This window comes from Malus domestica, chromosome 03 (assembly GCF_042453785.1).
Source record: "Malus domestica chromosome 03, GDT2T_hap1".
NCBI lineage: Eukaryota > Viridiplantae > Streptophyta > Magnoliopsida > Rosales > Rosaceae > Malus > Malus domestica.
In genome coordinates this window covers 6,384,407-6,450,000 of record NC_091663.1, presented here as the reverse complement: position 1 = coordinate 6,450,000, position 65,594 = coordinate 6,384,407, and the positions used below count along the sequence as shown (strand labels likewise).

Here is a 65,594-nt window from a genome sequence, read left to right as displayed (position 1 = left end):
GAGAGATTAGTTTGTGTTCTCTGAATGGTATAATAGGGAATACTGATATTGAATGTGTCAACGAATTGAGAATGGATAGAAGGACTTTTGGCATATTATGTGAATTACTTCGTCAAGATGGGAGGTTAAAACGGATGGTTTGGTGTCTGTAGAGGAGCATGTGTGTATGACTTTACAAATACTAGCACATCATACTAAGAATCGTAGTGTTGGGGGTAGATTTTATAGGTCGGGAGAGACTATAAGTAGGTATTTCAATAGCGTATTGCAAGGAATCCTATTGATTCTACAAATCCTAGGTGGCGATGTTTTAAGTTATGATGATAATTTTTTTTTCATTTTCCCTAAGCTTTAACTCTTCATTCCCTTTGTATAAATTAACAAAAGCTTATTTTTTTTTTAGAATTGCTTGGGAGCAATAGATGGAACACACATTGATGTGCATGTACCTAAAATTGACAAACCAAGATATCGAACAAGAAAGGGTCGAGTCGCAACTAATGTGTTAGGTGTGTGTTTAGGAGATATGCAGTTCATATATGTGTTTCCGGGGTGGGAGGGTTCTACATCAGACTCTGGAGTGTTACATGATGCAATTACTAGGCCTAATGGTTTTAAGGTACCAGTGGGTAAGACTATTAGTTAGTTTCAACTTTGTAAGTTAGGTCTAGTTTTGTTTGTCAACTACAAAATGCTAATAAGGTTTGCTTGTTTTTATTAGGTTATTATTACCTTGTAGATGGTGGTTATACAAATGGTGAATGATTCCTTACACCCTATAGAGGAATACCTTATCATTTATCTGAATGGGAGGGACGAACACCTTTTTATAAGGAAGAATATTTTAACATGAAGCATTATAAGGCAAGGAATGTAATTGAACGCTGTTTTGGCTTGCTAAAAGGAAGGTGGTCGATACTAAGGAGTCAATCTTTCTATCCGATAAGGACACAAGGTCGAATAATTACCGCTTGTTGCCTACTACACAATCTTATTAGGCAAGAGATGTATGTAGATCCAATTGAGAATTTGCCAATAATAGAAGATGGACAAAATACAGAAGAAGGTGAATATGTTGGTAGTGTTGAAACATATGACCAGTGGACTGCAAAGAGGAATGCCATGGCTTAGGAAATGTATAATGAGTGGAGAGCAATTAGGAACCAGCAACCAAACTAATTATATGTGTTAATGATAACATTTTATTTTAGTATTCATTTTTATCATGCATTTGTTGGATATTAGCAAAATGATTAGATTGCTAATCAGTGAATGTTAAAACTTTTTTATTGATTGGATGGTATGAAATTAATTGGATATTATGCAAATTGATTAGTTGTATTGTATTTTAGTAAATTCAAATATTTTTTGTTTAGGTATGAATAACGACAATATTTTGAATACTACTCAAGAGCCAAAAGGAAGAAGGCGTAAATGGGAAGCATTTGAGGAAGAAGCATTACTATCCGTTCTTGAGGATTTTGTTGCTCAGAAGCAACGGTGTGACACCGGTGCGTTCAAACAAGGTACTTTGATTGAAATAGCGAAAGCTGTTAATGTTTTATGTCCTCATTCCAATATAAAGGCAACTCCACATATTGAGTCAAAGTTGAAGAAATGGAAAAAAACATATAGTTTGGTCGTTGACATGATAAACACAAGAGGATTTGCATGGAATGATGTCAAAAAGTGTGTTGAAGTTGACAGTGATGATGCATGGCAAACTTATGTGCAGGTTCATATCCTATTTTATTTATACATTAGTTATATTCTTGCTGCTATATTTGTTACACATGCTAAATTTTAGTTTTGCTATGTTGATATAATCTTAGAAAAATAAAGAAGCCGATGGATGGAGAAGCAAACCTTTTCCACTGTATGATATATTTGCATATATATATTTGGAAAAGATCAGGCTACGGGTAATGTAGCCGAAACCCCTGCTGAAATGGTGGAGGAACAAAGTCATGATCAAGTTGGTGCAAGTGATATTGGAGGTGAAAATTTTGTTTCTTCAATGAACCAACAAAGCCAACAAAGCACCTCATCTGAAAATAGCCAAAGAAAGAGGAAAAGAGCTGTGGGAAGTTCAAGTGATGGAACCGAGGCAATTATCAGTGGACTGAAAGATTTTTATGTTGAAAGTGGGAAGATGATGCAAATGGTAACTGAAGCTTTAGTTCAAGGTACTGCAAATCATAGTGACATAGCTAACGAACTTGAAGCAATGGGTCTTTCTCCTATGGATCAAATTGATGCATTGTCTCTTATTTTGGAAAAAACCACAAAATGTGGGAGTGTTTAGGGCAATCAAATCGGAACTCAAGAAAGTGTTCATCCAAAGGCTTTTAAGCGACAAAGCAAGCGGATAAGTATATTATGTGGTGCCTTTTCACATGAATGTATTTTATTAATCGTACAATCTTATGTTATGGCTTATAACTTAGCTTTGCACTATAAAGTATTTTGGTTAATGTTAACTAGGATTTTGTAAATTATGGAGATCTACTTTGGAATGCTATACTATAGTTCACTGGCATTTTGTAAAATATCATGGATGAAAGTTTAGTAAATGATGTTTTAAGAGTCAATTAATGGCAAAGATTGACTTGTTACAAGTATCTTCTTATGTACTTGTATTTGTTGAAGTTGCATGTATTGGGCACTATTCTTTTTCTTCTTTTGGGTGATAGAGTTTAAACCAAGCTACATTTGCAAATTAAACTTAAACTCAACCATTTATAAATAGTATGTCCCAATTCTATTAGCAGGTAATAGAAGCAAAACAATTGTCCTCTTTTTTTAAGATACATAATATACATGGCAAAAATATGCTCCAATTAACCCATATCATGAGATTTGTAGAATTACTCTATTACACAATGGCAAAAATTTGTAGTCCTAGTCTAAGCAAACACAAATCTGGTGAACAGTACTGTTTTTATTATCCTGCTTCTTAGTCCGACATTGCACCAAACATTTCACTAAGTTAGTCCAGCTTAGTCTAGTCTAAGCCAGTCCAACTTAGTCCCTGCAGCTAGTTCAGTCCGAGACAGTCCGGCGCAACAAACGCACCCTTATGGGCTAAGTGGAACTTTTTGGGCTTCTTCATGTTCTCTATCTCCTCATCTCATTTAATCTAAATCCCCTCCTAATGGCTTCTCTCCCTCCTTATGTAAGTGAAGGCTTATTTTCTAAGCTTCAAGGGAATATCCCTTCATTGCTTGGTATTCCCCTCATTTCTCCCTAGCTATCCTATTATTCCCCTTTTGGTGTAAACTAGCTGCACTGTTGAGACCTGCAGATTGTTTCTTCCTGAGGCGTGACTTTCCCATGGCGCTAAATCTGGTAGCACGCTTTATGACTTTTGCCCGTTGGCTGTTTATGTAGGCTGGGAAGGGAAAGTCAGCATTAAATGATTAACTTGTTGCGCTTAACATGCATTTAATGCAAGAATCTAGTTTAATCCTAACTAATGGGGTTGGCTTGATAGAGAAAGGAATAAACTAGGCTAGTTCTCTCTCAATGATGCATGCATGAAATACAAAGGATATAGGCTTTAGATCTTTAGGCTCCCAAGCAGCCTAAAGTCTTCCATGACCCTGATTTCATGTAGGCCGGATAATCTTCTATAACCATCCACACCGCAATTCACTTGGCAAGCCCTGAATATGTGACTTGGGCTTAGCATGATTTGTGGCTAAGGAAGCACGGTGTGATGAATAAGCATGAACATGGCGTGGCATGGTAGGGCATGTTTGTAAATATATTCCTCATCGATCCCGTGCCTTGGCGTGCGTTTGAACTTGAATGTAGGCTTTGCATGACAATTGGGCATTCAGACTTAGTTGGGTTGGTGTGTGACATTTTTGGTAGGGGTGGGCACGATTCGGTTTAGCCCAGTTCCACCTTCAAAATGGAACCGAAATCGAAAAATTTCAACGGTTTGATTCGGCGTGGTTCCGCTTAAATTTATTACTAAAACCGTACGGTTCAGTTCATGCCGGTTTACGGTTCTAACCAAAATTATATATATGTTTTTTTACTTTCTAATTTTCTACTTCCAATACTAAACACATATTTCAACCACAAATTCAAATAAATTTGAGTTTCCACTACTAGATCTACAAGATTTGTGACTGAAAGATAGAAAATGTGCTTATAAATATATATCAAAAGATAGAAATGCTCATATCAAGACCAAAGCGTATATCTTAAACTAAAACTAAAATGTACATAATGCATAATATACTAGAAAAGAATGGAGAAAAATAATGTAGGGGAAGAAAAGTGATAAAACAACAAAGGAGGGGGAGAGAAGTGAAGAAAAATATTGGGTTCATGCACATGGTCTTCTTAGAAAATGTCTTATTTATATAAAAATAATAATAAAATAATAATTTATATTAAAAGCGGTTCGGTCCGGTTCTTCCGGTTTTTAATATTTCCAAACCGGAACCGTTTGAAACCTTTTGGTTTGGTTTTTGTTCCGATTTTGATTTTTTTGGTCAACATAGTTTTTTACTGTTTTTTTTGTCACGGTTCGATTCGATTTTTCAGTTTGACGATTTTTATGCCCACCACTAATTTTTTGGGCCCGAACATAGTGTCATAAATAACGAGACTAAACGATTTATTTCACATATTTTTTATTAATATAAAAAAACTCTAGATACATCAACGGTCCAGAATTATCTAGATAATACTCTCTGTCTCCATCTCGAGAGGGAGAGAGGAGAGCAGTGGAGCAGTTGGTCACATCTGAAGGGGACCGCCTAATTGAATTGGTTGTATTACAGAGCAACCGCAACACAAAGAGCCAGCTGCATACATAACGCGTGTTTACACGATCCAATTGTTTATTCCTGTTTCTCGCGAATCCCGCGTCAAAGCTCAGTACGTGAGAGTGAAATACACGCGCGTACGAGAGAGTAGATATCTCATCAATTTTTCTACTCAATTCCACTAGCCAACATTTTGAGAGGCGGAAGGAAAGAACAATGAGCCTGAGAGGACGGTGGTTGGCATATACGAAGGAAATCAGCTACAGTCGGCTCCACGATGTGTATTCCTACGTGGCTCCACATCATTGGCACGTCATACCAGTAAGTTCCTTGTCATGGGACCATCGACGGAGTGGAGCTTCTGCTCCGCCAATGGAATTGGTACACGTGTGGGAATGGCTCCTCATGGCGACGCAGCTCCTTGAGATCATAACCTTCGCAATCATATCGGAGGCTGGCCAATCAGAGCCCGGTAAAAAGCCACATGAGGGCCCCACCTCCCTCAAGTTGCAACAGAAAAACAAATTTGACAAGGGTTTCTTATTTTTGAAAACTTCATTTTAATTCTTTACAAATCTGATTTTTAATGTATTAATTTTATTTTATTATAATTTTTATTTTCATTTCATTTATCATAATATATTTTGTTGTAAACATTTAGATAAATGAATTTTTGTTATACAATAACAATATATTTCGATGTACTTTGTCTTCTTACATTAAATTCATTATAATATATTTCAGTGCATACATTTAATGTGACATCCCACATCCCCTAGGGGAGTGATCTTTAAATGTATATTCTCATCTCTACCTAGCACGAGGCCTTTTAGGAGCTCATTGGCTTCAGGTTTCGTAAAAGCTCCGAAGTTAAGCGAGAGGTATTAGAGCCAATCCATGGCTGGAAGTGTGCCGACAAGGACGTCGGGCCCCTAAGAGGGGTGGATTGTGACATCCCACATCGCCCAGGGGAGTGATCCTTAAATGTATATTCTCATCCCTACCTAGCAAGAGGCATTTTGGGAGTTCACTGGCTTCGGGTTTCATAGGAACTCCGAAATTAAGCGAGAATGATGCCAGAGCACCTTCAGGATGGGTGACCCACTGAGAAGTTGCTCGTGAGTTCCCAAAAACAAAACCGTGAGGGAATGGTAAGCCCAAAGCGGACAACATCGTGCTACAGTGGTGGAACGGGCCCGGGATGTGGTGGACCTGGGCTGGGATGTGACATTTAAGTACACACATTTAGGTATATTAATTCAATATAATACATTTCGATGCATACATTTCAATAAACACATTTAGGTACATTAATTCAATATAATACATTTCGGTGCATACATTTCGGTACACACATTTAGGTACATTAATTTAATATAATACATTTCGGTGCATATATTTTTGTACATACATTTCAGTACTAACATTTAAATACATTAGTTCAATATAATATATTTCGGTACACACATTTCGATATTAACATTTAAGTACATTAATTGAGTCTTTCAAGTTTGAAGAATGTTAAATAAAATTAATAAATTAAAAAAAAACTCTTTTTTGATCAAAAAATAAATTAATATTTGTATATTAATAAATTTAAATATTTAATGGGAGACATTAAATAAAGGGAACTGTTATTGGCACTCCACAAATCTCATTTTGCACTCCAAACTTTCTATAATTGGAAAGAAAAATACACTTGTAAGGAGTGTAGAATGAGATTTTTGGAGTGCTAATAACAATTCCCTAAATAAAATGCACAATAATTATTTTGAATTAAAGACACATTAAGGGATTGTAATCAATATGTAATCTAACACCAAGTTTATTTTAAATTTCAATATTCTTAAAGGATTCAAGTTAAAAAATCCCTTTCTTATTTCACCAATAAAGGAAAAATACAAAATAATACTAATAAAAAAATAGTTTGATCTAAGTTTAAATTTTTTAGTTTTATTAGATTTAATCTAGTGTCATATTTTTAATTTAATTAAATTTCTTAATTTAGGCCCTTTTACTCATATGTTTAATTTGAAATATTTAAATATGAAGATCTAACCAGTTTACTGAAAAATGGTTAAAAGAAAATTCGCATATCAACATATATGATGCTTACATCATATGTTGATTAAATACGTTCAACCTATAATGGAGGTAGAATAGACGAAATTGAATCAAACTTAATCTACCTATCATTCATGAAAATAGTTTACAAAAATTTAATCTTCATACAATTATAAATCCATACTAATATATATGTTGATATCGTATTATCGTAATTAACTTGTGATGGAAGTAGAAGAAAAAAGTTGAGAAATAGTTAACACAATTAACTTGTGATGAAGGTAAAAGAAAGAATTGAGATACAGGTCTGGAGTAGGAAGAATGAGATACAATATTTAATTCTAAAATTAAGTAAAAGATAATCCTATAAATAAGAGGAGAAGAGATAACATGTATCACAATTTAACAAGGGAATTGTTATTGGCTTTCCAAAAATCTCATTTGCATTCCAAACTTTCTATAATTAGAAAAGAAAATACATTAATGAGATTTTTAGAGTGCTAATAGTAGTTCATTTTAATAAAAAAAAAGATAATAAAAAGAAGGTGATGTTAGTAATCAGTGAATGAACTAACGTAACAAAGTGAACTAAACTTAATAAGAACTTATATCAAGTTTACTCTAATAAAAAAAATCATGTTGTTTTTATTTTATTTTAAACAAACGATTGGATTTAGATTGGATTTTCTTATTGAGACCCAATATATGAGGAAGTTTTTTTGTAGGGCTTTCAAATTTGAGTTAATTTTTTACACTATGCATGGTTAGTATGGCATCGGATAAGACCAAAATACAAAAGTCTCATGCTTTTTTAGCACCTACTTCCAACTTTTGTGAGCCAATGTAACATTTCAAACCAATAATGTAGTTTAATTGGATTTTAATTTCTATGGATGCGGTAGTAGCATACATAAGCGTGAAGGTAAGTCTCACTTCATATCTTTGTGAGAGGTATTCAACGGATGAAGAATATCTTGTATAAAAAGCATATGAAGAGAGCATGCAAAAGGGTAGGCAAACATGGTTTTCCCAGCCAGATAGGCAAAAACTTGCACAAAGGGAATAAGCAAAGGAGTTAGCAAATTATATCACTCCCCCAAAGAAGCAACATGCTACATTTCATGTAATACAATTTTGCCAACTTGATTTGCATATTCTCTTAGAGATGCGTTAAACAATCGGAACAGATGTATCATTTGACTGTTCACATAAAAGCATTCTCTATATTTTGGTGGTCCCACCAATTTTACATATTCCACTCTTATAAATTGCATGGCATTTGTGTCATATGTTTCATGTTCGTGTCATACCCGATAGTTTAACGAGTCATGTCGTGTAACCCTCGTTAAAATAAACGGGTAATATGACCCGACCCGTTAATATTATTAGGTAATATGACTCAACCTGTTACCCATTAAGAAAAATATATTTAAATCAATAAATAATGAAAATGAAAAACATAATTTGATCCAAAAATATGTAAAACTGTTGTAAACATTCCTAGTTTAAGTATGATTGTGTAAATCCTAGATAACATTTGATTCTAGTTATCCTTTCCTATTACAACTTGTATTACTTGGAGGAGAAGAAATATCTTCTCTCCCTTTACTACTATAAATAAAGGCACAATGTAGGAGGGATAACAACACACACATTCCCCTACAATTCTACAAACACACATCTCTCTCCTCTCTCTCTCTGCCGCCGGCCCTAGTCCCTCTGTCAGATAAAATAGACCACAACACGTTATCAGCACGCTCCTACCGCTGCGCTTAGGAATCTGACGTTGGAGATTTTTTTTTCTGCATCAAACCAGTTCATCCATATCATCACGCAATCAGGTTCTTTCCAAACAACGGCTTTTAACTCGATATTTTGCAAGCCCTGATAGCATGAACATTCACCATGATGCATGACCCAACTTTACATTTTACGTATTTTAGATTCTACGTAAATTGTGTATGCTTCATAATCAAAATTGCTACAATTATGTGAATTTGATATTTGTCATGAATTGAATCCTACATATATACATGCATTGAAACTATTATTTGCATATGCATCAACGTAAATATGTGATTCATTAAAATTATACATGCATATAATTATATTTGAATTGAAAAAGAAAAATATTTTTTTGCGATTGGGAATTAGGGTTCTAGTCGAACCCGTGCCTTTGCAAGGCCGCAAGCCACCAGGCCCGCAGCCTGCGATGGCCCAACCCAAACCGAGAACCCAGGCCGCTAGCCTTGAACCGAAACGGTGCGTTTGAAGCACCTTGTCCCGACCTATGGCCTGAAGCCCAGGTCCTTACCGTCGATTTTCCGACACCACACGACCTGCAGTCGTGCAAAATTGGACACCACCCATCGTTTTCACCAACGATTTCTAGAAATTCCAGAAGAATTTCATGGGTCTTCACTCGAATTCAATTGAATTCATTCGGATTTTTTTTCTTCCATCGACGTCGAGATCTCCTCTTCGTCGACAAACACCTGGTTCTTCGACTAACCATGGCTTGCTCGACCCTGGACACACCGCCTGCCATGGCGCCGTCCACTAATTCCGGTGTTCTTCCCCGGTGAACACACCCAGCTACGGCTGGGATGCCTTTTTGGACTCTTTCCCGAGCCCTACTCAGGCTCTGTCTCTCGGCCCGTGTAACAAAAGAAAAAAAAACAATTTTTTTTGCTGGGCTCGCTTGCAGCGGCCCAGCCCACAAAGAAAACAATTTGTTTTTTTATTTTCCTGGGCTCGCCTGCAGCGGCCCATACCGAAAAAAAAAAAGAATTTTTTTTTTAGGGCTGCACACAGCAGCCCATTCCCTTCTCACCCCGTGGGCCTGCAGCCTACACCCGGGGGTCCTCGGCCTATATTTTTAGGCCCCGAGATTTTATTATTTAATTTTTTTTAAATAATATGGGTTTTTATATTTTCACCCACACTTTAATTTGGCCCCGAAGACCAAAAATAAATTAATTCACTTATCATTATACAATATTTCTGCATATATTCTTTGCATATTTGTTTGCATATATATTTGTGTTTGCCTGCAGGAATATATGAACCTGAAGTTCATAATTACTTTGAAACCCGAAGTTTCTTATACACATGCCTTGTTAGAAAACCCGAAGTTTTCACTTAAACATATCACCCATGAAAACCCGAAGTTTTTCATGCAAAATTAAACCAATACATGTCTATTAGAACCTGTATGTTCTACTCCTATGTGAATGGATTGATTTTTCTCCATTACACTAACCACATCTTGTCCATCTATTTTGTGATAGGAACATGTCGAACTTGAACAAACTCGACTTCACCGCTTTGGAGGTTTCTGGAAGGAACTACCTCAAGTGGGTTCAAGATGTGAAGCTCCACCTCACTGCAAAGAACTTGCGTCCTGCTATTGAAGAAGCAACAGATAAACCTGTTGGCGAAGCTGAAAAAGCCACTGCTATGATCTTCATCCGAAGACATATCCATGACGCTCTACAAACTGAGTACCTTGCTGAGGAGGATCCACGTGCATTATGGGTCGCTTTGGCTGATCGTTTCGATCACCAAAAGGACATATTCTTGCTTGAAGCAAGACACGACTGGCAGCACTTGCGCTTCCAAGACTTTAAGTCTGTGAATGAATATAATTCTGAAGTTTGTCGAATCCGATCACTTCTCAAGTTTTGCAATGAAACTTTGACTGAAGAGGATCTCCTGGAGAAGACCTACTCGACCTTCTCTGCTTCTAATATTGTCCTGCAGCAACAATATAGAGTTCAGAAGTTCACTAAGTTCTCGGATTTGATCTCTGTTTTACTTCTTGCTGAAAAGCAGAACCAGCTGTTGATGAAGAATCATCAAGCTCGACCTACTGGGGCTACTGCTGTGCCTGAAGCACATTATAGCACTAATTAGCACCCAAAACGCCAAAAGAGGCGTGGTAAGGGCGGCCAGAAGCCATCCCACCAAGGTCAACAGAGCCAAGGCCCATCCAAGGGAGGAAACAAAGCCCAGAAGCGCCCATACCTCGCTCCCAAGGCCCCGAACTTCAAGAATAAAGGCAAAGCACCTGCCACAATGAATGACGATATGTGCTATCGTTGTGGTTCCAAGGACCATTGGTCCCGTATTTGCCGTGCTCCCAAGAAGGTTGTGGATGCATATCATTCTCGTCGTACGAAGTTTGAATCAAACTTCCTGCAAGTGGATGAACCGGAGACTACAAAGATGGAGGTTTCTGATTTTCAGGAGGATACCACTCCTATGGAAGATTAGAATCTTAGACATAGACTTATTTTTCAGTTAAAATAAGACAATTGGGGCCGAATTCCACCTTGTGGCCGAACCCCACCTTGTTTTTTGGTTGATTTTGAACAATTTTCCTTTATGTTTTGGATTATTAGTTGGCGATTTATTTTGAATATTAAGTTTTTTCCTTGAATAAATGAAATTATTTTGAATTGATACTTGTTTTTATAAACTTTTATGCATGTGACCGATTCAAATTAATTTTTCATTCTAGGTATGACTAGTGGGAAAGTTAGTTGTCTGGCAGATAGTGCAACCACGCATACTGTTTTGCGTGAACGCATCTATTTCACTAACTTCGTACCTAAGAATGCACCTCTGACAACCCTCTCAGGCCCATCCAACCTGATCGAAGGATACGGTAAGGCACGTATAATGTTGTCCAATGGTACAATCTTGACCATTGCTGAGGCACTCTATTCTCCACGTTCCGGAAGAACGTTACTAAGTTTCAAGGACATTAGAGATAACAATTACCACGCTGAAACCCACGTAGAAAACGGAGTTGAATTTATGTGCGTAACTTCCTACGAATATGGCCAGAAGCGTATTCTAGAGAAGATGGAGCGTAACCCGAGTGGTCTGTATACTACGACCATACGCCCCATAGAATGCCACTATGTGGCCGGCCCTACCACAGGGACCGCGCACGAAATTACACTTTGGCATGATCGTTTGGGACATCCTGGACGAATAGCGATGCGCCGTATCCTCAAAACTTCACACGGGCATCCACTAACCCGAAGCTTAGGTTCGATCCATGAAATTGCATGTCAAACATGTTCTATGGGAAAGCTTATTACTAAGCCTTCTTATGACAAGATTCGTTCGAATCCTCCCATTTTTCTACAACGGATTCAGGGGGACATTTGTGGACCGATTCAACCTCCATGCGGACCATTTAGATATTTTATGGTTTTGGTTGACACTTCTACACGTTGGTCACACGTGTGCTTGTTGTCCACAAGGAACGCTGCATTCTCCAAACTGTTGGCTCAGGTTATCAAGCTCAGGGCTCACCACCCTGATTATCCGATCAAATCTATTCGATTGGATAATGCTAGAGAATTCACATCTAAAACTTTTGATGACTATTGCATGTCGGTTGGGGTTGAAGTTGAACATCCTGTACCCCATGTTCACACCCAGAACGGCCTGGCAGAGGCTTTCATTAAGCGTTTACAAATGATTGCTCGATCGTTGGTCATACGTACCAAGCTCCCGATCGCTGCTTGGGGCCATGCAATATTGCACGCAGCAAAGTTGGTCCGCCTGAGGCCTGTTGCGACACAACCATTTAGTGCCCTTCAGTTGGTCACCGGATGCGAACCCGACATATCGCATCTGCGCGTTTTTGGTTGTGCGGTCTATGTGCCGATCTCGCCGCCCTTACGTACAAAAATGGGGCCTCAGCTAAGGATGGGAATCTATGTCGGATATGATTCTCCTTCGATTATTCGTTCCTTAGAACCTTTGACAGGCGATCTGTTTACCGCTCGTTTCGCGGATTGTCACTTCTATGAGACAGTCTTCCCGTCGTTAGGGAGAGATAAGAACGTCAACGTTCCTAATGAACGACGCGAATTATCGTGGACGACTCCCACTTTGTCTCATTTAGATCCCCGCACCGCTCAGTCTGAAGCTGAAGTGCATCGCATATTAGATATCCAGAGCATAGCTCAGAGCATGCCAGATGCTTTCACCGATCTAGCGCGCGTGACAAGATCACATATTCCAGCTGCGAATACGCCTGCAAAGATGGATGTACCAAATGTATGACGGACTACCCTCCTGGAAGCCCGGGATGCCAATTCTGGTGATCCACGTACATTAGCGGCTAGCCAATCATCTGCCCCTACACTAAAGCGTGGCAGACCCCTTGGTTCAAAGGATTCACACCCCCGGAAGAGGAAAACCACGGCACAAGGTCCTGAAGAGCCTACCGTGAATCCGACTATCGCTTACTCATTTTACCCAACTCATGAGGAAATTCTAGATTATGGAAGCGTCCTTGAAGAGACGAATCCTCCTCCCGAGAATCGTGAGATTTCGGTCTATTATGCTAGCTTAGATGATGTGTGGCGTAGAAATGAGATGATTGTCGACGATGCATTAGCATTTGCAGTAGCTACTGAGATCATGTTGAGCGATGACATTGAACCGTGTTCCGTTGATGAATGTCGACGTAGAGCTGATTGGTCAAACTGGAAACAAGCAATCCAAGTCGAACTTGATTCACTTGCGAAACGTAAGGTGTTTGGACCTGTAGTTCCTACTCCTCCACATGTGAAGCCCGTTGGCTACAAGTGGGTTTTCGTTCGGAAGCGTAATGAGAAGAACGAAATTGTGCGTTACAAAGCTCGTCTTGTAGCACAAGGTTTCTCACAACGACCCGGGATTGACTTTGACGAAACTTACTCACCCGTTATGGATGTGATTACTTTTCGATACCTTATCAGTTTGGTAGTTTCCGAAAAACTGGATATGCAGTTGATGGACGTAGTAACCGCGTATCTCTATGGGGATCTTGATACGGAAATTTATATGAAAGTTCCCGAAGGACTTACATTGACTGGTTCAAATATTTCCAAACCCCGGAACACGCTCTCAATTCGGCTGAGGCGTTCACTATACGGTTTGAAACAATCCGGAAGAATGTGGTATAACCGTTTAAGTGAGTATTTGACTAGTCAGGGATATGTGAATAACGAACTATGCCCTTGTGTGTTCATTAAGAAGTCACATTCCGGATTTGCGATTGTTGCAGTATATGTCGATGACATGAATCTCATCGGAACTCCTGAAGAGCTCGCGAGAACTGCTTCGCACCTGAAGTCGGAATTTGAGATGAAAGATCTAGGTAAGACTCGATACTGTCTCGGTCTCGAGATAGAGCATTGTTCGGATGGAATCCTAGTACATCAATCGAACTACACCCAGAAGGTGTTGCGCCGTTTTAATGAGGATAAAGCGAAGTCTTCGAGTACTCCTATGGTCGTTCGTACGCTAGATGCAAAGCGAGATCCCTTCCGTCCGAAGGAGGATGATGAAGAGATTTTGGAGCCTGAAGTTCCTTATCTAAGTGCGATAGGCGCTTTATTGTACTTAGCTCAATGCACTAGACCCGACATCTCCTTTGCTGTTAATCTTTTGGCAAGATACAGCAATGCACCAAAACGCAGACATTGGACTGGCGTGAAAGACATCTTCCGTTACCTTAAGGGTACTACGGATTTGGGCTTATTCTATCCCTACGAATCCTCGAGTGATGCCGCACCCTATGCTCATCGGGTTGATTCTCGCCTTGTTGGTTATGCCGACGCTGGATACTTATCTGATCCGCACAAGGCGCGTTCTCAAACGGGTTATGTCTTTACCGTTGGAGGCACCGCAATATCTTGGAGGTCAACTAAACAGACCTTAGTTGCCACTTCGTCTAACCATGCTGAAATTCTCGCCTTACATGAAGCAACTCGGGAATGCTTTTGGTTGAGAGCAGTAGTGGGCCATATTCGAAGCTCCTGTGATCTTCATCCCGCCGTTAATGCCCCGACGACGATTTTTGAAGACAACGCAGCTTGCATCGAACAGCTCAAGAAGGGTTACATCAAAGGAGACAACACCAAGCATATTGCGCCGAAGTTCTTCTTTACACATCAACAACAAGAGCATCAGAAGATTGAAGTCACGCAAATCCGATCACAAGACAATCTGGCCGACCTCTTCACCAAATCACTACCGAAGGCGACGTTTCAGAAGCTTGTTCATGGAATTGGTATGCGTAAACTTTCTGAGTTGTAACTTTGCTATTTCTCTGTGGAATTATGTCAAACTCATGGGGAGTATCTTCTAGATACTTGCTTGATCTTAATGTACTCTTTTTCCCTACGATTAGGAGCATTTTTCCCACTGGGTTTTTGCTACCTAACTAGGTTTTAACGAGGCACCCACCTTGGGCTGGTCATATCCCTGATGACGTCCTGTAGACGTTTCTTTTGACTTTGCATTTCTCACGCATTTTTCCTTAGACTATGGATTTTGTCCCTACTTGGGTTTTTGCCATAGCCTTAGGGTTTTTTAGTGAGACTTACTACTTATGCAAGTTCCTACCTTATTGAGAATAAGCGTTGTTCCTTGGAATCAATGCCGACGAGTCGACTTCCTCAACTTCTGCATGATGCTGAATCTACCTTGAGTATTTACCCACTCAAGGGGGAGTGTTGTAAACATTCCTAGTTTAAGTATGATTGTGTAAATCCTAGATAAGATTTGATTCTAGTTATCCTTTCCTATTACAACTTGTATTACTTGGAGGAGAAGAAATATCTTCTCTCCCTTTACTACTATAAATAAAGGCACAATGTAGGAGGGATAACAACACACACATTCCCCTACAATTCTACAAACACACATCTCTCTCCTCTCTCTCTCTGCCACCGGCCCTAGTCCCTCTGTCAGATAAAATAGACCACAACAAAAACATAATACTAAATTAGTATATACATACCACATTGTTACATAAATATTACTTCAAAACATAATTAAAAAAAAAAACATTTGTCTTTCAAGTTTACATACTCCAAAATAAGAGTCTAATGAAAAAACATTAGTGCATGCTATAAAATACAAATGTTCAAAGATATGCAAAATGAAGAGAGTTGCGTTTCAAGGTTGAGGAACCTTGCACGTTTTTGACAATAAAACCCTTCAATTTTCATCAATCACCAAGGGAAATGGTATTGGAACTTTGGTTTGATATATTGTTTTCAAGCGTTATGTTGATGATGTATTCACTAAGATTTTCCATAATCCATAAACTATAGATCTAAATTTAACCGTTGATTGTCGTTTATATTTACGTTCCATTCTTCTCACCAATTTTTTTTTCTTTTTGGATTTTCTTTTTTGAAAACATGATCTCTTAGAGAATGCAGGAAGATGAACAATTCAGATCGTCGATATTACGTTTAGAGCATTACCATTAGTGAAAATATAGCTCAAAGTTTATAAAGTCTCTAGAAACTATATAACATCAACTCATATTTTTAGTTAACCGTAAATATCGGAATGTCATATTAACGATCTGAACCGTTCATTTTTCTAATCCACTAAAAGACCACTTTTCAAAAAAGAAAATCTAAAAAATGAAATTTGGTGAGTAGAATAAAGTCTAAATAACAATGGACGGTTCAATTTAAATCTAAGGTTTATGAATTATGGTGTCAGATTTCGGAGTTGACCCCTTCCCACAAGTTATAAAACTTGTCATTATGAGTGATTGTATATTTTCTTTTTTTACATTTTCACACTTCTACAATAATTATTATTAATTTTTCACTAAAATAAAAAACACTATTCATGAGATTTGGATGGTTTTAAAAATTTAAACGACCATATATGTAATACCCTGAAAAATTTAAAGATATGAATTAGATAATATAATTATGAATATGTGGAGAAAATCAAAAATAAATCGATTTATGGTTATGAAAATAGAATTGGGAATTTTAAAGTTTTTATTTCTGGAAATTATTATAATTTACGTTGTAAATTTTATCGATATGTGGGAAAAGGAAAAAAATGCCCTAGTGGTATAATGTAGTTATACGAGGATGTATTCTCATATATCTTGTCGTATTCTTAGCATAATTTGATAGAATTTGATTCTATGAGTGTGTAGGCGAAAACCATTCGTCAAGCGGAATTATAACGAATAAAATAGAAACGGACGAGCAAAGGGGCAAAGTGGTCATTTTACTATGAATTTAGAAAGCTCCATAATTTTGGGAGCTTGTCGTGGAAAAGAGGGAAGGAAAAAATAAAAATAAAAGAATAAAAAGAAAGAAAAAAATGAAGGGAGAAGGAGGGGGGAGAAGGAAGAGAGTTGCAGGAGGAAAATGAGGAAGAGGAGGGTGAATCAGGAAGGAGAACAGGGAGGGAAAGGAGGGAGTGGAGAGGCACTCAACCAAACCTCATTTTCCCTTGACCCATCTCCAACCCGTGATCTGTTTCTAAAACCGGTCACATCGAGTTGATTTCGGTGCAATATTCACTATTTTCCCCAGTGAATTGGGACTTCCCTCACCTGCAAACATCATCATGCTCCTCCTCCTTAGTTAATCACCCATAGATTCGAAGCAAGGGTGTCCTTTTCATGGGGTATGACAACGATGGTGCCGTGGGACTCTTGGGGAAAAATTCTGAAAGAAATCCGATCAATTTCCTCCACCATTAGACTCTTCTTGAGCACTGGAACAAAGCCCAAGCATTGGTTGAGGCGTTGGAACGGTTTTGGAGTCGAATTGAAAACACCATTTTTCTAGGGTTCCAGCAGGTTTTAGTAAAATTGGAGCTTTTCCCAGCCAAATTGGACTTGGCCCGGCCAAATTGGACTTGGCCATAGGTATAAAGTTTGCTTTACTCTTTGAGATCTTCATTTCTATAATTTTTGAGAATTTTTAGAAATAATTAAATTTTCCGGTGAGTCGGGGCGGCCGACTGTCACCCGCGGCGGCACGTGCGGTGGCGCACGGCCAGGGAGCTGAAATTGTGTTTTTAAGTGAGTTTCGTTATTCTAATTATGCTTTTGAGATCTATTTGTTGTGGTTTGAATATTAACACAATTGTGGTATATATTGGATTAATTGAATATATTCGGTTTGAATTTTGGAAATGTGAACTACAAAAGGCTTGATCCCGCTCAAGGGTACGTAGACAGTCTAATAGAGTTTGGATGTAGTCTTAAATATTCGAGAACTAATATTTAGAGGGAAATTTTGATCTAAGCGAGGGAAATGGTTCTAAATTGGAAGTGAAATTGTATGTTTTGGTAAATGAATAATGGTTATGGATTAGACGTGGGATGAATGAAAATATATGGAGAATGATGACTAATGTTAGTGTATTAAATCATTACTTTAAAGATATGTGTTGACATTTAGAAAAACATGGATAGTTTTGTACGGAACTAAATTGTTCGAAGTAAAGAAATGTAAGTAATGGTAATAAATTAACCATGATTCTAAATTGGGCCTATCATTGAAATTAACTCCCGAAATAAATATATTTTGGGGCGGGGTGTGACAATATAACCATCGTCTAAGCGTAGAAGATACAACCATGTAACCATCGCCTAAGTGTAGAAGATGCAATCACGAGCCTTTATATATACTTTCACATTTTTCAGACTTATACATTAATAATTATGAATTTTATTTATTTTGAACTCCCTTAAAAATACTATTCATGAGGGTTTGTATGGTTTTAAAAAATCAAACGACGATGTACCCATCCTCAAAGCGTAGAGGATGCGATTACGAGTATTTGCATATTTTTTCACATTTTCACACTTGTAAATTAATTATTATAATTATTTAATATTTTTGGTATTTTTAAATTTCTTGATATTTTTATTTTTAATGTGTTTTATAATTTTTTTTATCTCACTCTTTGCCTAGAGTATACTATAAAAATAAATAAATAAAACTTAAATTTTTAAAATTTATATAGACATACAATAATAATTAATCAACAATATATACATATCCATTATATCTATTGTATTTTATAGTAAGTTTTTTTAGTAGTTTAAAAAATTAAAATCATCAAAATAACATTTTTCTTATCGTGTCGAAATAGGTTACCCGTGTGTCACTCTCGTGTAAACTTTTTAAGGACATGTTATTAACAGGTTCTTATCATATGACCCGATAACGACCCGATTAGTTATTGTGTTGACCTAAAATCCGTTATTTTCGTGTTAACGTATCATGTAAGAAACTGCCAAATCTACTTATAATTATCATACTACGAAAACCATACTAAAGTTTTGTTTTTAAGAATGACGTTGTCGGGCAACCCTCCTAAATTTGTCGCAAAGTCATTAGAGGGGTGAGCTTCCATCAATAATCATAAGCTGCCAACCCACTGTTTCCTCCCAACTCAAAAATAAGAAGGAAATTTTGACCTTAGTTTTTATATTTGTTATGAAAAATCAAACCAATAAAAATAACCCCAAAAACAGAGTTAGTATTATAATAAGAGGGAACTTTTTCATAATTTGAAGTATCTACAAACACCTTACCCTCCAATCACTGCCACCCACCTTCAAACTCTCTCTCTCTCTCTAAAGATATTAGCAAAAATTGAGATTCATTTCTTGAAGCTTGCTATAGTTTTCTCTTTCCATTCATAGCTCAAACACTACACTTTTGTTTTGTTTTCTTTCTTCTCTTTTCTTTGTTGCTCAAAGGGCCGCCAAAGAGAAAAGAAAAAGAAAGGAGAAACCTTTCCCAACTTTTACTTCTCACTCCTCTGAAATTCAGAGCCTCTCTCACTCCTCTCCCCAATTGGGTTTTCCCCATTCTTTTCAGTTTCTCTCTCTTTCCAAATTGGGATGTGTTAGAATTGAAGAAGAAGAACAAGAACAAGAAGTTGCAGGTACAAGTGAGCTTTCCTCTTTCTGAAAACGTTTTCTGGTTCTCGGTCTATGATCTTTGAAGCTTCAATGGGTTCAGATCCCATTAGGGTTATTGGGGTTTTTGGATTAGGTGCAAGTTAAGCTAATTTAAGTTTCTTGATTTGGAAAGATATTTGTTTGGATTTCGAAAAGTTGGGTTCTTTTTAGATTCCTCAGAAAAAAAGTATTCTGATTCCTTTCAAAATGCCCCTTGATTTAACACTCATTTCATCCCTCTGAAACCTCCACCCTCTCTCTATCTCTCTCTGCATTCCCTCTTAAGGGTTCTCCTTCCCCTGCTCTGTTTCTTCAAATCCTTCGAGTTTTTCGGTATGCGAGCGTGAATTGGAGCTCTTTAATTCGATAGTATGAAGTTTGAGATGGAGATTCTGTCCCCTTCGTCCTATTTTTCGACTTCGAATAGGCTTGTCGAAGAGAGCAAGAGCGCGAGATGGACTCCGGCGGAAAACAAAATGTTCGAAAACGCCCTGGCGGTGTACGACAAGGACGCGCCGGACCGATGGCACAAGGTGGCGGAGATGATACCGGGGAAGACGGTGAGGGACGTCATGAAGCAGTACGAGGAATTGGAACTTGATGTTGGCAAGATAGAAGCAGGGCTTATTCCGATTCCGGGATACAGCCCCTCTCCATTCACATTGGAGTGGGTGAACAGACACGGTGGCTATGATGGGTTCAAACAGCTGTCTTATGGGATTGGCGGCAAGAGATCTTCGTCGAATCGCCCTTCGGATCACGAAAGAAAGAAAGGGGTTCCGTGGACCGAAGAAGAACACAAGTAAGTTTCCCCAGTGAAAATTTCAGAACGTAATGTCATTCAGTAAGCATTTAAGTTTCTAACTTCTTCCGAGAACATGATCTCATTGAAGTTTTATGTTTTTCGAGCACGAAATTTAGATATAACTTTGGTATTGCATCTGAAAATTATGTTGGTTAAGAATTTTTTAAAGTGATTTATTTGTCAGACATTGTTTTGACATGATATTTTGATGATTGTTTGCATAGGCTGTTCCTAATGGGACTGAAGAAGTATGGCAAGGGGGACTGGAGGAACATTTCGAGGAATTTTGTGGTGACACGAACACCGACTCAGGTCGCTAGTCATGCACAGAAGTACTTCATCAGGCAGCTTTCCGGGGGGAAGGATAAGCGAAGAGCCAGCATCCATGACATAACAACTGTCAATCTCAACGACATGAGAACTCCGTCTCCAGACAACAAAAGTCCTCTCTCTCCAGAGCTGCCTCAGCATCCGAATTCTGCTGCCACCGCTAGGGCTCCATTTCAGTGGCATCAGCCGCAAGGCGGTGGAGTAAACTTGGGTTTTAATCAAGGGCATGGAAATATGTTCATGTCCTCCCATCCTTATGGGATTAGTTCATACGGACAAAAAATGCAGGGGCAGGATCTGCACAAAGGTGCTGCTAATAACTTGTACTATGGACCGCAAAATTTGGGTTTTCAGATGCAATCCTCGCAGCACTACCCGCACGGATGATCTATCAGTGGCAGTTCTCCTGTCCTCAATCCTCTGCAGCTTCATATGCCATTATGGTCCTTTAGTTCATTAGTGTAGCTTGATCCGACCCTTTTTTTATCATGGTTTAATGTAAATATGTTGTTCACAACTTTGAGTTAGCCAAGCAGTATTTGAGGGGAACAGGATCCAAGTTTTTTCTTGGAATTTCAATTTATGAAATTTGAAACTGAATTGAAGTATCTCAAACCCTATGGATTTCATGTTCTGCCCCTCTCTGGATTTCATATTCTTTTATGTGATAAGGTAGTGGTGAATTATTGCAGAAGACATCTAAAAGATGAACAAGAGCATGGATGAGAGAGATAATGATTTTACTTTCTAGAGTCCGGTTAGCGAAAAAAACTTGTGTACGGCAGTCCAATCAGCTAGATGAGTAAGATGCTTTCTCAAAGGAACGGGCCCAACATCTAACCCCACATAGGTCATACTTCCAATGCACACCGGACTTCTGTGACAGTGGCTAATCAACTTGTCAATGAGGCTGCCTTACTGAATATTTTCTCCCGACTTAAGAATCTTAAAGCAAGACGCTAAGCTGAACGGTTGACTGTTCTCTATCTTATACCTTAAGAATGATTCCTCTAGTGAAGAATGGAACCTGGAAGGAGATAATACACCAGATCAGATGGCAGACATAGAAATTCCAAGTTTTAATGGTAATGAAATAACAGGCACAATCAAGATAAGCATCTTTTGTCAAATTGTGAAAGCATAATTAGTATGAATCTTGTGACCAGGATTAGTACTAATTATGATTAACTTAATACGCACGGGGATCTTCCAAGCTTTAATTTTTCTTTACTCTTTGAATTTTAGTCAGATGTATATGACTTCTAATTTTGCCACTTAATAGAATTAGGGAAAAATTAAAATTACAGAAAAGTCTATGAGCATCTCACATTGTGCTTTGACTGCTTGGAATAATATAAAGAGAATGATTCATGCATGCTCATTTTCTCATTTTGCACAATTCTATTTATTTTTGCCATTAATTCTCTTTTATGATTGATATGTCATGGGGTCGAGTCGTAAAAACAATCTTTTTGTAAATCAAGGGCAATGATGAGTATGATAGTCGATTCCCCATACCCTTGCAAAGTAGGGAGCCTTGTTGGCTTGAGGTTGCTTTTATCATTAGATTAATTCAATCAGAAATAAATAGAAGTTTATCGAGGGAGAAAAGACATTTGCAGAAATCACTTCCCTAATCTAAATCTTTCCTAACTAGCCTTTGGACTGTGCAGTTAAACTAGTTGGTTTCCACCACAAAAATCAAGACCGTGGATGCTGGGTTTTCAATTCAAAGAGACCAAGTCATAGAGCACTTATGTTTGGAATTCGATGGTAATTGGCAATTCAGACGGCCTACTTTTAACTCTTTTTAGACTGTCTCACTAAACTTTGGTACAAAAATGGGCAAGTTGACTAGGCAAGACTTTCAAAGTCCAAAACTTTGATCAAATGCTGACCAAATGCTTACTCTTCCCTGCACTAACTCAAGTCTCTTATGCTTCTTCAGTCACTTTTCCGGCATTGTTACTATGAGATCCTCTTCTAATTAGGTAAGAAGATCCCTACTAGGGATGTTGATTAATGATTTAATTACACTAGAAATTACTCGGCTCGTTACATGCAAGAAGTATTATTTCCTTGAAAACACAATTTGATGCGTGAACATAAAGTCTTTTTTTTTTCGTGGTTATGATTTTCACATTCCTTCCTTTCCCTTCCACACTCCTCTAATTGTTTATGTTCATTGATTATCTTTTGATTTGTTCGATCCATTAGACATAAACAACGTGAGGATTGTGGAAATCATTTTGTGATTTTAATAACTCACTTCAGTATATGTGTCAACCTGTAATTTACCGTTAGTGACAAATGACTTGTAACTGTAAGGAGTCAAACAGTCCTCATTATGAATTTATAATAATATATAGCACTAAACAGGATATAGAACAGATTTGATTTGGTAAGTGAATCTAATTTTGTGGTTCATGTTTTCTGTGCAGGATTTGGTTTTGATCATGGTGGTTTTGTGATTCTAAGTGTACGGCATCTACCAACTAAATATATGGGGTAAATTACATAAAACTACCTCAATTGTGTACAGCACCTACCAACTAAATAAATGGGGTAAATTACATAAAACTACCTCAACTATTAGGTCATTAACAATTTCATACCTCGTCTTTAAAAAGTTTCAATGTCATACCTTATCTTCGAATTTGTTGCAATGTCATACCTTCGGTCAGTTGTCTGTCAATTCTTCTGTTAAATGCTAACGGGGCCCACTTTCTATTAAAAAATTAATAAAATATTAACAATTTTAAATTAAAAAAAAAAACCAAACCCCATATCCCATCACCCCTTCCCTCCCCCCACCGCCGCCCCACGAAACCCCATCCCCTTCCCATCTTCCCCATCCGTCGTCCCCCCCCCCCCCCAAAAAAAAAAAAAACTTCCTTCCAAACCCAGAACCCCACCCCCACCTCCCCTGCAACCCCCCCTTTCTTCCAACCACCTCCTCCACTATCTTCACCTTCCCTCCCATTCAAAACTTAAAAAAAGAAAAATTAAAAAATTTGAACCCAAATTGTCTAGATCATCGCACCCCCCAACCTTTCCTTCCCCGGACCACCTCATCTTTCTCGTCGAAGTCGGACCACCTCAACTGGTGGTTTTTTTTAAATTTATTTTTTAATAAGTTCTGAATGGGAGGTGAGGTGAAGAGAGTGGAGGAGAGGGAAGTGGGGGTGGGGTTATGGGTTTGGAAGGAAGGTTTTGGGGCCCCCCGGGGGGGGTTGTGTTGGTGATGGGATTTGGGTTTGGCTAATTTTTTTTTAAATTTTTAATTTTTTAATATTTTTAGTATTTTATTAAATTTTAATAGAAAGTGGGCCTCTCCTTGTGCCACGTTAGCATTTAACAAAGGAATTGACAGATAACTGACGGAAGGTATGACATTGCAACAAATTCGAAGATAAGGTATGACATTGAAACTTTTTAAAGACGAGGTATGAAACTGTTAATGACTTAATAATTGAGGTAGTTTTATGTAATTTACCCAAATAAATGTTAAAAGAGTTTTGATTGTTCTCTATTCAGATTACTAATTAAGTAGCTTTTTATTAGCAAAAAGACTACTTTACCCTTTTCTCTTAGTCAATGTATTATTATAATTTCACACACACACACAGAGGATTTGAGATTCTCTTTTGTTGGAACTAACGAAAGATTTGAAGTAAAATTGAGCACATTAGCATTTTAACATTCATACAGTCAGCCCTACTAAACTTGGTTGTTGTTGTTTGTATTTGAGATTCTCTTTTGGTGGGAATATGATTGACTTGTATGTATTTCCTTTAGCCTTCCTTCTTTTATTTATTTGGAAGAAGAATCTTGCTCCTAATTAAGTGCTACTTTGAACTAGTTATATGCAATGCCATCTAGTAAGACAAGCTAACAATTATTACCTACTATTTAGCTCCATAAAGTCCAATGACACTACAAGCATACTTTTGGAAGTTGAGTTTTCCATCTCTATCCTTAGAATGAGGGAGTATTCAGTAAGGCTGCCGCACTACTGGTACAACAACAAATTCAAAGAGTGACGGACATGTGCATTGGGTGAGGGTTAGAATATAGGAGACGAGACGAGCCACATGGGCTGGATGCTCGTTTTGAAGTTTTTTCTCCCTCATAACAAGGTTTTTGTGGAACTGATTTCGGAGTTGGACTAATGATCTATAACCATACACAGGTTCTGTTAGGTGATACTATTTTCCTACCCTTATAAACCCATGAATTGATCAAACTCATTCATATCCGGTGTAGGGTTTTTGTCCATAACATTCACCCCTAATCGAACATAAAACCTCTCGTCTTCATCGTTGAACACCTTGCCTATCCGTCCATCCTATGTGTAACCCCTCGGCGGATTCAATCCACCCCTAATAATAACGTTGTGCACGTCATATAGTAGACATTCCGATGTGTTACTTTTCTCCAACAGATGGTTAAAGAAAAAGGTTGAGAAAATTGAGGGAGAGAAAAAAAATGAAAAACTAAAAACAACTTCTGGTGATTTACTACTTGAAACTTCAACTTTATACAAAAGGAAACTCGCTATTCCAGAGCATACCAGTTAACACAAAATGGCAAAACAATGAACACAGTGCTCTAGTTGCACTGTGGTGTTCTTCATTTTGTTCCAATTTCGAGATAGGCATATAGAGTTATACCCCCACATGTTGGGCTAAATCTTGGGTGTAATAGGGAATATACCCTTTCTATCCGTCTCATTTATTGCGTAACCGTGCCAAATATAATTTTCTCGGTCAATGAGATACTGTTTTATTCAACCCTGCATATGGAGTAAAGAATCTCGACCAACATGGGCAATATAGTCATTTTAGGGTTTTTCACAGTCAAATGACAAAACTAATCACCATTTTTTTCCAACCCCCTATGCAACTTGGAGAGGAAAGCATCCTATACCACTTTATTCCTAGTTTGATTAACATCTCAAAAACTAATTCTAACCACATACATATAGTATCTCACTATCCCTACTACTTTCGGCAATCTTGTTTTCTCTCCATTTTCTCAACTTATATTCTGATTCTTCTCTCTCAAATTGCCAGTAGCTAAAATGCACAGCAGAATTCCCTATGGGGGCCTAAGTCCCCCTTTATGCTACAGTTAAACGGGCTCCCTGCTAAGAAAGGGCTCCATAGTCTCTAATTCCTGGTTTATATCAAAAGCAAAGATATGGGTGGACTTTTCAATAGGGTTTGATTCTATGATGCTTCGCTTCAGTGGCCCAATGGAGATATCTGGGAATAGTCTCTTGTGGGGGACCTATTTCTACTTATCAAAGTAAAGAATATGGATGGTCGGAAAGCAGAAGATATATCATATGTGAACAACATTAGTTAATGTAATCACAGATTAAACGATTTCATTTCTGTGTGAGTAATAAGAATCGGATAAACAGTTGAACAAATTAAAACATACCATTGTCAATAATACCAGTTGGGATACAAAGCTTCAGTCGGGAGATATGTGACTGGAAACGTTATCCTTCTCTCTCTTTATTGTAATGAAACCGAATTAAACTGACACTGTACATTGATCGGATTTTGACCGTATGATTTGTATCCGCTCTAAGAAAACTTCACAGTCCACAGTTCGTGCCAGCTGACTTGGCACGAACTATAATGACAAGGAGCCAGCGGCACGGTATAAGGTAACATAAGAAAAGAATAGGATGAATTCATACATTCAATTATGTACAGAGACATTGATACTGAGGAGGAAATTCATTCCTGAACTGTGGTTCTGCCCAAACAGACTTAGGAAACTCAGTTTACTCTTGAGAACGGCCTCAGTCATCCCGTGATTTTAGTGCCAGGACTTTCCCTTATTGTATGTCAACCTGAAGCCAAGAGGATATAAGGGGTCATGGGAAGCTGTCCACCACTTTCAAACCATGAAACTGGTAGTTTTCCCTCGAAGTCATAATCTCCAAAGATAACATCTGTAATTCCCTCTCCTTCGCTACCAGGCAACCAAGCAGCGACAAGAGCATCCATCTTTTCCAAGAGTTGGGGCTCTAAAGTGAAGGGTCTTCCTGATGTCAGAATCACCAGTGTGGGGAATCTGTCAGTAACTAAGCTTATAACATCAGCTCCATTGAAGGAGATCACAAGCACTGAATTATCACCCGTTTCACCAACAGTTAAGCAAAAGAGACATCTTGGCGTGCTAAGGTCTCTGTCGACGGACATAGCTCATAAAAAGTTTCTATATCGTCTCGAACTGCCTTCTAGATAGCTTCCAAGATGGTTGTGCCTTCAAATGTAAAAGACATGTTGGCTCTACGAACTTACCTTGCAACCAACTATGTACTGATTTGGTACTGATGTGCTTTTATAAAAAGTGGGTATAAAAAAAAGCTGACCTCAAAAATGTGTTTGGTAAACACTTAAAAACAGCTTATTTTCATAGTTTTGGATGAAAAAAAGATGAAAACGTGAAGTAGCAAAAATGAGCTTATTCTTACAGCACAGCAAAAAACAGTTTTTTTTTCAAAGCACAGCAATACCAAACCAGCCTTATGTCTAGCAAGGATCTAGTGGAGAAAGGATGCTCAAAAAGATCTGCAACAAACTTCACTCTCAGTATTCTTTCAACAGCATCATCTATCCTGGACATTGATATCTCCCCATGCTCCACCAGACATACCAAATCCTCCACAAACTGCTCATATCTGAAAGGCACCATCACCTGCATACCTTGTGAATTAGACAAAAGAAGAGCAAATCAATGATTGAAACAAACAATTTAAACTTGGAGTTCAATATCTACCATGTCAACTCCTGCATCAACGACAGATGAAATACAGAAACGATAGTCTGAACTTTGAGGTTTGCAAAGTCGGTAAAGTGCTTCCCAGTCAGAAATCACAAAACCGTGCAGCAGAAAAAACCCTGTTATTTATCTGACATACCACCTTTTAATGTTAGAGAAACTAGTTTGAAAACAACCATGAAATATCTGAAAGTCGCATCTAACACCAATAAAATTGTGCTGTATTAGTTAGTTTGAATTTCACCATATGATTCTAATGTTAGCAAAGTTGCATCAAACGGATCAGTCGGAAGTACATAATTTACTTCCATTCCAGTTAGAATAGGATGCCATAACAGTAGAAACTCCCCGAGAAATACAGTCCCACAATGGTGCCATATGAATCCTCTCTAAGTCCTCGTAGATGATATGGTATTCCCCTCGTTTAGACCTTTATGTGTACCATATGAATCATCTCCGACAAAATGCTTGGCACATGCAATAGGGTATCCCTTTGGATGTCCTTCGGGTGGGTACCCCTTCAAGCCTGTAACAACAGTCGTCATCTTTCTAACAATTTCAGTGTCTTCACTGAAACTCTCATAGCATCTTCCCCATTTGGGATCTCTGCACAACTGTCGAAACTCATTCAAGTGAATTGCTTTACTAATCCATTCAATTTCATCAGTCATTGTAATTTCAAACATATGTCCCTAATGACCTACAGCAACACAAGGATCAAAAGGTAGCGAATGCCATTAGCCCCGACTTCAGGAGCAGTTGCAGCACCAATCCTTTCAGCTAAATCAGCATCTCTGTCACACAGTTCATAAAAGATCAAGGGAATGCAGGACTAAAACAGCACTCGTATCTATAATTTAGTAATTTAACTCCAATTTTTTCTTTTTCTTTTTCCTTTTTTTCCTTCTTTATGTCATTCTATTTAACGCAAAGCCAACACGAATCAACCACTACAAGGAAAAACATTAAAAGGAGAAAATGAACATAAAATAACCACCAACCAGCTGGTAGTTACACTCTACAAGCTATTAGAATATGAGCATCCCACCCAAAACCAATTGGCAAGCCTTCGTCAAGGAGAAGGGTGTCGAGACCAATTTCCTTGACCAGACTCAACTAATGGAAACATCTGATCCAGTGTCCAATTTATCAGGATAGTTGAACACAACCCACCTGGATGTTTCAGACTTTATTATTGAAAGAAGGAATGAAGTTTATGGGTCCTATTGAATCATTTATGTTTAATATACTCTTGTTATTTGTACTTGTGGTTTAATGCTCGCATTTTCAATTCAATAAAAGTAGTATTCCAATATGAATAAACTGCTTTTAACTATTATTTCTTTACTTAGAGAACATGGATAAAAATTATGGTTATTCTCAAAACATGAGCAATGGCGGAGACTTTTGTCTTGCAGACAGCGCAACCATGCATTCAATACTTTGAGATCGAAAGTATTTCTCGAACTTGGTACTTACAAAAGTAAAGGTAACAACAATATCAGGACAATCAGATGTAATTGAAGGATCAGGAAAAGCCCAGATTATGTTACCAAATGGAACAATATTGTCCATACAAAATGTGTTGTACGCCACTCGGTCTACTCGAAATTTGTTGAGCTTTAAAGACGTACGTCTAAATGGATACCACATTGAAACGAAAAGTGTAGAAAATGTGGAATATTTATGCATTACCTCCAATGATACCCAGAAGCATATATTGGAGAAGTTGTGTAGTTTATCGTGTGGATTGTATTATACATACATAAAGACAATTGAGGCATATACTGTCATGAACCAGAAGTTCATTGATTTAAAGGTTTACATGCTTTGGCATGACCGTCTAAGTTATCCAGGATCTACCATGATGCGTAGAATCATTACTAACTCTAATGGACATCCATTATTGAGCAGACACGCTGATGTCTTAAATGATAATCCTTGTAAGGCTTGTTCCCAAGGGAAGTTGGTATCTAGACTATCACAACTAAAGGTTGATGATGAATCCCCATAATTTTTGCAAAGAATTCAAGGGGATATTTGTGGACCTATTCAACCACCTTGTGGACCATTTCGATATTTTATGGTTTTGGTCGATGCATCTACTCGATGGTCACATGCTTGCCTATTGTCTACTTGAAATGTAGCTTTTGCGAGACTTCTTGCTCAAATAATTAAGTTGTGAGCACAGTTCCCAGATCATCCCATTAAGTCAAGTCGACTTGATAACGCTGGTGAATTTACGTCTCAAACCTTTGATGATTACTACATGGCGCTGGGCATTGATGTTGAACATTCTGTTCCTTATGTCCATACTCAAAATGGTTTAGCAGAGGCATTTATCAAGCGGCTTCAATTAATAGCTAGCACTCTGCTCATGAAAACGAAATTGCCAGTCTCTGCATGGGGACATGCCATCTTACATGCAGCATCATTGGTTCGACTAAGACCCATAGACAGCCACCAATACTTATCAATACAACTCGTGTTTGGATATCAGCCAAACATTTCACATTTATGAGTTTTTAGTTGTGCTGTTTATGTGCCTATTACATCGCCACAACGAACTAAAATGGGACCTCAGCGCAGATTGGGAATTTATGTGGTTTTGATTCACCATCTATCATTAGATATTTAGAATCTTTGACTGGTGATATGTTTACGACTCGTTTTGCTTATTGTCATTTTGATTAGGCAATCTTCCCGTCGTTAGGGGGATAAAAGACTGTTCCATAAGAACGACAAAAGTTGACATGGGTTGTTCCCACCTTATCTCATTTTGATCCACGAAGCACTCAATGTGAAAATGAAGTGAAAATGATCGTTCATCTTCAAGGTATTGCTAATCAAATGCTAGATGCATTTAATGATGCTTCGAAAGTGACAGAGTCACATATACCAGCTGCAAATACACCTGTAAGAATTGATGTCCTTGTTGGACAAAAATAAAGTGGCAGCGAATGATTCATCCAGTGCATGCCTGAAGCATGGTAGACCCTCAGGTTCAAAAGATTCAGCCTCTCGAAAGAGAAAGATGAGGGCACAGTTGAACCCAAATGAAATCATTCAGGAAAAGAAAATGAATCATAAATCCACAATTCATGATTCTGTACTTCTAGAAAAAGAAATTGTCCTTGATAAGACACCTGTCCCTGAAGAGACAGAAGTACATGAAAGCAAAGAAATATCCATAAATTATGCATATACTAATGAATTGTGGGATCGAAATGAAATAATCATTGACGACATGTTTGCATTTGCAATAGCCAATGAAATTATATTAAGCGATGACATTGAGCCTTGCTCTGTTGATGAATGCAAGCAGAGACATGATTGGCCTAAGTGGAAAGATGCAATCCAGGCAGAATTAAATTCCTTGGAAAGACAAAGTGTTTTTGGACCAGTAGTCCAAACTCCGTCTGGTGTGAACCCCGTAAGTTACAAATGGGTATTCACAAGGAAATGCAACGAGAAAAATGAGATTGCAAGATATAAAGCACGACTCGTTGCACAAAGTTTTTCACAAAAACCTGGAATTGATTATGAAGAGACATACTCTCCTGTAATAGACGCAATTACGTTCCGTTACTATAAGTTTGGTGATTTCAGAAAAACTTGACATGCGACTTATGGATGTCATCATCGCGTATCTATATGGAGAATTAGATACTAAGATATATATGAAAGTCCCAGAAGGACTTAAGTTACCTGAAGCAATTAACAAACCACAAGGTATGTTCTTAATCAAATTAAGGCGATCACTATATGGGCTAAAACAATATGAACGAATGTGGTATAATTGTCTCAGTGAGTATTTGATCTAAGAAGGATATATCAACAATGTCATCTGCCCTTGTGTGTTCATTAAGAAATCAAATACTGGATTTGCTATAGTGGCAGTATATGTCGATGATATGAACCTAGTTGGAACCCTTGAAGAGGTCAATAAAATTGCTGAATATTTGAAAAGCGAATTTGAAATGAAAGACCTTGGGAAAATAAAATATTGTCTCGGCCTGCAGATAGAGCATTGTGCTAATGGAATTTTGGTTCATCAATCAACTTACATTGAAAAAATACTGAAGCGATTTGGCATGTGGTGTGAAAAATTTTGACACTCAAATTAAAACCCTATGATTGTAGTATATGAAAGTAGGGATCGTTTTAGGTTGGGGATTAAAAGGGCTACTAATCTACACAAATTAAACTCTAAAACACTAAACTAGACTCAAAAACATAAAACTAGACTCTTATGACTCAAAACTGACCAAATTGACTCAAAACAGCAAAATTAAGTTAAAAAAACTCAAAACAACTACTAAAGAGTGATTTGGACGAATTCTAAACTAACTTGACTCAAAATACTAAATGGGGAAAGATTTAAACGAAATTAACTAAACTAAGACACTAAATACGAACTGAGGGGGTTTTTGGACGAATTTGACAAAACTAAGTAAATTGCAGCAAACAAAGTAAGTTAAAACGAGATTAAGATGAATTCAAGGGTGAAAAGCTAGTTAGAGGGTCATTCTCCACACATGAAACATATGCACATAAATTGATTTCTAGTATTGTTTCTTCAAACCATGAATGAAAATGCCTCAAATTAATTGTGGACGCACTAATTAACTTTCAGATTTCCTAAGTTCATTGAAATGAATGGACAACGCATCACAACCAAATTATTCTTATCAAGTTCCCTATATGAACAACATGATAGAGATACATATAAAAAATCATTACGTTCTATGAAAATCATAAGTATTGACAAGGCAATCGTAACTACGAACTGCATGACACTCCTGCCAAGAATCTACTTAACACTATTGTGACTAGCACCACTACTTTTAATTATAAGTTCATAACGATTAGGTGAAATTCCCTTATAATCTAGCATCAAATCCCTGCATGCAAACTAAATATGCATCCTCAATCAACACACAAGAATAGGTTCTCAATAACGCAAATAAGTAAATCACATTCATGTTTTACGAAACAATAACTGAAAGTAATCAATTCATATTAAACATATGTCCATGGCTTCGAATTCACCTCTAACTAAAACGAAATTAGTTCCACATGTTCATAATAATTGAAAAGCAACAGAAAATAAACATGGAAACGAAACAAGGGAAGAAAAAACTCTTAGAACTCCAATGATTGTAGGTGGCTTGCGCACAAGGTCCTCCTTCTCCAATGGAAGCCACGGCAAAGGCTTTTTCTTCTCCAAAGTTGCGGCAAAGGGTGTAATTTGGTGTTTTTGCGGCTGAAAGGGGGTGTAGAATTATATGTGGGGTGGTAATCGAAATTATGGCTGAAAACATATATTTATAGGCTAGGGTTTGGCAGAATTTCTAGAGGAAAAGGCTTAGGGTTTGCGGCACAAGGCTTGGCCCAATCCAAGGGGGAAAATAACTAGGGTTTCTGGAAGATTTTAGTGTTTTTAGAAGGGTTTGGGGCGCCACATTTCTAGGGCTTCTAGAAAGAAAATGTTTTGTGCAGAAATTGGGACTTCTAGAAGGGTTTGGGGCGCCACCTTTCTAGGTCTTCTAGAAAGGTGGGTGCGGCACATGTATAAGAGAATGGATAGGCCTTCTAGAAGGGATTTAGGTCCCCTTGTAGCTGATTACTCATTTTCGAAGTCTTGAATTAATTTCTCCATCTCTTTAGCACATTCATCGCTTCATTTGATATTCAAAAACGTTCATTCCTTGTGCTCCACATGCATGCAATCCAATCCAGCCCAAAATTGCTCTAAAATGCTTCAAAATGCACTTTCTTGCCAACTTTGCCAATTAGACCTACAAACATACGAAAATAGCTTAAATCACTATGATAAACACAAACTAACTATGAAAATGCAAGAAAATAAGCAAACTATTGCATAAATATGCTCTTATCAGCATGGACAAGGCTTATCCACTTAGCACCCCAATGGTCATTCGTTCTTTGGACATTAAGAAAGATCCATTTTGTCCAAAAGAAGATGATGAACTGGTCCTTGGTCCAGAAGTACCATATTTGAGCGCAATAGGTGCTTTATTGTATTTAGCACAATGTACTAAACCATATATAGCTTTTTCAGTTAACTTGTTAGCCAGTTATAGCTCTGCTCCAACAATTCGTCATTAGAAGAGAGTCAAAGATGTTCTACGATACATTTGTGGGACAACAGATATGAGTCTCTTCTACTCAGACAAGCCCACAAATGACCAGATCCTTGTTAGATAAGCAAATGCTGGTTTTTTCTCCGATCCGCATAAAGCCCGTTCACAAAATGGATATGTGTTCACTAATGGGGATACTGCAATTTCATGACGATCAACGAAGCAAACGTTAGTTGCTACATCTTCCAATCACTAGGAAATAATTGCTTTACATGAAGCAAGTCGTGAATGTTCTTGGTTAAGATCAATGATCCATCACATCCGGAATTTATGTGGTCTACCTTCAAAGACAGACACTCCAACTATCATCCATGAAGATAATGTAGCCTGTGTCGCCCAGATGAAGGAATGATTCATCAAGGGTGATAAGACTAAACACATATCTCTAAGATTTTTCAGTGCACATGAGCTTTAGAAGGCTAAAGTTATTGAAGTTAGACAAATCCGTTCCAATGAAAATTTAGCAGACTTGTTCACCAAATCTCTACCAAAGTGCACATTTCAGAAGTTAGTGCAGGGAATCGGATTACGTCGGCTTACAAATTTGAAGAATGCGGAATCAGGGGAGATACAATTCAGAGGGATCATCCATGATACATGCATGTTGTACTCTTTTTCCTTTGATTAGGATTTTTCCCACTGGATTTTTCCTATCATGGTTTTAACGAGGCAACATAAGCATGCTTAACACCATATCAACAATCCAGGTAAAGTTGTACTCTTTTTCCTTCTCTAACTTTTGCCTATTTATAACAAATATATCCACATTTAATTCCCAAAAAAAAGGGGAAATACAAAAGAATTTTGATATGTTACAAATATTTGAAACACAAAAAGGTTTCTTACTCTAATCCTCGGGAGAGCCAAATAAATCTGGTAAATTGTTATTGAACACCATATTATCTATTATTATACAGCGGTTACATGGATCATTATACAACTTTTTACTGTTTCGGCTTGATCGATCAACAGCCTGTTCATATTTTAGAAGTTTTAGACCCACACTCTACATCTTGGATGGCTTCTAATTTGCCTCTGGCATCAGCTGGCTTTGAAGTCCACCTGCACCTCCATCTACAGACTAACGTTTTCTAACTTGTTCTGGAATTCCTTGTCACCGACTACTCGATCATCAACTTCATTAGTAACTTCTTCAAGAGTCTTTCTTGGGAGAATCTTCGAGTACCTGTTCAATTTAACAAGTTTTGGATTTGTTAGTCTCAAAAACTCAATGTATATAAGATTCTGCTCTTCCAGCTTCTAAAGAGAGAACAAAATTAATGTTGTGAGTATGTGAGTTATATAAAATGTTTTCTTATATATGAGGTTTGTAGAATAATGAGGTCTGTAAAATGTTTGCTTATTCACCGAATCACCAAGAAGAAAAAACATTATTTTCGTGGAATGTATACTTTCTTTACCTTGTTTGTTGTTCATGATACATTTCTATATCTTCACTAGAATCTTTGTCAAGTTTTGATCTCTTCAACTTGTTTTTTCAATTCTGCAGCAGCCTCAGTGGTTGGTTTTTTCAATCCGGGAGCAACCTCTGTAGCTTTTGTTGACACATTTACAATTTTTTCAATCGGCTTTTTCACCTCAATGGCTTCATCAGTAGCGTTATGTGCTCCATTATCAGTTTTTTCATCTGAAGAAACCCCAGTTGCTTTATGCGAAACATTTCCACTTTCTTCAGTTGTTTTTTTCAATACTGCAACAGGCTCCGATGCTTTTTGTGATGCGTCTTCACTCGCTTTAACTTGTTTGTTTAAATTAGTAGCAGGATCTGATGTTTCTTGTGACACATCTTTGGTTTCTTTAGCTGGTTTTTTCAATTCTGTTGCAGACTCTATTGATTTTCCGGATCCAATTCCTATTTCTTCAGCTGGCCTTTTCAGTTCTCTCGAAATCTCTGCTGCTTTTTGTGACGCTGATTCGCTTTCTTTAGCTGGTTTTTTCAATTCTACTGCGGACTCTATTGATTTTTCTGATCCAATTTCTTTTTCTTCAGCTGGCCCTTTCAGTTCTCTCGGAATCTCTACTGCTTTTTGTGACGTTGCTTCACTTTCTTTATCTGTTCTTTTCAATTCTGCTACAGACTCTATTGATTTTTCTGAGCCAATTCCTTTTTCTTCAGCTGGCCTTTTCAGTTCTCTCGGAATCTCTACTACCTTTTGTGACGCTGCTTCGTTTTCTTTTGCTGGTTTTTTCAATTCTGCTGCAGACTCAATTGATTTTTCCGATCCCATTCTTATTTCTTCAGCCGGCCTTTTCAATTCTCCAGGAATCTCTACTGCTTTTTGTGACGCACCGGCAATTTCTTCAGGTTTTTTCATTTCTGAAGCAGCCTCAGTTGCTTTCAATGGTACACTTCCGGTTTCTTCGGCTGTTTCTTTCATTTTTGCGGATGCGTCTGTTTCTGTTTGAGAAACACTTCGAACTTCTTCCGGTGGTTTTTTCAATTCTGTACTATCCTCTGTTGTTTTCCCCAACACATTTTCGGCTGATTTTTTTGATTCTGCAGCAACCACTGATGTTTTTTGTGGTAGATTTCCAGTTCCTTTAGCTGGTAGTATCAATTCTAGGCCAGTCATTGTTGCTTGTTGTAACACATTACCTATTTCTTCAATTGGATTTTTTATTTTTTCTAGAGCCTCTGTCATTTTCTGTGATCCACTTTGGATTTCTTCAGATGATTTGTTTGATATTGCACGATCCTCTGTCTCTTTTTGTGATGCACTTCCAACTTCTTCCCCGAAAATTTTCAGCTCTACAGTACCCTCAGTTGCTCTTTGTGATTCACTCCTAACCTTTTCAACCGGTTTTTCCAATTCTGCAGTTGCTCCCATTGAAACGTTCCCAATTTCCTCAGCTGGTTTTTTCAACTCTGCTACTGCCTCTATTTTTTTTCCTTGTACGTTTTCAATTTTTTCAGCTAGTTCTTTTGATTCTTTGGCTGTCTGTGATGATTTTTGCAATACACTTCCAATTTCTTCTGCCGGTTTTTTCAGTTCTGAAGGAACCTTGCTTGCTTTTTGTGAGACACTTCCAATTTCTTCGGATGGATGTTTCAATTTTGCAGGAGCATCACTTGCTTTCTGAGATATACTTCCAACTTCTTCAGATGGTATTTTCAGTTGCACCGGAACCTCTGTTGCTTTTTGTGACACATTTCCAATTTCTTGAGCCGGTTTTTTCACCTCTGCAGGAGCCCTGGCTTCTTTTGTTGATATACTTCCAATTTCATCGCTCGGTTTTTTCAATTCTAAAGCAGCTTCTGTTGTTTTTTGTGATATATTTCCTATTTTTTCAACAGGTTTGTTTATGTCTGCACCAACCTTTGTTGCTTTTGCCGATACATCTTCAACTTCCTCAACAGGTATTTTCGACTGTGTAGCTGCTTTTGTTGCTTTTTGTGATACATTGGATGTAGCTTCAACTGGTTGCTTCAAATCTGCATCAACCTTAGTGGCCTTTTCCGAACTATCTTTGATTGCTTCAGCTGGTTTTATCAATTCTGCAGCAGCTTCTGTTGCCCTTTGTGACACATTTACAATTTCTTCAGTTGGCTTTTTCAACTCAGCAACAACCTCTCTTGCTTTTTGTGTCGCGCTCCCAATTTCTTCGGCTGATTTTTTCAAGTCTAAAGTAGCCTCCTCCGTTGCCTTTTGTGACAAAATTCCTGTTTCTTCAGCTGGTTTTTTAAGTTCTGCAGCAGCTTCTTTTGCTTTTTCCGATACTTTTCCAATTTCCTCAGCTTGTTTTTTCAATTCCGAAGTTGCTTCTCTCACTTTTTGTGATAAATCTCCAATTTCTTCAGCTTGCTCAGTCAGCACGATGTTGGCTTCCTTGGTGGACTTCTCTGGAGGCATACGTTGTTTCTGTTATATGAAATGTAAGCATCAGTCAAATCGTTTTAATTTTAATTACAATTTTGATTCCACAAATCATGAGAGAACATGTTACTAGAGAAACAAAAAGTCATAAAATTCGATTGAAAGCATGTATCTTTAGTTGCTTGGAGTTACAAACCTGCGACTTCTTTGAGTCAGTTGTATTTGATCGGTCACTAGTTGATTCCTGAACAGGTTGCATTGCAGTTTGAGGCGTCAACAATGTGCTGTCATGTGGCTTCACTGTGGATGAATCATTTTTCACGTTGCCTCCCACCTCAGATTCCGGGGCACCAATTTGTCTTTCAGGATTGTAATTTGACGAGGACGCTTGATCCCTTGAGATATCTTCCAGTAACACAGATGTCGGAGATAATGATGATGATGAAGAAGAAGTGGATGCAACGGCAACATCTTCAATCACCAGATCTTTCTGCATAGCTGATGCATTAAGATCACCAGAAACTCCACATTCCACGGTACCTTGCTCATCCTTTCTGCCTTGAGTTGGGTTTGAGTTTATTTTTGCATCCAGTTCTTTTTTGTCGTCATTTTCAGTTTCCTGTTGAAGATCTCCCTCAATACGATTTGAATTCTTATTGTCCTTGGTAGGATGCTTAGTGTCCAAGGAAGCTTCACGTTCGGCAGTATTCGCAGAATTTCCCTCCAAATGCCTGCTAGATACTGAAATAGTCCCCTCCTTTGCCTTTGACGGCTCTCCCACAATCTCTTGCTTAATCAATATCTGGTCTCCACCGTCTCTGCCTGCATTCATCTTCTCATCTTTCAAACTATGAGTAGCATTGGCTGCTGGCGGGTTCACCTTCTTTGTCGTCTCATCAGGAGGATTCGTTTCCTGTTCAATATCCAAACTGATCAGAGAGAGAGAGAGAGAGAGAGAGAGGTATTTGCATGTAAAAGATTAATTGCAAGTCTTTTAGCAGATAGAAAGATATTTACACGAGTCTACGAGAATATGGGCTCAAACTTGGGTGATTTACTTTGGTTGGAATTTGAACTACTCATTTCTTAATTTCTATTAGAAATTTTTTCAGCCACATTACTCTATCACAACATAAAAGCACCGACCTCTAGTTTTGCAGAAGGATGAGCCACCCGCTGTTCATTCGATTTCATTGTTTCGTCTTGATTTTCGAGTGAAAGTACATTGCATGAGCTAGAAGCCCTTAGCTTTCCAACTTTTTCGACTGCTTGCCCGACATCATCGTAACTCTTTCCATTATAACTCAACGAATGGGCTTGCCCGTCTCCATATATTTCTGTTATTGAAGATGACAACGAGCACACATCATCCAGTTCATCTGGTTGCATCGATGATGATTCAGCAGCATCCTTGCTGTTCTTATTGTTTCCCGAAAATCTGATGCTTGCAAGGTCCTTCTCGCTGAGTCCACGCACGTCCCTCGGTTTTGATTCACTTTCTTCTGTTTTTGATGATTGAGACGACGCTGCCCACATGTACTCTTTTTCAAAGTCGCCATCCAATGTCACGGATTCTCTATCCGTGGGTGAATTGGCCCCGTCTGTCAGCGGAGGTGAACCAACCTCCGAAACCTCAACCTGTAGGTCAGAAGCTATAGAGTATGTAGGAGTATGACAAGTACCCCTTTCAGAATAAAACAAGCGTTCTTCCAACCTGCTTCTTTCGTGCGCAGACGGGCTAGAATCATGCAACGGCTCCTTCGCAGATTTGCTCTTAGGAATCGAACAATCTAGGGGTTTTGGTGGAATACGCCTCAATTTTGATCCTGCATTTTGAGAGGGTCCAGGTCTAGCATAATGAAAACTCTGTTCATCGTCTTCGGAGTATGAAGTTGAGCTTGACTCGTCGTTGCTGTCATCAGTTACGTGTGGCTGCATCTCTACACTTTTATTTTCCTTCTTGTTCGTAGCTGTTGTATCGATCACCCTCTGAGTTTCTCTGTTTCCTTCATCTTTCGGTTCCACTGAGCTTGTTGCCGGAAGAGGGGATTCAGTTCTGCTTTCAGCTGTATCAGCACCGTTGCCAATGTCGGACATGTTGTCGCGTGCTTTTGACAACAGAGCTTCGATAACTTCGTCATGCTTACCGGACAACATTCTTTCGATATGCCTATCGTGAGGTCCTATCTCTGCAGAGAAAAAGAAATATGGATGCAGTTAAGAACCATAACTTGAACCACAGGCAATAAAAAAATTTCGAAAGTGGGAAACACGAAAAGCTCGTCTCACCTAATTGTTTTTTAAATCTGGAGCACCCCAATCCATCCAGTGATTTTCTCTTGGGTTCCAATGGATAAGAAGCAGCTCCCAAAGAGAAGCTCTCGTGCCGGCAAAATAGCATTTCCTTCTGGTGAGCCGCCGTGAATTCTTGTTGGAAACTATCCGCCATAAGGTTCGGCTTCTCTTCTTGTGGATCGTACGGAAGATCAAATGGATTTTGCATTGGTAACAAAATGGAAGGGGCTGAACCAGGTGTGTCCAAATCACTAGAAGCTAATTTCGCGTAATCGACGGGGTGGTTTTTCGAAATTAAAATTGGAGCAATCTGACCTGGTATGATAGTATCCAAGTCAATCAGACCTTTCTCAACCTGCATTTTGAACAACTTTCTTGCTCTTCTTCTGGCAATCAAACTTTCCAGCCTTTTGTTCCTTTCTATCTCCGAAAGCCCGAGATCCATGAGATTTCTCTGATCATCGTCTGTCCACTGCACCGCCTTGTTTCCACTCTCTTGTGCCTCTCCTCTACTAGTCCCGTCGCCTTCTAATTTGTCCGGTTGTTCATCTGAGTCATCAGACGACAACAACTGAGATTCTGAAATGTCGGAATCTAGGACCGAATGGTGCTGCTCAACGAGAGCCTGAATACTTTCTTCCGCTGATGCTTTCGCCGCGGAACTCTCTCCCTGATCAAAACCACATTTAGCTTTCTCCTCCACGACTGCTTTCTTGCTTCTGTCAATCAATGCAGTTCCACCAATCAAACCACCATTCAAAGTTTTCGAAACAGAAATGTTTTTCCCCACATTATAATAATCTTGCGCACCGGCTTCTATGCACCTTCTCGAAACATTTGTTCGTCTGCTTTTCTGTCTAGTGAAGGAGCTCCCATCTCGGTTGACAACATCACCACCTCCAACAGGTTGATCGGGTTTTACACATGGCACTCGATCATTACTACTCCGTTTCTCATCGCGTTTGACCTCTTCTAGGAATGTGAGTCCTCCGGAAGAGTAAAACAATCTAACAAGAACAGCAATGCAGACAAGAAACGGAAACCAGAAGACAAAAAGATTGAAAAATACATAAAAGAGGTAGCAGAAGAACAAAGTGGCTGAAATAAATGGATGCTTCTGCACACATAGGCTACTAGTTTTCATGGAAAACTTAACAAATCTCCATACACAAACTAGTACAGCCTCTGCTCCGACAGCCATATCTACCTTTTTGAACAAAATCTCGAAAAAACAGAAACCCCAAAATGTACAAAACTAAGTGAGCAATTTACTACATTCAAACCTAGAACAATTTGGGCAGCACTAGTACTACGAATGCAGAACTGCGTAAACAAAATCCAACCCGCATTGTAAAAACTGATGAAAATCTGGTTTCGCTAAAGAAAACAAATTCAAAAGATTCGGATGATATTACATTCAAACTTATCACAACTTTGGCAGCACTAGGATTACAATTTGGGCAGCTCTAGGGCTAGGAAAGGAGAAATGGAGAAACGAAAGCAAACCCGCATTTTAAAAACAAGGGAAAATCGAGTTTCGGAAACGGAATGAAAGATACAGAATTTTTGAGATGGACGACGATTTCAAAACCGTAAGAAAATGAGAGGTAGAAATGAAAGAGCAAAGGAGGGAGGGGGTCAAAGTTTTGCCGATGAATGTATCTCACACAATCTTTGCTTTGTGTGTGTGTTGCTCTGCAGCTCTGGATTTAGGGGTTTTTCCAAATTTAGCAAACTTTTTTTTGCTTGGCTCTTGGTTCCTGTAAGATCCTTCATTTCAGGACATTTTTTCAAGCCTCCATCGCTCAAACCAGAACATGACAAAATAGGGAACGGGTAAAAAACGGTTGTTATTTGACTCATGGTCAATGCCAATCCGTTTGTACAACCCCAGCCCATCAACCATCAAAGCCCGTAATCGAACTCTGTTCTGATACTAAATTGAAAATAAAGGATTTAAGATAACTTTAGAGTTCTCTACAATATCATAATTCTCGAATACAACTTCAATATTTTATTCTTCTCTATAAGGAGGTGTTTATAAGATTACAAAAGAGGAATACTAGGAAATAAATCAAAACAATCATTGTCCACAAGATAAGGAAACCTAGACCAAATAAAATCAAATCATATCAAAATCCTAATTAAATCATATCAAATCAAATCTCTAAAATACTTTTCTTTATATTTTCCAACACCACCCGTCAAATTCATGATGTCATGAGTTGGCCATAAAAGAAAGGGAAATTTTATTTAAACTCATTCAATCCCTTTTAACACCCAACTTAAAAATTTAAATGCTAATTGTCTATTTTACACCATTGCATAATTACTATTAAGTATAAAATGAAATTAATAATAAAACTCAAATTTATCAATAAATCCAAACACTATAATTAAGGGAACTTTAACGAAAAGCACCCGGTACTGTTCACTTTAACGAAAAACCACATTTTTACACTAAAAAGTCAATCATGGTACTATTCACTTTACCCTTTATTTTGTCCTTATCATTAAAACTCAAAGTTTTCAAGCCCTTTTCATTAGTTTTCCTTATAATTAAACCTTATGCTCATTTTTTGTTTATTCTACGTTTATTCCGGCTAAAACCCTGATAGCTCTCATAGAGAAAAATATGGTTTTCTATTGATGGATGGTGATTTTGAAGTTTTGAATCCTCCAACCAAGGTATGAATCAATTTATGAATTTTTTGTTCATTTGATTTCAATTATTTAGAGTTTAGAAGATGAGATTGCAGGAACGCCAGGCTACATGGCTCCGGAGACATTTCTTATTGGAAGGGCTAATGTTGAGACGGATGTTTATGCATTTGGTGTTCTTATGCTAGAAGTTGCATGTGGACAAAAGGCTGGTAATCAAAATGAACAGAACAACATAGTGTATTGGTTGTGGGATCTTTATAGCAGAGGAAGGATCCTTGAAGCTGTTGACTTTAGAATGGATGGAGACATTGACGAGTATGATATGACATGCGTGCTGATGTTGGGGTTGTTTGTGAATGATGAGTTCACTGGCCTTTTCCCAGTTATGATCTCCAAAAGGACAACCCTATAACTATACACATCGCTTTTTGCAGTGATTTTTAGTATGTAGGCATTTTCTGTAAGTAACAATTGAATTATCAGCTTTTGAGTTGTGGAAAACCATGCAAAGAAATTAGGTCTAACCACATCACATTTAGCTTCTAAAAATCAAATGTGACACATCCCGGCCCTGGGTCCAGCATATCTCGGGCCCGCTCCACAACCGTAGCACAATATTGTCCTTTTTGGGCCCCAACTATGCCCTCACGGTTTTGTTTCTGGGAACTTACACAAAAAATTCCCAGTGGGTCACCCATTATGGGATTGCTCTAGTGCACTACTCGCTTAACTTTGGAGTTCCGATGGAATCCGAAGCCAAACAAGGCCTCATGCTAGGTAGGGATAAGAATATACATATAAGGATCACTTCCCTGGGCGATGTGGGATCTTACAATCCACCCCCTTAAGGGGCCCGATGACCTCGTTAGCACACCACGACCAGGGTTAGGCTTTGATACCAATGTGACACATCCCGGCCTGGGGTCCACCACATCCCGAGCCTGCTCTACCACCGTAACACGATATTGTCCGCTTTGGGCCCCGACTACGCCCTCACGGTTTTGTATCTGGGAACTCACATGAGAACTTCCCAGTGGATCACCCATCATGGGATTGCTCTCGCGCGCTACTCGCTTAACTTCGGAGTTTCGATGGAACCCGAAGCCATTGAGCTCCCAAAAGGCCTTATGCTAGGTAGGGATGAGAATACACATATAAGGATCACTCCCTTGAGCGATGTGTGATCTTACAAAATGGGTGTAAAAATAAATCCACATATTGAATTGGGTTTTTGGGGATATATTAGGTATCAAATTTGGGTTTAAAGAGATATTAGTAGTTTAGTTAAAAATCCAATGGGTGCAAAGAGTAAATTGGGTGTAGAAATAGGTTATATAAGTTTAAATAAAATTTCCCTAAAAGAAATAAGATCTAATTTGAAACTTATTTATGCTACAACGGATGTGATCGATATTAAGGTTTTACTAGTCTCTTAAAGAGGAATACAACTTGTTGGAATGCACCCACCAATTTTCTAATGGTGAAAAGTACTGCCCTTCGCTTCTAGGAGAGTCAACATATTGACACCAGACCTTGAGTTGGAAGTAGTGTGGTGGAACGTGGTTTTTTCTTTGAATTGTTGAAATTCCCACTTGCCTCAACAAATTCTGTTTCTTTCTTGCACGGATACATATGGAGGTCGAGATTTCACAGCACCGTGACAATTCAATGAGCGAGCCAACTTCGTCTCTGAACTCAAGTCTTCACTTTCCTATCAACAGAAGGGTGCTTGACGTGACCAAACTTTAGAACTCTTTCTTGACAATTGGCTTTTTTTGGTATGATTATGTACCCAAAACTCATTGAAAACTGGAAGCAGTAGAAAAGTGGAGAAAAAGAAAATCCAAACCTCAAAAATTAAATGTGTAATTGTATCAGTATCAATGTGACTCCATGTTGTGCGGTCATCGGAAATGATATCATGGTTATATATGCACATTGCCATGCCTTTTTTTCTTCATCTATTCAAATTTGAATAATCAATAAAAGAATTATAGTTTGAAAGTTTCCACTGATGCTGTCAAGATTAGAGATGCATAGCAAATTGTGTTCCTAAGAATTCAACGTGTAGTGTAGTATATTTGGGTATATGTGTAATATGGACAACCAAAAGAGCAACATAGAAGGATTCAATATTAAAACAACTTTTTATTTTCATACAGTAATTTTCATTTTCTTTTCTTTTACAAATTAAATATAGAGTAATCATATGTATATTATTTAGTATTCAAGTAATGCGTACTAAATTTAATACATTGTTCACGTATCTTTTCTAGATATGAAATAATTGGGAAGTAATGAGGAATGCAACATCCCTATATAACAAGGTCAAAAAGTTTGTCGAAGATACTAAATAAGGAAGTTCAATTTCGGTAGAGGTCAATGCATTTCCGCAACGAACAATTTCGTCTTGTACTTGTGTGAGTATTTGGGAGACCGATTTGTCATTATCTTTGATCCCTCGCATTGAGAAAGCAAAACCGTCAACTGCAAAATCATATGAATCTGCACATTGTTTTACTGCTTCGGAGCCCTTAACAGTATTGTTGCCGGTGGTGTTGAGTGCATTGACAAAGAAAGCTTTGCTTTGTTGTGCATTTGTTAGTGCTAATTTAAGAATGGATGTGTCAAGATCTTTGAGATTAGATGCTGATCGAGTTGGAATATCTTTCCAAAGAGATTTTACGCATTGCTTGTAGTTGTAGCCGAATTGGTCTTGGGTTTGCTTGCAAACGCTTCTAATTAATGGAGACGCTCTTGCATTTGCAAATGGTGTTGGAGACGATGAATGACATCAGAGCAATGATGCAATGAAAGTTGCATATCCGATTGAGGAGTCCATTTCTCAAGGTGTATGTTTCTTAAATTGATGAAGTGATTTCAAATATTTGTTTGATTTATGGAATGGATGAACGGAGATCATATTTATAAACAACTCAAGGAGCGGGTATGGGTCTAAATTTAGGAGTGCAGAAGGTAAAGAAACCCATTTCTTTTTATGTGTTTAGTTTTCTGGTCCTTTAGTTTTAGTTTTTTTCTTTAATGTACTAATTGATAACACACTGGATGCAAACTACCTAACCTATTCTAGTTTACTTAACCAACTCCTCATTTCTAGAAACTCCAACATAACCAAAAGTGATGCATGCTTATCAAAAGGATTTTTTCATTACATCACAAGGATTAATTTAAGTCATTTCATTTGTTTTTTTTTTTTACAGATTCATTTACATCCATATTTACTTATCAATATATATGATGTTAGAAGAATCTAAAAAATTCAAATTGATAGTATTAGAGGAGTTTCTTTTAGCCCATTTCGTCATGTTCGGTTAGCAGCTTAGGAGGATTGAGCCCTATTAAGCGAGGTTACGATAGGAGGCCTATGAGCGTGGGGACATGGACTCCTAACCTGGAAGTCCAGCGCCTCATCCGGCCTCCGGAAAGTTTATGGAACCTAAGGGTTGTGGATTATAACATCCAAACCTAGGCTTTACACCATTCAAAGGAATAATCAAAAGGGCATTCTAAAAATCAGCTGAGGGAGCATAATCAAGAAATTGTGTTTGATTTCCAGACATATTCCGTTCACACCAATGTTTTAAATATCGCTAGGGCGTTATCGAGCGGCGGGTAGGGTTCTAACTAGTGGCCTAAGATTATTTTGTTTATCTTAATTAAATTTATTATATGACATACAAATAAGTGCATATATATTTAAAAAAAAATAAATAAGTAAAAATTATAATTGTAATGGGGAAACTTAAAATGAAAAATATAAATATAAATAAATAATATAAAGTACTACAATTTATTGAAAACATCAAAGAACTATTGCAAAGAGAGACGACCACATTGCATTCTTGGTTTCCTTTTTCTGTCTGGGAAAGGGTGAGTCAAGACTCTAAGTTAATTAAAAAAAAAGAACACTTATTATGCTTAGACCCACGTAGATGGCATACTTGATTTTCTAACCATTTAGTAATTAATCGTGGTGCTGGCTAGCTGTCTAGACTGCTTTTTAGAACATCGATTCACAATGCTTTCACCATCTATCCTTCGCCTATCTTCATTGATCTTCAGATCACATATTTTTCATCAATCTATACAATTAAAAATAAAAGGGTTATCATATAAAATAGTCCCTGAGATTTTCATGGTCAATAGAAATGGTTCATAAGATTGAAAATCAATAGAAATGGTCCATGAGATTGTCTACCATCCAAGATTTTGGTCATTCCGTTAAAAACTCTTTAGGCAATTTTCAAAGCTTTGTAACTCAATTGTTTCTTAACCAAATTCGACCCATAATATATCAAAATGAAGATAGGAAAGTGTAGAATAAGATTATACCTATTTGGAAGCCTAATAGTTGCCGGCGATGACCGGAAAATAGTCCGTGGGAAAATTGGAAAACTCGCCGGAAACTGGATAAACTTTAGACGTTCATAACTTCTTCAATACTCAACGAAATTGAGTGATTCAAAAATGAAAGTTATACTTCTTGACGATATGAAAAGAATGGTATCTTTTTTTAAGGCTAAATTGCTGTGGTTTGGTCGGACAATGGCTCAAAGTTGGCTAACCATTTTCAAGTTAGCCATTTTCAAGCAGTTTTTTCAGCCAAACCACAGCGAGTTAGCAGTCAAGAAAGATGCCATTCTCTTTGTCTCGTCGAGAAGTATGATTTTACTTTTTCAATCACTCGATTTTGTTGAGTATTGAAGAAGTTATGAACGTTTAAAGTTTACCTAGTTTTCGACGAGTTTTCCAGTTTCCCGCGGACCAGTCACCTTTCAAGCTATTTTCCGACCATCTCCGACAATCATTGGTCTTCCAAATAAATATAATCTTGTTCTACACTTTCTTATCTTCATTTTGATATATTATGGGTTAAATTTGGTTAAGAATCGATTGAGTTATGAAGCTTTGAAAATTGCCCAAAGAGTTTTTAACGGAATGACCAAAATTATGGATGATGGACAATCTCAAGGACCATTTCTATTGATTTTCAATCTCAGGGACTATTTCTATTGATCATGCAAATCTCAGGGATTATTTTGTATAATAACCCAAAATAAAATTAAAAACTTAAAACGAATTGGTTATCAAACTAGCTCTTCAGTTTTAATTTTGTACCAAAATGTAATGAGTGTAACATCCCACATCGCCTGGGGGAGTGAATCCTGTAAGCCTTATATGTATATTCGCATCTCTACCTAGCACGAGGCCTTTTGGAAGCTCACTGGCTTTGGGTTCCGTAGGAACTCCGAAGTTAAGCTAGTTCACACGAGAGCAATCCCATGATGGGTGACCCACTGGGAAGTTCTCGTCTGAGTTCTCAGAAACAAAACAATGAGGGCGTGGCCGGGGCCCAAAGCGGACAATATGGTGCTACAGCGGATTCGAGCCTGGGATGTGGTGGACCCTCGGGCGAGATGTGACAGTGAAGGCTTATGGAAACCTAATGTATTCCACTATCGGAGTTGAAGCCCATATTGAAAGTTATCAATTTGTTTTTGCTACAACGGATGTGATCAATATTAAGGTTTTACTAGTCTCTAAAGTGGAATACGACTTGTTGAATGCACCCACCAGTTTTCCAATGGCGGAAAGTACTACCCTTTGCTTCTAGGAAGTCAGCATATTGGCATTGGCCCTTGAGTTGCACGGTCCTTTTCTTTGAGTTGTTGAAATTCCCACCTGCCTCAACAAATTATGTCTCTTTCTTGCATGAACGGAGATGGAGGTCGAGATTCCCACAGCCCCACGACAATTCAAAGAGCAAACCAACTTCGTCTCTGAAATCAAGTCTTCCTTTTGACCCGTGTATCCTATCAACGGAAGGGTGCTCAACGGACCAATCTTTAGATCTCTTTCTTGCCAATTGGCTTTTTCTTTGTGCGATTGTATACCCAAAACTCATTGAAAACTGAAAGCAGTAGAAAAGTGGAGAAAAAGAAAATCTAAACCTGAAAACTCAAAAGTGTAATTGTATCTATATCAATGTGACTCCATGTTGTGCGGTCATTTGAAATGCTATTATGGTTCACTACAACAAAAATTGGCTAAGAACACAATTGATATGTGCCCTTTGCATTTTCATTGAGCACAAATATATATTGGTGCTCTTAGATGTCAATGAACACAAAACTATCACAAATGAGCTTTCTGAACAAAAAGGCACATTAGTTAGTGTCTAAACAAAAATGTATTTGTGCCTATTAAAATTTGAACACAAAAGTTTGTGTCACTATTTATGGATATCCGTAATGCTAATTTTTTATTAATTTACAAAAACACAAAAAACATTTTCGTGCCCTCTAATTTAATATATTTAAATCATTTGATTTTATAGGCACAATGCTCGTGTCTTCCTTCACCAGTCTAGACACCAATCATATTTTAGTTTTAGTTTTTATTGATCAAGGTGCCCCACACACACACACGTTTCATCACCATCACCTAGCAGATCCACTATTTGGATCAAGTGGATGTTTTCTAAATGTTCTTTCCTATTCAATACTTTATGATGTCAAATTACAGGGCTTTACCAATTGGATCAATTCTTGAAAATATTACGGAGTCGAAATTTATTCGAATAAAAGTCAACAAACCAATAAAAATTTGTTTGTCAGCTTTTTTTGTCTTTACATTTAGCACACACAAAAAGTTAGATTATAAAATTGTGGTAAATAATGGTATGCAGCTGTTTAATGCTATGCAATGTTCTAGTCTCAAAATAGGCCAGCAATAACGGAGTTATGACTGAAGAACTACATTGGTTTGCGACACCAAATTTCGGGGACTACATTAATGGATTTTCAATTTCAGGGACCATCTTGATTGGGTGGGTCAATTTCAGGGATCATTTGTGATAAAATCCCTTTTAATAATTATAAAATCCTTTGTATGACACCGATGTTAGAAATTGTGTCCAGTAAATATTAATAAATAATAAATCACACTATAGCAAAATAATATATTGGCACAATTATGAATTTGTGCCTGTATTCTAGTATAATATGTTTTCACTCCTCTACTATTTGTAAAGGACACAATTATTTATTTTTTTATTACTTTCTCATGAAACCAGCCCCACCTGCACCCACAATTTTTTTTAAAACTGCCTATTTTTTACCAGTCGGTCCAACCACTTTCCCTTTTCATTTGTTTGAAATTATCTTCTTTATGTAGAATTGGAGTGTGTGCCATTGAGGCCCACACCTCTGTTCCCTTCCTCAGTCGAACTCCCTCACTTCTCTCTCATTTTTTCCTCTTATCCTTATCTCTTTCTAGTCTCTTTTCCCCAAGCCACACAACTATTAACCACCACCTTCTCCGACGACTTTAAACACCAAACCACCACCATCCTCGTCTCCAAACACGGGACTAGTGCCGAAACCCTTGACTCAAACCTCAAATCGGAAAACCACGCGTCTCAAACCCGAGAGAATTCCAGCGAGTTCATCGCCTTCCCGACCAAGGTAAGGTCTGTAACTACCTTCGGTTAATTCTTTCGATGTTCTAAGTCGATTTCTGGCTTTGCATGAGAAAATTTCCACCACATTTGCGAGATTGAACGAAGAACTAACGATCTCCACTATACTGGTGAGTTGCAGGTTTTTCGAGCTTTTCCTGACCAAATCTTGTTGAAGATGATGATATTGATACCATAAACGAACTCCTCACAATCATAAGGACCCGATTCGAGCTTTTTTGGTCAAATCTGTCATGGATTCGTAGAGACCCAAACTAGCCGTGACTTTCAAGCCATTTTCCAGCCACCTCCGGCCATCTTTTGGCCTCGATTTAGGTAAAATCGAATCCTCTTAGTCCCAGCTTCATTTTGATATATTGTGTGTTACGAATGGTTGATATTTGACGTTGATCTGCTTATGTTTCGAATCCGACTAATAGGTATTGATTCATAAACTTTGAATTTGGGTTTCATTTCGTAACCTTGGCAGAAAAAGGTCCAGATTCCACATAGACCGTCTGATTAATTTGTTTGTAAAATAGCAAAGATGGGTTCTATTCTTATGTATTAAGATTATCTTGTTTTACATTACTATAATCATTGAATTATTGAGTTTACTAATGTTGTTGTGTAGGAGGATAAGGAAAAACTATTTGAAGGAATACTTAAACAGAAATGGAAGATCTTCTCCCGATGATCATCTTCATTAATTCGTTTATGGAGCAGCAGAGATTCGATGAGGTGCAAGGCTTGCTGGGGAAGATGCATCTGTCCAAAAATGTCTGCTTTCAAGTACTTTTTGCATTAGAGATGAAATATGTAACATTACACTAGGCCTGACAATTCCTGACACGATCCGATAACCCGATACGACACGATACAAAATTAATAGGTGTTCGGGTCGACACGATAACGACCCATTTCGTTATCGGGTAACCCGATAAGCACCTGTTAAGATAACGGGTTGGTTCAGGTATACACGTGGGTAACACGATACACGATAAGCAAAATATTAATTTAATAATTTTATAACCCTAAAAAAATACTATAATAATTATATATATTAATTTAACAATTGTATACCCCTAAAAAATATAATAATTATATATATATATATATGTATATATATTAAATTAAATATAATAATTATAATAATTATATATACTATAATAATTATACCCTCAAAATATTAACTATAATAATTATATATATATATATTAAATTTTAAATTAAATTTTATACCCCTAAAAACTATAATAATTATACATACAAAATAAATAGATTTAAATCTACTTAATAAATAAATATATATACACACACACCATTGAACTTCATGGGATACGAATTATACGAAACTAATTTCAACGATCTAACCGTCAAACTTGTTTATATATGCTTCGAGATCGCATCAGCAAAAAATTATAAAAAAAAACATTCACAGATCAAGTAACGAGAAATTTTTTTTTGACGGTTATAAATGAAAAATCACGATTTAACGGTTATTTTAACTTCGATTTTGATGATTTTTTACAGCTACACTCCTTGACCTTATATGAATACAATGAATGAATTTGATCTTCCATTTAAAATATTTACATTAGTGGATACCACAAAATCTTATGTTATACTTGATGAAAGTATGAATAAACTCTTAAGTGTTAGTGGATCTATTGTTTTGATGGGATACGCATTCTACGAAACTAGTTTCAACGATCCAACCGTCAAACATGTTTGTATATACTTCGAGATCACATACGCGAAAAATTGCAAAAAACAAACATTCAGAGATCAAGTAACGAGACAAAACTTTTCGACAGTTATAAACGAAAAATCACAATTTAACGGTTATTTTAACTTCGATTTTGATAATTTTTTACAGCTACACTTCTTGACCCTATATGAATACAATGAATGAATTTGATCTTCAATTTAAAATATTTACACTAGTGGATACCACAAAATCTTATATTATATTTAATGAAAATATGAATAAACTCTTAAGTGTTAGTGAATTTATTGTTTTGATGAGATACGCATTTTGCGAAACTAGTTTTAACGATCCAACCGTCAAACTTGTTTGTATATGCTTCAAGATCGCATACGCCAAAAATTGCAAAAAAAAAACATTCAAAGATCAAGTAACGGGACAAAACTTTTCGACGGTTATAAACAAAAAATCACGATTTAACGGTTATTGTAACTCCGATTTTGATGATTTTTTACAGCTACACTCCTTGACTCTATATGAATACAATGAATGAATTCGATCTTCAATTTAAAATATTTACAGTAGTGGATACCACAAAATCTTATGTTATACTTAATGAAAATATGAATAAACTCTTAAGTGTTAGTGAATCTATTGTTTTGATGAGATACGCATTTTGCGAAACTAGTTTCAATGATCTAACCGTCAAACTTGTTTGTATATGCTTCAAGATCGCAAACACCAAAAATTGCAAAAAACAAACATTCAAAGATCAAGTAACGGGACAAAACTTTTCGACGGTTATAAACAAAAAATCACGATTTAACGGTTATTTTAACTCCGATTTTGATGATTTTTTACAGCTACACTCTTTGACCCTATATGAATACAATGACTAAATTTGATCTTCAATTTAAGATATTTACACTAATGGATACCACAAAATCTTATGTTATACTTGATGAAAGTATGAATAAACTCTTAAGTGTTAGTGAATCTATTGTTTTGATGGGATACACATTCTACAAAACTAGTTTCAACGATCCAACCGTCAAACATGTTTGTATATACTTTGAGATCGCGTACGCCAAAAATTGCAAAAAACAAACATTCAGAGATCAAGTAACGAGACAAAACTTTTCGACGGTTATAAATGAAAAATCACGATTTAACGGTTATTTTAACTCTGATTTTGATGATTTTTTACAACTACACTCCTTGACCCTATATGAATACAATGAATGCATTTGATCTTCAATTTAAAATATTTACAGTAGTGGATACCACAAAATCTTATGTTATAGTTGATGAAAGTATGAATAAACTCTTAAGTGTTAGTGAATCTATTGTTTTGATGGGATACGCATTCTATGAAACTAGTTTCAACAATCCAACCATCAAACATGTTTATATATACTTCAAGATCGCATACACAAAAAATTGCAAAAAACAAACATTCAGAGATCAAGTAACGAGACAAAACTTTTCGACGGTTATAAACGAAAAATCATGATTTAACGGTTATTTTAACTTCGATTTTGATGATTTTTTACTGCTACACTCCTTGACCCTATATGAATACAATGAATAAATTCGATCTTCAATTTAAAATATTTACACTAGTGATACTTAATGAAAGTAAGAATAAACTCTTAAGTGTTAGTGAATCTATTGTTTTGATGGGATACGCATTCTACGAAACTAGTTTCAACGATCTAACCGTCAAACTTGTTTGTATATGCTTCGAGATCGCATACACCAAAAATTGCAAAAAACAAACATTTAAAGATGAAGTAACGGGACCGAACTTTTCGACGGTTATAAACGAAAAATCACAATTTAACAGTTATTTTAACTCCGATTTTGATGATTTTTTACAACTAAAATCCTTGACGCTATATGAATACAATGAATGAATCGATCTTCAATTTAAAATATTTACACTAGTGGATACTACAAAATCTTATGTTATACTTAATGAAAGTACGAATAAACACACTAGTGGGTCACTTTCATTAACCTTTGAGTTCCATTGGCAAGGTTTAAAATTTTGAGAAAGGCTTCACAACCTTGAAAACAAAAACGCTTTCATTTTGCATATCCTTGCACATTTAATATTTGTAAGAGATTAGTAGTGTATGGATGTATTTTTTATGAGGCTCTTATTTTCAAGTGTAGATGTAGTACTTAAACGACAAAAGTGTTTTAATGTTTTGAAGTAATATTTATGTGACAATGTATGATATGTGCAAATTTAAGAAAACAAAAATATTTTTCTTAACGGGTCATAACGGGTCGGGTCACTTTACCCGACCTGTTAAGGACCCGTTAAGATAACAGGTGTGACACGATACGACCCGTTAAGATAACATGTGTTACACGAAAACGACACAAACACGACTGACACGACCCGTTTGCCAGGCTTACATTACACTATGTTTGTGAGATTGAGAATGTATTGTAGGCTTTGTACATTTTATGAAAATTAAAAATAAAAACAAATAATAAAAAAACCCTCAATTTCCGTTTCAATTTTTCAAATTGTGATTTTTTTTTACATATTTAATGCATGCAGGCACAATTACATTATAAGTGCTAACATGCCCGGAAAAGGTTGTCTGACAACTTTGTCAGAACGGAGGCATAAAACACAATTTATTTGTGTTGACATCATGAGCACAAAACTCAGTATTGTGCCCTTTTAACAAAGGTAACGCCCATAGAGGGCACAGATACAAAGATAGTTGCTGCAGTGTTGCTATTGATCTATGGACACAATTGTTGGTGCTTTTTGGCCTCAAAGGGCACTGATAATTTATTGTGTGCAGTGCTTATTTTTGTTGTAGTGGTTATATACGCACATTACCATGCGTTCTTTTCTTCATCTTTTCAAATTTGAATAATCAACAAAGAATTATAGTTTGAAAGTTTCCACTGATGCTGTCAAGATTAAAGATGCATAGCAAATTGTGTTCTTAAGAATTCAATGTGTAGTATATATGGACAATCAAAATAACAACATAGAAGGATTAAATATTAAAACAATTTTTTGTTTTCTTACAGTAATTTTTAATTCTTTTCTTTTCTTTTACAAATTAAACATACATTAATTATATGTATATTATTTAGTATTTAAGTAATGCGTACTGAATTTAATACATTGTTCACATATCTTTTCTAGATATGGAATAACTGGGAAGTAATGAGGAATGCAACATCTCTATACAACAAGGTCAAAAAGTTTGTCGAAGATACTAAATAAGGAAGTTCAATTTCGGTAGAGATCAATGCCTTTTCGCAACGAACAATTTCCTCTTGTACTTGTGTGAGTATTTGGGAGACTGATTTGTCATTATCTTTGATCCCTCTCACTGAGAAAGCGAAACCGTCTACCGCAAAATCATATGAATCTGCACATTGTTTTACTACTCTGGAGCCCTTAACAATATTGTTACCGGTGGTGTTGAGCGGATTGACAAAGAAAACTTTGCTTTGTTGTGCATTTGTTAGTGCTAATTTAAGAATGGATGTGTCAAGATCTTTGAGATTAGACGCTGATCGAGTTGGAATATCTTTCCAAAGAGATTTTATGCATTGCTTGTAGTTGTAGCCAAATTGGTCTTGGGTTTGCTTGCAAACACTTCTAATTAATGGAGATGCTCGTGCATTTGCAAATGGTGTTGGAAATGATGAGAGACATAAGAGCAAGGATGCAATGAAAGTTGCATATCTGATTGAGGAATCCATTGCTCAAGGTGTATGTTTCTTAAATTGATGCTAAAGTGATTATAAATTATTTGTTTGGTTAAAGCAATGGATGAATGGAGATCATATTATAAACAACTCAAGGAGGGGGTATGGGTCTAAATTTAGGAGCGCAGAAGGTAAAGAAACCCATGTATTTTGACGTGTTTAGTTTTCTGGTCCTTTAGTTTTTGTTTTTTCTCTTACGTACTAACTAATAACGCATTGGATGCAAACCACCAAACCTATTGTAGTTTAATTAACCAACTCATCCTTTCTAGAAATTCCAACATATCCAAAAGTGATGCATGCTTAAGAAAAGTAATTGTTTTTTATTCCATTGCAATGATTAATTTAGCCATTTCATTTGTTTTTTGACAAATTCATATACATCCATATTTACTTATCAATATATATGTTGTTAGAAGAATCTAAAATATTCAAATTGATAGTGTTAGAGCAGTATCTTTTAGCCTATTTCCTCGTGTTCGATTAGCAATTTGGGAGACTCGAGCCCCATTAAGTACAGTTGTGATAGGCGGCCTAGGGGCATGGGGACACGGATCCCTGACCCGGAAGTCGAGCGCCTTGTTCGACCTCCGAAAAGTTTATCCAACCTAAGGGTTGTGGGTTATAACATTCAAACCTGGGCTTTGCGCAATTTGAAGAAATAATGATTCGGAAATGAGCCGAGGGAGTATAATCAAGACATTTTGTGTTTGATTTCCAGAAATATTCCGTTCACACCAGTGCTTTAAACATCGCTAGACCATTATCGAGCAGCCCTTAGGGTCCTAACTGTTGGCCTAGGTTTTTTTTTAATATCTTTATTAGATTTATTATATGACATATAAATAGGTGCATATCTATACTTAAAATAAATAAATAAACTATACTTGTAATGGAGAAGCTTAAAATGCAAAAAATAAATGTAAATAAATTATAAAGTACAACAAATTATTGAAAACCTCAAAGAACTTTCGGAAAGAGAGACGAAAACATCGCATTGGATGCAAACCACCAAACCTATTCTAGTTTAATTTGTTTTGAACTGAAACCAGCTTCTCCTTTCTAGAACATGAAAAAAAGTGAAGCATGCTTAACAAAAGGATTAAATTTTATTTTATTACATCGGAAGGATTAATTTAGGCCATTTCATTTGCTTTTTACAAATTCATCTACATTCATATTTACTTCTCGATAAAAATAATATATAGATTTCTGAAGAATCTCAACAAATTTATATTTGCTATAACAAATTTTAGTGTGTTTATCATAAGCGAAAACGGAAAAGTATATATGAAACAATATCCAACAATATGCTTTACTAGACAAAAGTTGGCATATTATTTATTGCTTTTAAGTGCGACGGCATCTGAAGGTCTTCATAACCTTTTCCTAACCATTCATCGGCATTTCTTTTCTCTCTTTTTCTTGTTGTATACCGAGACAGACCCTATCATAAGGATAGTGGTCCATCTCCAGGCACAGCCCAGGCAAACAATCCTTATGTCCATTATTCGCCTGTTCTGGTGTCATCGAATTCTTCTACCAAGCTTTAGTGTTTTCGTTGTTCCCTTGTTTCTTTACGCAGTTCTCTTAACAATCAATCCTTCGATTATGATAATGATCATTAGTTAGCCTTAATTTAACTGATAAAGAAATTTCTTGTGGGAAACTTTTGTGCTCTAGTTTTATCCATACTTATAAAAGTACCAAATTTTAAATTTTAGTGCTACTTGACTTCTTACGTGTGAAAACCTTTTCAATTATAGTTTGATATATGCGAATAATTTTTTTATATTTTTTACGTCATTTCATTGAGTCTCACGCAGATAATGTGGAGTAAAAAATAATCAAGAAAATTATGGAAGCGACAAGTGTACTTTTGGGTGAAAAGGAAACGCTTTCTCCTTCTGCAATCCTTGTTTATTTAAGGTCCCTTGATTCTCCTTTCATTTATTTAATCCAAAGATCAGAAATACAAGGGCATATGTAGTGCGTAGAAATCACTCTCCTTAATTTTTACATCAACGGCCCTTGAAAACAAGCAGAGGAAAACCCCAAATAACACAATTCTATATATGGCTTCCATTTTATTTCGAATCAGCTAAACAGTTTTTGATGCAGCACGAGCATAGAAGGATTACAAATGTAAATCTTGAAGAACAAAGGTTTGTGGAATCCACTAGAGATTGGGACAAAACCGAAAGGTTGTCTGGATTTTTTCTAAGTTGATGCATTACATTTCCCAAATGGATATGATACTTGCTAGAGAGTTGATTAAAGATACTCTGTTCTTCTGTGTCTTATGTATAAAGCTTCAACTAACTTTAGGAACATTTGGTTCTCATAAAAAGCTTTAGAAAATAGCAGATGAGCAAAACCAGAATATGGGAAAGTGTGCATAAAACTTTAACGGGGGTGTTAAAGTTTTACACTGCAATCTGTTTGCAATAACTCGAGTTAGCATCCTTTTGGATCCAACTAATATCGCTAAACTACTTAATACTCATTAGTTTCATAAACAAATAAATTGGATCCAAGATGGATACCAAACAACCGTTCCTTCAGTTTAGATTCCTGAGGGCTTTGTCATAGGATATGAACCCCATGAACCAGAATTCATGACCATCCCTTGTGAGTTGTGACAATATGCATATATTTTTCTGAAGGGTTCCATCTGTTTGCTGAAGGATTTACTGTTCTTAACTAATTAAGCGGCACCACCACCTACGTGAGATTAACTAACTAGTGAATGAAAAACTTAAGAATTCGAATTTTATGTCCACTAGAATATCTAATTTGTAATGCATGAGAGTTGGATTTCCTGGGCACAAATGGTAAGAGAAATCACTGCAGAAGGCTATTCATTTATCGGAGATGTACAGCATCCCAATCACAGGTCCATGAGAAGTTGATAGATAGCAAGCATATGAATGTAAGAGCTTTTATCCTGTCATTCTTTCAAATGTCTACTGAAACACTTTTGCTTCTCCTCGGGCAATAAGCACCTTTGTTACGGTATTTAGCCTTGCCATCATTGCTTCTGTGAAACTCGGGCACGTTCTCACTGTCATGAGAAAATTCCAAAATTTGTTTGACATAGGCTACTCGTATGATATACGAAATGAAGATCGATTAAGATCAATCAATTCAAAATTTTTGTAGGGTCTACCAAGAAATAAAACTTAACAAATTGGCATTTTTCTTCTATTTAACTTTATAGCAAGGGAGAAATTAACATAGGAATTCATTTAGAGAGAAACTCACGGTGGTTCCAGACATTGTCCGCCTTGGCCTCTGCTCTTCTGGTGGCAACTTCAACCCTTTTACCGCACTGGCACAATGCCTCAACCAAATTAGCCATCGGACCAGCAGCAGAAAGTAATAAAAATAAAAAATAAAAACGATCATCTGAACTTATTTGTTGCAAATTTCTGCCTTCTTCTTCTTGGACGAAAATGCATTTGCAAAACAATTAACATTTTAGGTTCAAGGCCAAGAGCCTCAGGCGTCCATGATAAAGGGGGGCTTTGGCCGAAGAACCTCCGATGCCAAAGTTAGAATTTGAGAGAGAAAGTGTTTAGAGAATTTTTGGAAAAGAGCTTAGGTTTTTGGGAGAAATGGGAGACTTAAATAGACTTAAAAACAGCCTCGGAAAGGCTCAAGGGTTTTGGGAATAAGAACAACATTAATCATACTTAAATAGAAAGATCCGATTTTTATTACAGAATTTAAAATGTAGTTTTGGAAGCCCAAACGGCCCTAAAATCCATCAATATATCATAGCAAACCAATGAGTTTAAACTAGGACGCCCCGCTTTTTTCAACAAGGTATCATGGACCCAAAACGGAGCGCAGACGCCTAATCTGTAAACTACTGCTGCGCCCTTTCATATTCCTTAGGTCTATTTCGTTCGGCCTTATGTTACATTAGTTTTACTCTCAGCTAGCAATTCAGTTGTTTGATTTATAACAGAATGAATGTATCTCACACAAACTTTGCTTTGTGTGTGTGTTTGAAAATAAAGGATTTAAGATAACTTTGGAGTTCTCTACAATCTCATAATTCTCGAATAAAACTTCAATAATTTATTCTTCTCCATAAGGAGGTATTTATAAGATTAAAAAAGAGGAATACTAGGAGATAAATCAAAATAATCATTGTCCACAAGACAAGGAAACCTAGACCAAATAAAATTAAATCATATCGAATCAATTCTCTAAAATACTTTTCTTTATATTTTCCAACACCACCCGTCAAATTCATGAATTCATGAGTTAGCCATAAAAGAAATAAGATCAAATTGAAACTTATTTATGCTACAATGGATGTCATCGATATTAAGGTTTTACTAGTCTCTTAAAGAGGAATACGATTTGCTGGATTGCACCCACCAATTTTCCAATGTGAAAAGTACTGCCCTTCGCTTCTAGGAGAGTCAGCATATTGGCACCAAACCTTGAGTTGGAAGTAGTGTGGTGGAATGCAGTTTTTTCTTTGAATTGTCGAAATTCCCACCCGCCTCAACAAATTCTGTTTCTTTCTTGCACAAATAGAGATGGAGGTCGAGATTCCACAACACCGCGACAATTCAATGAGCTAGCCAACTTCGTCTCTGAACTCAAGTCTTCATTTTGACTCGTGTATACTATCAACGGAAGGGTGCTCGACGTGACCAAACTTTAGAACTCTTTCTTGACAATTGGCTTTTTATGGTATGGTTGTGTACCCAAAACTCATTGAAAACTGAAAGCAGTAAAAAAGTGGAGAAAAAGAAAATCCAAACCTCAAAACTCAAAAGTGTAATTGTATCAGTATCAATGTGACACCATGTTGTGTGGTCATCGGAAATGCTATCATGATTATATATGCACATTGCCATGTGTATTTGACTTCATCTATTCAAATTTGAATAATCAATAAAAGAATCATAGTTTGAAAGTTTCCACTGATGCTGTCAAGATTAAAGATGCATAGCAAATTGTGTTCTTAAGCATTCAACGTGTGGTATATTTGGGTATATGTCTAATATGGACAACCAAAAGGGCAACACAGAAGGATTCAATATTAAAACAACTTTTTGTTTTCTTACAATAATTTTTCATTTTATTTTCTTTTACAAATAAATATAGAGTAATCATATGTATATGATTTAGTATTCAAGTAATGCGTACTAAATTTAATACATTGTTCACGTATCTTTTCTAGATATGGAATAACTGGGAAGTAATGAGGAATGCAACATCACTATATAACATGGTCAAAAAGTTTGTCGAAGATACTAAATAAGGAAGTTCAATTTCGGTAGAGGTCAATGCTTTTCCGCAACGAACAATTTCGTCTTGTACTTGTGTGAGTATTTGGGAGACCGATTTGTCATTATCTTTCATCCCTCGTATTGAGAAAGCGAAACCGTCTACTGCAAAATCATATGAATCTACACATTGTTTTACTGCTCCGGAGCCCTTAACAATATTGTTGCCGGTGGTGTTGAGCGCATTGACAAAGAAAGCTTTGCTTTGTTGTGCATTTGTTAGTGCTAATTTAAGAATGGATGTGTCAAGATCTTTGAGATTAGATGCTGATCGAGTTGGAATATCTTTCCAAAGAGATTTTACGCATTGCTTGTAGTTGTAGCCGAATTGGTCTTGGGTTTGCTTGCAAACGCTTCTAATTAATAGAGACGCTCTTGCATTTGCAAATGGTGTTGGAGACGATGAAAGACATAAGAGCAATGATGCAATGAAAGTTGCATATCCGATTGAGGAGTCCATTTCTCAAGGTGTACGTTTCTTAAATTGATGAAGTGATTACAAATATTTGTTTGATTTATGGAATGGATGAACGGAGATCATATTTATAAACAACTCAAGGAGCGGGTATGGGAGTGCAGAAGGTAAAGAAACCCATTTCTTTTGACTTTAGTTTTCTGGTCTTTTAGTTTTTGTTTTTTCTTTAACGTACTAACTGATAACACATTGGATGCAAACCACCTAACCCATTCTAGTTTAATTAACCAACTCCTCATTTCTAGAAACTCCAACATAACCAAAAGTGATGCACACTACTACAATATTAGCTTTAGGTGTCGGACGATCCTGGTGGTTAATAAGTCATTCTGACAGATAAAAGTTATCCGACACATAATTTATTTACTGTCTGATTAAAGTTACTTTCTGTCGGATATATCCGACATAAATTCCTGGCGGATTTAACCGCCATAAAATTATTATAACCCTCAGTATGTTTGAATTCTTTTTTTTTTTTTTAATATTTTTAACATATTTTGGCGGTTTTTAAGTTAATGGTGGTGGTTATAACCGACATAAATTGACTATTTTAGTATTTTAAAATGTTATATTGATTAAAAATAAATAAATAAATAAACAAATGGTTTAAATAATTTTTTTTTCACTCACGGTCCCGTTACCTAATCTCTGAATGTTTTTTTTTGCGACTTTTTACACATGCTATCTCGGAGTATATACAAACATATTTGACGGTTGGATCGTTGAAACTAGTTTCGTAGAATGCATATCCTATCAAATTGATAGATTTAACAAACACTTAAGAGTTAATGTTATACTTCCATTAAGTATAAAAAATTATCCACTAGTGTAAATATTTTAAATTGATGATCAAATTTGTTCAATGCATTCTTATAGGGTCGAGGAGTGTAGCTATAAAAAATCATCAAAATCGGAGCTAAAATAATCATTAAATTGTGATTTTTCGTTTATAACCGTTGAAAACTTTTGTTTTGTTACCTAATCTCTGAATGTTTGTTTTTCGTGATTTTTTAGGTATGCGATCTTGGAGTATATACAAACATATTTGGCAGTTGGATAGTTAAAACTAGTTTCGTAGAATGCATATCTTATCAAATTGATAGATTTAACAAACACTTCAGAGTTAATGTTATACTTCCATTAAGTATAAATAGTGTAAATATTTTAAATTGAAGATCGAATTTATTCAATGCATTCTTATAGGGTTGAGGAGTGTAGCTGTAAAAAATTATCAAAATTGGAGCAAAAATAACCGTTAAATTATGATTTTTCGTTTATAACCATTGAAAACTTTTGTTCTGTTACTTAATCTCTGAATGTTTGTTTTTTGTGATTTTTTAGGTATGCGATCTCAGAGTATATACAAACATATTTGACGGTTGGATTGTTGAAACTAGTTTCGTAGAATGCATATCCTACCAAATTGATAGATTTAACAAACACTAAGAGTTAATGTTATACTGTAAATATTTTAAATTGAAGATCAAATTTGTTCAATGCATTCTTATAGGGTTGAGGAGTGTAGCTGTAAAAAATAATCAAAATCGGAGCTAAAATAACCGTTAAATTATGACTTTTCGTTTATAATCGTCGAAAACTTTTGTTCTGTTACCTAATCTCTGAATGTTTGTTTTTTGTGATTTTTTAGGTATGCGATCTTGGAGTATATACAAACATATTTGACGGTTGGATCGTTGAAACTAGTTTTGTAGAATGCCTATCCTATCAAATTGATAGATTTAACAAACACTATACTGTAAATATTTTAAATTGAAGATCGAATTTTTTCAATGCATTCTTATAGTGTCGAGGAGTGTAGCTGTAAAAAATAATCAAAATCGGAGCTAAAATAACCGTTAAATTATGACTTTTCGTTTATAACCGTCGAAAACTTTTGTTTTGTTACCTAATCTCTGAATGTTTGTTTTTTGTGATTTTTTAGGTATGCAATCTCGGAATATATACAAACATATTTGACGGTTGGATCGTTGAAACTAGTTTCGTAGAATGCATATCCTATCAAATTGATAGATTTAACAAATGCTTAAGAGTTAATGTTATACTTCCATTAAGTATAAAAAATTATCCACTAGTGTAAATATTTTAAATTGAAGATCGAATTTGTTCAATGCATTCTTATAGGGTCGAGGAGTGTAGCTGTAAAAAATCATCAAAATTGGAGCAAAAATAACCATGAAATTATGATAACACACTGGATGCAAACCACCTAACCTATTCTAGTTTAATTAACCAACTCCTCATTTCTAGAAACTCCAACATAACCAAAAGTGATGCATGCTTATCAAAATGATTTTTTCATTACATCGCAAGGATTAATTTAAGTCATTTCATTTGTTTTTTTACAGGTTCATTTACATCCATATTTACTTATCAATATATATGATGTTAGAAGAATCTAAAAAATTCAAATTGATAGTATTAGAGGAGTTTTAGCCCATTTCGTCGTGTTCGGTTAGCAGCTTAGGACGATTGAGCCCTATTAAGCGAGGTTACGATAGGCGGCCTATGAACATGGGGACATGGACCCCTCACTTGGAAGTCCAGCGCCTCATCTGGCCTCCGGAAAGTTTATGGAACCTAAGGGTTGTGGATTATAACATCCAAACTTGGGCCTTACACCATTCGAAGGAATAATCAAAAGGGCATTCTGATAATCAGCTGAGGGAGCATAATCAAGAAATTTTGTGTTTGATTTCCAAACATATTCCATTCACACCAATGTGTTAAATATCACTAGGTCGTTATCGAGCGGCGGGTAGGGTTCTAACTAGTGGCCTAAGGTTTTTTTTTTATCTTAATTAAATTTATTATATGACATACAAATAAGTATATTTCCATCTCTTACTAGCACGAGGCCTTTTAGGAGCTCACTGGCTTCGGGTTCCATCGGAACTTCGAACTTAAGTGAGTTCGCACGAGAGCTATTCCATGATGGCTGACCCACTGGGAAGTTCTTGTGTGAGTTCCTAGAAATAAAACCGTGAGGGCGTGGTCGGGGCCCAAAGTGGACAATATCGTGCTACGATGGAGTCGAACCTGGGATGTGGTGGGTGCCCGGGCCGGGATGTGACAATTTGGTATCAGAGGGAATGTGCAGACGAGGATGTCAGGCCTGTAAGGGAGGTGGATTGTAACATCCCACATCGCCCAGGGGAGTGGATCCTGTAAGCCTTATATGTATATTCCCATCTCTTCCTAGCACGAGGCTTTTTGGGAGCTCATTGGCTTCGGGTTTGATCGGAACTCCGAAGTTAAGCGAGTTTGCGCGAGAGCAATCTCATGATGGGTGACCCACTGGGAAGTCCTTGTGTGAGTTCCTAGAAATAAAACCGTGATGGCAAAACGGACAATATCGTGTTACTGCGGAGTCAAGCCCGGGATGTGGTGGGGGCCCAAGCCTGGATGTGACATAATGGAGAAACTTAAAATGCAAAAAATAAATGTAAATAAATTATAAAGTACTACAAATTATTGAAAATATCAAAGAACTATCGCAAAGAGAGACGAACATATCGCATTGGATGCAAATCACCAAACCTATTCTAGTTTAATTTTTTTTGAACTGAAACCAGCTTCTCCTATCTAGAACATGACAAAAAGTGAAGCATGCGTCCATGCAAACAACCTTTTAACCAGCCACGATACGGGCGTTCTAGCAGTTAACACTCCCGCATGGATCCTCGAGATAGCGTATACTCTCATTTGAGCACGCGGATGAGCGTGTATTCCCAATCAAGCCCACGAATGAGCATACGTTCACGGTTGAGGCCACACTCCGATTATCAACATGGACAACCTTTCAGGCGAAGTGTTTATTCACAACTAGACTCGTAAAGAGCATTCTTCACCTCACATTGGAGTAAGCAGCACGACGGATGGAGAGAAGTAGTCACTCAATCTGGCTCAGGTTCAACCGGTAACCTGCAATTAGCCTGCTCGCTTGCCAGGGACGTGCAACATGCACCGCAGCCTTGACATAGACGAGTTGAGAATAAAGAAGAGTAGCCTAGACCAATAGGTCACGACCGGGGGCAGCCGACAGTTCCACTGCCCTAGCAGAGGCAAATTCAAGAAAAAGTTAAGAGGCTCCTGACTGAACGATTACGCGATTTCTAGTGCAACGAGGCTACTAATGATGCATTTCAACGAAACATGATCAACATAAGTAGGTCACCATTCACGGATAAGATTGAACAGACAGATCCATCTAGCGGGTTCACTATGCCTCACTTTACTCCGTACAAGGGAGATGAAGATCCGGACCAACATCTCAAGCACTACTGTAGCACCATGATTCTCTACAGGAACAACAACGCGTTTTTGTGCAAATTTT

General features: G+C 37.0%; 4 protein-coding genes, 2 long non-coding RNA genes and 2 pseudogenes across 7 annotated transcripts; 3 read left to right on the top strand and 5 right to left on the bottom strand.

The window, feature by feature from the left end:
* The first annotated feature begins 19,138 nt into the window (after positions 1–19,138).
* Positions 19,139–21,361, top strand: LOC103418999 (transcription factor DIVARICATA-like). The gene is made up of 2 exons (XM_070818881.1): positions 19,139–20,413; positions 20,641–21,361. The coding sequence occupies exons 1-2, from the start codon at positions 19,983–19,985 to the stop codon at positions 21,131–21,133; spliced, it is 924 nt and encodes a 307-aa protein (XP_070674982.1). The 5' UTR covers positions 19,139–19,982; the 3' UTR covers positions 21,134–21,361.
* A 5,249-nt stretch (positions 21,362–26,610) lies between these two features.
* Positions 26,611–29,203, bottom strand: LOC114824150 (uncharacterized; annotated as a pseudogene).
* A 5,352-nt stretch (positions 29,204–34,555) lies between these two features.
* On the bottom strand, positions 34,556–41,200 carry LOC103407719 (COP1-interactive protein 1-like). Its single transcript, XM_029100548.2, has 5 exons — positions 39,843–41,200; positions 38,700–39,742; positions 37,750–38,466; positions 35,139–37,598; positions 34,556–34,903 (listed from the first exon to the last, which is right to left on the bottom strand). The coding sequence occupies exons 1-4, from the start codon at positions 41,047–41,049 to the stop codon at positions 35,187–35,189; spliced, it is 5,379 nt and encodes a 1,792-aa protein (XP_028956381.2). The 5' UTR covers positions 41,050–41,200; the 3' UTR covers positions 34,556–34,903; positions 35,139–35,186.
* On the top strand, positions 34,868–38,668 carry LOC139194409 (uncharacterized). Its single transcript, XR_011579203.1, has 5 exons — positions 34,868–35,002; positions 37,034–37,096; positions 37,538–37,612; positions 37,806–38,089; positions 38,223–38,668. It is a non-coding gene; the product is annotated as an uncharacterized lncRNA (long non-coding RNA).
* A 3,584-nt stretch (positions 41,201–44,784) lies between the features above and the next one.
* Positions 44,785–45,354, bottom strand: LOC139194176 (uncharacterized; annotated as a pseudogene).
* A 4,374-nt stretch (positions 45,355–49,728) lies between these two features.
* Positions 49,729–51,658, top strand: LOC139194408 (uncharacterized). Of its 2 annotated transcripts, none has more exons than XR_011579202.1 (3): positions 49,729–50,004; positions 50,135–50,328; positions 50,627–51,658. It is a non-coding gene; the product is annotated as an uncharacterized lncRNA (long non-coding RNA). The 2 variants fall into 2 exon arrangements; XR_011579201.1 differs by having other exon boundaries at positions 49,734–49,999; positions 50,627–51,478.
* A 3,219-nt stretch (positions 51,659–54,877) lies between these two features.
* LOC139194325 (uncharacterized) lies at positions 54,878–55,447 on the bottom strand. Its single transcript, XM_070818633.1, has one exon. It carries the CDS (start codon positions 55,445–55,447, stop codon positions 54,878–54,880), a length of 570 nt encoding a protein of 189 aa, XP_070674734.1.
* Positions 55,448–60,655: 5,208 nt separating this feature from the next.
* Positions 60,656–61,225, bottom strand: LOC139194175 (uncharacterized). Its single transcript, XM_070818568.1, has one exon. The coding sequence runs from the start codon at positions 61,223–61,225 to the stop codon at positions 60,656–60,658; it is 570 nt and encodes a 189-aa protein (XP_070674669.1).
* Positions 61,226–65,594: the final 4,369 nt, after the last annotated feature.

Coding starts and splice junctions, on each gene's coding strand:
- LOC103418999 (XM_070818881.1), top strand. CDS start 19,983: ATGAAGTTTGAGATGGAGATTCTGTCCCCTTCGTCCTATTTTTCGACT. Junction 20,414..20,640: donor TGGACCGAAGAAGAACACAA/GTAAGTTTCCCC, acceptor TTGTTTGCATAG/GCTGTTCCTAATGGGACTGA.
- LOC103407719 (XM_029100548.2), bottom strand. CDS start 41,049: ATGGCTGTCGGAGCAGAGGCTGTACTAGTTTGTGTATGGAGATTTGTT. Junction 39,743..39,842: donor CAGATTTAAAAAACAATTAG/GTGAGACGAGCT, acceptor TTTTCTCTGCAG/AGATAGGACCTCACGATAGG. Junction 38,467..38,699: donor ATCCTTCTGCAAAACTAGAG/GTCGGTGCTTTT, acceptor GATATTGAACAG/GAAACGAATCCTCCTGATGA.
- LOC139194325 (XM_070818633.1), bottom strand. CDS start 55,447: ATGGATTCCTCAATCAGATATGCAACTTTCATTGCATCCTTGCTCTTA.
- LOC139194175 (XM_070818568.1), bottom strand. CDS start 61,225: ATGGACTCCTCAATCGGATATGCAACTTTCATTGCATCATTGCTCTTA.